At 41.9% G+C, this 59064-nt stretch overlaps 4 protein-coding genes and 1 long non-coding RNA gene across 7 annotated transcripts; 3 read left to right on the plus strand and 2 right to left on the minus strand.

The window, feature by feature from the left end:
- Positions 1-1291: 1291 nt before the first annotated feature.
- FUT4 (fucosyltransferase 4) lies at positions 1292-6440 on the minus strand. Its single transcript, XM_071555562.1, has one exon. The coding sequence runs from the start codon at positions 6438-6440 to the stop codon at positions 5220-5222; it is 1221 nt and encodes a 406-aa protein (XP_071411663.1). The 3' UTR covers positions 1292-5219.
- Positions 6441-7175: 735 nt separating this feature from the next.
- On the plus strand, positions 7176-9900 carry LOC139672083 (uncharacterized). Its single transcript, XR_011697855.1, has 3 exons — positions 7176-7252; positions 7908-8050; positions 9019-9900. It is a non-coding gene; the product is annotated as an uncharacterized lncRNA (long non-coding RNA).
- Positions 9901-22532: 12632 nt separating this feature from the next.
- Positions 22533-26100, minus strand: ANKRD49 (ankyrin repeat domain 49). Its single transcript, XM_071571522.1, has 3 exons — positions 26046-26100; positions 24354-24627; positions 22533-23498 (listed from the first exon to the last, which is right to left on the minus strand). The coding sequence occupies exons 2-3, from the start codon at positions 24612-24614 to the stop codon at positions 23040-23042; spliced, it is 720 nt and encodes a 239-aa protein (XP_071427623.1). The 5' UTR covers positions 24615-24627; positions 26046-26100; the 3' UTR covers positions 22533-23039.
- A 28-nt stretch (positions 26101-26128) lies between these two features.
- Positions 26129-48138, plus strand: MRE11 (MRE11 homolog, double strand break repair nuclease). 3 transcript variants are annotated; one of them, XM_071555585.1, is made up of 19 exons: positions 26129-26296; positions 26759-26891; positions 29494-29654; positions 30245-30332; positions 31230-31371; positions 33344-33458; positions 34502-34687; positions 35155-35326; positions 36059-36139; positions 36665-36791; positions 38617-38717; positions 39831-40004; positions 41093-41155; positions 42133-42349; positions 43096-43179; positions 44185-44240; positions 44703-44770; positions 45157-45235; positions 46917-48138. In XM_071555585.1, exons 1-19 carry the CDS (start codon positions 26277-26279, stop codon positions 46959-46961), a joined length of 2112 nt encoding a protein of 703 aa, XP_071411686.1. In that variant the 5' UTR covers positions 26129-26276; the 3' UTR covers positions 46962-48138. The 3 variants fall into 3 exon arrangements, with proteins under 3 accessions (XP_071411686.1, XP_071411697.1, XP_071411707.1); XM_071555596.1 differs by lacking the exon at positions 39831-40004; XM_071555606.1 differs by lacking the exon at positions 26129-26296 and having other exon boundaries at positions 26805-26891; positions 29513-29654.
- Positions 48139-50657: 2519 nt separating this feature from the next.
- Positions 50658-55447, plus strand: GPR83 (G protein-coupled receptor 83). Its single transcript, XM_071571533.1, has 4 exons — positions 50658-51223; positions 51913-52038; positions 53025-53158; positions 54017-55447. Exons 1-4 carry the CDS (start codon positions 50837-50839, stop codon positions 54639-54641), a joined length of 1272 nt encoding a protein of 423 aa, XP_071427634.1. The 5' UTR covers positions 50658-50836; the 3' UTR covers positions 54642-55447.
- Positions 55448-59064: the final 3617 nt, after the last annotated feature.

Here is a 59064-nt window from a genome sequence, read left to right on the forward strand (position 1 = left end):
ATGCACCAAAATATATTCACAATCCGATAATCTATGCTTTCTATTTACAATCATCTTTCTGCCTTCTGCTCAAAAACAAGATAGCCAATTTCCCATCATAGGCACTCATGTGACCAGGATGTCAGAGCCATGGCATGCCACAATTTGGGCATTGCTACTGCTCTGTGTCTTCCTGGACTGAGCTTCTCATAATCCAAAATACTTACAATGTCTTCTACATCAGTGGCAAATTCAAGCATGCAAATGCAGAATTTTCTTCCATAATGCATACAGCCAACTCATGGGCTGATTGACTTCAGAAGATGGTTTAATAAAGAGAGAAAAATTCAAGTTACAAGTTTAGGACCATCTTTTCTTAGTTATTAAAAGAATATTTTTAAAATATTGAGCATTACCTAAATAAAGTCCGGTTTTAACTCTGTTGCAAAAACCAATTCAATTCTAAGGACCTAAAGTCACTGAAGGATTTCAGAAAAGTGTACTCCTTAAGAAAAAAATTTTCAATTCGAATGGACTCCAGAATGCTTCCTGAACAGACTGAGCACCTTACTGGTGGCAGTGCAAAATTCCTCCAAATCATAAAGTACTCCTAAAAAACTTATCTCAAATTCTCTGGGGTGAGACTCAGGAACAGCTGCCACTGTGAAATTTAAGCTTAAGTAATTTAGCTCAAGATCATAAAGCAAAATATCTGCAGAATGTAAAGAAGGCAAAGACACTCTCACCTCAGGTATTGTTTTTTAAATGGTCATACAGAAGAAAATACAGAATTATACAAATTGTTAAGCTGAACTGGTTGCATAAACTGAGCTGGTTACAAGCAACACCTAAGTTATTCAATTAATCACTTTTTTTTTTTCACTGATTAGAAACAGGCTCTTATACTTGGATCCTGATTTATTTTTAGTTAAATACCACTTAAATCCACATTAAGTCATTGTGTTCTTGTCAATAGATTTTAGAATGTCAGCTCTATGCTCCTTACAAATGGCCATTACACTCTTAAAACAAACACCATTTTATATGACTGTTGGATAGAGAGCCATGTGGGTGAGTTTAATCAGGCATAACTCACTTAAGAGTCACCAAAAAAGCTTGAACAAACTGTACCCAATGTTTGGCAAGAAAATATTTACACCTGTTTCCCCCACCCAGTGTTCAGTCACACCTAGAAAAAGAGCAACAAAAAATGTTTCCCCTCTCAGACAAGAGTAAGCAAGCAGTTGGTTTAAGCTCTACTTAGAAAAGCTCAGTGTGATGGTGATGCAACATCGATCGCTTAAGGGACAAAAGTGAGGATTGTAGCACTGACCCTATCCTGGCCAGGCAGGAAGTTTCAGAAATGTTGAAATTTCTCAATACTGTGCACCAAGCAACACAGAAGATGCATGAAGCGAGAGGTAAACCATCACCTGTACCACAAGCAGTGTTAACAAAAGCTTAGGGTCCTTGGTCTTTCATTGCTCAGTTGAAGACAACGATGAAAAACCATGAAAAAACCTGCAGCTAAAAAGGCAACTGTAGCATTACATGCTGAATACAAAAATATAGTCTCATTTTGAAATTTGAGGGGAGGAAAAAAGAATCTAATCACATTCAAATTCTCTGTGGGTCAAGAGACAGTTTATTTTTTTACTTTCTTTAAAATGTTTAAAATCTTAAAAATTTTTCCAACAGACATCCAACTTCAATAAATGCTCATTTTCATATGGAAAATAACTCAGCATAGCCTCTCCTATGAAAATATTTTTCTCCTGGCACAACCAGGTTTCATGACTAACCTCAAATGGTCTGACTACTTGCAGAACAATCGGTCACTTTCATTGATTAAACAAATATGAAAAGACATCTATTCTCTCTAAAAAAGCAGTTTTCTACAGCTTTCGAAACACGTAAGACAAAAAACAGGCTAATTTTGCACTACTTCCTTTCTTTAATTTTATTGAATGTAAATCTATATAATTAGTACAAAGTTACTTCATTCTATGAAGATGAACACAACTTATAGTAAAAAATTTCCTGAGATACAATATGCAGCTTGAAGAATCACACAATTCTTATTCCATTTACATAATAATAAAAAATAACGTTATTTCTTTTCCTTATAAAACCCAGAAGATAACAATCTTCCTTTCTCTCCCTTCACTCCAATATTTTAAGGCATGGAATAAAACACTTTTTCAAAATGTCCTCAAAAAGACTTTTCTACTTAAAACAGAAAATAACTTTGCTTATCTTTTACAGATGGATTGTATACATCATCTGCAGTGTTCTGGGGAGTCTAGTGCCTGATCTATGGTCCAGTTTGCTCAGGCAAACGTTCTATTTATCATTGAACTGGAGCTCCACAGAGTGAACTACAAAAGCCAGTTCTAAGCCGGCAACAGTAGAACAGTGGAGTGGGTGAGCCAAAAGCCAGAGATTTATAGAGATGTTGTAACACTGACTTCAGCAGCTGTAGGCCTGGGCTGAGTTTCCTCCCAAATGTAAAAGGGAGAGTGTGCAACACTCATAAGAATGATGACACTAGAAAAGGCTTCTCTTCTTCCAAAACAAATTCTCTGCAATAATTACAAAAACCCCTGCAGTTTCCACTATAAAATTCTTGGAAAGTCTCAATGCATACCTCATAAATACTGCGCAATTGTAATCGCCTTATTCAAACATGATGCTTTAATTGTTACATAGCTCTTTTCTGAATTTTATAAAACTCAAATATTTCAACTGCTTTTCTTAGAGAGGCTGAGAAAAACAATTAACATTTGTGATCTCTGGAAATTTCCATGCTTCTGTAGCCTGATCTTTTCCTTGCAGCATTACTAATGATTACACAGAACTGTGTACCTGGAAACTTTCAGAAAACACTAAAAAATGCACTATTTTCAGCACACTGATAAAAAGTAGTGCAATCTTAAATATTAGTTCACCACCTTTGAGTTCGAGGTTTTGTATACATTTATATAAACAGTGATTAAAAACAGAATAGGAAAAAAGGAAATAATAAATTCAAAGAAAGAAAGATTCTACTATCCCAACACTTAGCTATTACTGTTAACATTACACCACCTTTTAAAAATTACCAAACCAATGTCATGGGACATTGGTCATAGTCATAGTAAACACTGGCAGAGAAACAGATGAGCATGCCATGAAGAAAAGGCTTTTACTTTAAAAAATCACTTCATACCTGTTGAAGTGAAAGCACAGCTTTAGGTACCATCCCTACTACACTCTACGTTGTGTAGACTGTCTTCTTTCCTCTCCCAATAGACATGCTACAGCAACTCTGGCATTAACAACAGAAAGCTCCATTAAGTACATTCGGCTATCCTTCCTTGCACAAAAGAAAAAGGAAATAAATGCAGAAGCCTGCAAGATCTGATCTGGAAAATCTACACAAATTATTAATGAACGTCATTATTAGTAGTAGTAGTTCTTTTTCCAGTAATCCTTGATTCCATGCATCCCTAATCATGGGGAACATTTAAAATAAATTACAAGAGGCTCAAAAACCTTAAAAGCACTCACCCAACATCCCATACTGCTTAAGTCAAATCTAATCTCTTCCTAACCTAAATATGACTCACAAATGCCAGTAAACTTGCCCGTTCTGATGCCCATCTCTTGTTTGCAATTGACTTTCTTCTTTCTCCATCTGTTTTGTGCCTATGATTTTGCTACAAATGAAGTCTCTGAGGAACTGGATGGATTATCCAGCTCATTAAAAAGGAGCTGAATTAATACCTTAATCATTTGAGCACGACCCTTGTAGGTCACCCTTTCTGTGCCACTGAACCTTACAGTTGCAAAGGATACATGAGGGCTCAACTTCCCAAGGATGTGTAATTGTAACTGAAGTTTCCCTGAGCAAAATTACATGTAACCAAAAAGTAACCAGAGAACAACTACTAGGATGACTGCAGCAAAATGTCAGTCTAAAAGGGAATATCTAATGTAAATGTTCCAGACAGGCACTGAAAGAAGTTCTATCTTAAGACCTTACTTATTGATTAAAAAACTGAGCAAGAAAACAACCCACAAATCCAAAGAGAAAAAATACTGCAAATCCTTCCCTTTTGATATTCTTTCCTCAGACAATCTGTATTTTACCAAAAGTCTAGATCTTTACAGTAATTTTAATTTTGAAAGGGAAATATTTGGGAAGTTTTGCAGGTTCTTTGGTAATTATTATTTTACAGACAGCCAAGCAGCATTCTAAGTAGTCCATCGCCCAGAAGAATTTTAAAAATGCGTGCCATAAACCTAAACAGTTCCTACGCAACAGCACAGCCTATTGATTCTAGAGAAATAAGTTAGACTTTCTGTATACATATTTAAAATAGTAATAAAACCCTGCCATTCTGAGACTTTCCCTACATTTTGTGTATGGCAATAATTTTGCAGAGAAAAACATGTAGATTCCTGTAAACATTTTCTAATTCTTGAATAAAGGGAGGGTGGAAATACTGTAACTTTTTTTCCTACAATCTGTCTTTCCCTGTAGAGTTCTACTCTACTTTCTTACAGGATAAACATGCCTATGGTTTCAGTAGGCAGCGGAAGAAATGCTTTACATCATCTGAGCTGTTTGTCCGCTCAGCTTCAGTCCCTTACATACACTTTTTCCTAAAATGGAACAATTATTTTGTTCAAAGCATTATTCGCTGGCTGCTGCAGTTTCAAACACTGTTAAAAGGTGCTGCTGCATCATTACATTCTTGCATTCAAAACTTGCGGCTCAGAATGTGTGTGCAAATAGCTTTCACACACATAAAAATCAGTTTAAAACATTCACTTTTGTCTTAGGAGTACAGAAGGCCAGCATTGATCATGTATCCCCTGCAAGCAGAGGAAGTTTCACAGTCCAGGAAGTTGTCATAGCCGACAAAATTGGTTTCAGCTGTACAGCTGAAGAACTTGGCATCAGATATTTCTGTTGAGCTGTGCAGAACATTAAAAGTTTCAGGTCTGTATGACTTTCGGAAATTTAACTTCATTCTTTAAGAATCATCTGGCACGACGTTTCTTTGTACTTGCATAATTTTCCCGTTAATAAAAATCTTCCTTTGGTAGGCTTTTCACAACTCGTTTCACTGTATCTGTATGCCTCTCTCACCGATGACAGCCGCCTGTGCACTGCCTTGGCTAATGATCTCTGTGAGAGCCATCCTTCCCGATACCTTGACACTGGCCCAGGCTGTTCAGGCAAGCCAGGAACATCAGCTTTCAAACCAGGTGGCCAGATTCTGTACAGTCTTGATTTGACTCCCAGCTGCTCTAACGGCCTCGCAGACCTTGCAGAAATGCTCGTCCCAGAACGAGGTGACGTGGACTTCGTACTTCTTCCTCCAGGCAAAGTACCGCCTGTAGCTAGGTTTGTTTTTATCAAGGAATTTCAGGTAGGTGGCCAGCAGCCGGGGGCTGGAGAAGTCATCAACGTGGATGAAGGAGTCGTGGGGGATGAAGTGCTCGTAGTTGGCCCTGCGGGGTCCGAGGACGACGGGCACGGCGCTGGCGCAGAAGGCGTTTCTCCAGAGCTTCTCGGTGATGTAGTCGGTGTGCTGGGAGTTCTCGAAGGCCAGGTAGAACTTGTAGGCTGAGACGGTCTCCACCACGCCGCCCTCGGCCAGCTCCATCCCCCGCGCCCCGTACACGTCGATGGGCAGGTGCTCCTTCAGCTGGCGGTAGTAGCGCACCCGGGCGTGCTCCTCGTTCCAGTTGCTGATCACCCAGGCCACCAGCCGCGTCTTGCGGGGCAGCACGAAGGGCCGAGGCGCTGGCGGGGCGTAGAGGTACCCGTAGGGCACGAACACGTCGGAATCGCGGCGGTAGGACATGGTCCAGTTGAAGAGCCCGGCGAGTCCCTGCAGGCCGGGCGAGTGCGACGGCGACTCGAAGTTCATCCAGACCCAGCGCTGGCGCGGGGGCCGCGGCGGGGGCCCGCGGGGCAGCCCCCCGGGGCCGTGCCGCGCCAGGTCGCGGTGGTGGAAGAGCACCGCCTGCGCCTCGCCGAGCCGGCTGCGGTCGGCGCTAAGCCGGCAGCCGCTGATGTTGTAGCGCCGCCGGCAGTCGGCCAAGCGCCGCGGGCGGCCGAAGGGCTCCCACCACAGCAGCACGGTGACTGCCTCGCCGCCCGCCCGGGCCGGCTCCGGCAGCGCGGCGTACAGGGCGAACGCGGCGGCGACGCCCAGCAGCCCGGCCGCCAGCGCCCAGCGCCGCCACCGCCGCCGCCACCGCCGCCAGCGGCAGCCGGGGCAGCGCCGCGGGGCCGCCTCCATCCCCGCCGCCCGCTGCCCCCGCTCTGCCCCTCGCAGAGCGGCAGCGGCGCCGGGGCCGGGCAGCGCATCGCGGGGCTGGGGCTGCTGCCGCCGCCGCCGCTCGGCCCCCACGCCCGGCCCCGGCTGCGGGGAGGTGCCGGTACCACCGCCCCTCCCGGCCATGCCGGCCCGTCCTCCCCCCGCCACCCCCGGCCCTGGTGCCGCCTCGCCCCGCCCGCCCCCGACAGCCGCCGCTCCGCCCGCGGGGAGAGCGCAGCTCGGGCTCCCGGCGGGTCCGCGGACTCACCGCCTCCCCCGTGCGGCCGCTCCGCCACCGCAGCCCCGGCAGCGCAGCGCAGTGACAGCAGCCCCTGCGCCCTGGGCTGCTCGGTTGCTCGGCACCTGCTCGGGGCTGCAGAGGGGATTTGTTTCACCGCAGTCGGGAAGGGTTCCCCTGGGCAGAGCCCGTAGCCTGGCACGCACAGGAATGGCCGTGAGGATGCTCACCAGAGGGCTCAGGGCACCCGCGCCCTGGGACCTGTAGTGCGCTGACCATGGCTGGGTGCCGGGGGATTATCGCAGCCACTGTGTCACTGCACTCATCATCTGGGCAAGGGGGAGAAAATATAACTAAAGGGTCGTGGGTCGAGATACGGTCAGGGAGAGAACATTCGGCAATTACTGTCACGGGCAAAGGTACTTAGGGAAATTAATTCATTGCCTATCAAATCAGAGTGGTATAATGAGAGATTAAACCAAAACTGAAAAACATCTTCCCCTCTCTCACTCCCCCTTGCTGGGCTCAACTCGACTCGAGATTTCTGTGCCTCCTCCCCAGTAGCGGCACAGGGAGATGGGGAATGGGGCTTCAGTCAGTTCATCACGTTTTCTCTGCTGCTCCTTCCTCCTCAGGTGCAGGACTCCTCACACTCTTCCCCTGAACAAGTGTGGATCCCCACAGCTCATACTCAACTTGATACTCATGTAGCTCCCAGGTAATTTCCAGCATGATTGTTTATCAGCCAGCCAGTTCCCTGCCTGTACCAGTGATGCGAGTTTTCTATTCCTCATGCCGAACTTGCTCTTTCTGCTTGCCAAACTTCTCGAGGTTTCTCTTGGCTCAGTCCAAGTCTATTAAAGCCTCTCTGAATGGAAGTTGCATGAGTCAAGATATCAAACTTGCTTTCCAACCTAGTAATTTCTGCAAAATAGTGAGATAGCCAATATTACCAGAAAGTCTTAGTGCCATAAACATAGCACCTGTCTTGGCAAATAACAGTGATTTTAGTCACAAAATGGGAATATGGGAAAGTTACTTTTCCACAGTAGAAACCTTCAAATACAGAAATACAGCACTAAGGGAGGGTAAAATCCTAAGGCCTTGAGCTGTACCTAGATTCAATATAGAGCACATGAATACAATGAACATTACCTAAAAGGAATACAATCCCTAGTCGGCCTTAATTAAAAATTGAAAGTGGTCTGAAAACTCTTCCTTAGTAATTTTGTATGTTCAGACATTTTTGCAGATTATGTGAGAAATCCAGGACTCATGAAAGTGAGGAGAGCTCAATTGACTTCTGTGGAATTCTGGTTCACTCAATAAATTTGATCATATCAGCTGCAATGACAGTTCTTACTTTCCTTCAGGAACTTTCAGCACTGATATATGATTTGGAGGAGTCTTTGTCTAGTCATGTTTTCATTTCCATTGCTTGAAGACTTGCTGCTAAGCCATTTCAAACCCAAAGCCTAACCGGTTCATTAATGATGCAAGGCCTGATCCTGCTATGGTAAGTCAACAAAAATGTTGGCATTAATTTAACATTTATGAAATGTTTCAGGACAAGTTAATATGGAAATGATTATAAATCAAGTAGTGACAAATTTGAAAGGCAAAAAATATGCTTTCCTTGTGAGTATACACAGTGAGAGTTGCCTAGACACCTTTGATTTTTTGCAGTCTCACAGTGAAACATCAGTGTGATGTTCAGCTGCACTGCAATGGCATCCACATTAAGACTATTGTCATACAGAAACAAATCTGCTGAATTATTTAGCATAAAATCAAAACAAGGCTTTCTATATTCCTCAACACAATGTCAGTTAAAGCTCTTTAATGCATATGAAAGAAAGCTATTACTGAAATCCAAACTTAGTTTTGATTGTATATACAGCAATACTATCCATTATTATAATAATTTATATTTATTTTATTTAGACAAATAAGAATTACATCAATTCAAGATGAGAGGACAGTAGCCTAAAATGTTTCTATGAGTAATACAGTCATCTTAAGTTAATTTTCATGTTACACCTGCCTCTGTGGAAACTAAATACATGTTTACATTATATTTACATGTTGGATGTAGTCAACTAGTTCAAAAATCTTTATAGAATCTATATGTAGAGCATGATGCAACACATATTTAAGGCATATTTTAAAATTTTTACAAATTACAGATCCAACTGTTTTATTGCTTCTGTCTTTAAACCCCTCACAATATGGGAAATAGCAGAAATATATTTTAATTAGCTATTCATCATAGTCACTACTGAAAGTGATGGTAGATATGCCTTCATCTACAAGTCTAGAAGCCTCCTAGAAATTTTGGTGAAGTAACCTTAAAAGCCAGATATGATGAGTTGCTGTTGACTGACCTCACTGTCAGGACTAAGGTTAAAATAGGTGTCCTCAGATCTGTGTATAGGTGAGGAGCTTCTTTTGCCTTTTTAATATCTCATTTCATTTCTCTTCTAGAGAATAACTACCAGCTGGGCAGTAACACACATCAGCTCTACTTTGCCTCATTTCTGCCACAATACACAATCGCATCAGCTACTCTGTGCTGGTAGGGTTTTGTCAAGCAGTCTTGTTCACTCTGACTCGTGAAGAATTCCATGGACATCACTGAGAAGTACAACACAATGAAGGCTGAGTAGCATTGCCAGATGCTGGAAGACCTCCCACAGGGAACACATCTGGTTTTGTCTGCTTCAAAGATAAACTAGCACAGGACATAGCCCCGTGGACTGAGGACCACACAGATTTCTTGTTGCTTTATACACAACTTGGAGAACTGTGCTTTAACTGCTCTGTGGAAACCACAGTAAGTTCTCATGTTGCTGATAGTCCGGAATTCAAAATAAAATGCTGTCTGTTAGTAATGAAGCTGTTGCAAAATAAAAAAAAAATTGCTTGTTTGAAGGTTAAACATTTGCCATTTCTAGCAGCAGTAAATGTTTTCACCTACAGTTTCCTAACTGGCTTCCTCTTTGACTCACTCTGTTTTGTCAAACTTCAGAAATATTTAGGCCTAGAAAAGTCTTTGAATTTATTTGTCAACTGTCTTACAAGTGCAGTTTAAAAGGTACTGCAACACATGATTGTGTTTTCAGCAACAGCAATCAATCCAGACATTCTGTCAACCAGGGAAACATTGTGGAGTTTTTCATCCCAAGAAAATGTTGTCAGCTTCAAAGAGTAGCTCTCTGGTACCAAAATGAGACTTAAGAATTACTTTGAAGTCTCTTCTTCATAAATAGTCCCCATGGTTTCAATGCAAGTTTTTGCAAGTAAGAACCTAATTCCTGTGTGAAAAAGAGTGATAAAAGTTCTGTTCTGCATAAATTGCATACTGCATTTCAGCATAAAGTTTAAATGCCTGTAATTTGATTACTTAGTGTTTCATGTTCAGGATTATGATCTTTTTGCTTATAAGTTTAAAATTCTGAAATATAACCAGAGATAAAAGAATCAGTTGAAAGTTGATGCCTGTCTTGTTTGAATGAACAGCTTCTGGGCAGACAAACTCACATTACTGCACATGCAGCAAATGTAATGTTAAAATATTCTGACTACTGTTCTGCTTGCGGCTGTGAGTACAGTTGGATTAATACTATGTGAAGCTGACATTTCCACGTCAAGGCACAGGCATGAACAAATGTACTGTGCACACTGTGAATGGAGGACGTTGTCCAGCACACTCTTCAACCTACCATTGAAGCACACAGCTTTATTCTTCACCAGTGTAGACCAGAGCCAAAATCAGAGCAGAAAATTTCCCTACCAAACCCACATGATCTTCAGACACTTGGACACACACGTGGATACCAGAAAGCCAGAATTTGGCTCTGTAGATATTTGTTAGCAGTTATCATTAATTTCAATCTTTGGGCACTTGACTGCATCTTCCACAGCCACAGTGGCAGCGACAGGGATGTACCACCAGCACTGATACTCTCATTTTACCCAGTGAGCATCCCCTGGGCCAGAGGGCAAGGATTTGTTGTAAAGCTTCTCTTCAAACATCTTTGAACCTTAAGCATGAGGTTATGTTTCAGTCCAGGAGAGAAAACTAGCCCTAATTTGAAGTAAATCTCCTAAACCACATACAATCTAATTATGGATGTCTCAATACCAACAGCTTTAATAACTTATCCTCCTCCTACTGTGCTTCATTACTGAAGTGTAGATGTAATCATACTTTTATATAAATTGCTTTGTTTTATTCAACTAAAAGATGAGACACATAAAAAGGTCACAAACATGAATACATCAGACTAGGTATGAATTATCCAGACCTCATAATTGAAGTAATATACTTAGTAGAAATCTTCTAATGGGCATTTCTCTGTTGTACAAGGTTGAACAAAAAGGTATAAGGAGAAAAAGAGCAAATGAGATTCAGCAAAACTGAGCTAGTGCAGGAATCCAGGATAGAAGCAGAAAGTCTTTTCATTTGGAAAACTTTAAAATAGGAAACATATGAAAAAGAATGACAAAGCAAGGAGGTGGAAGTGGGATAAAAACAAAACAAGGAACAGAAGCAAGGTGCAACAAGTTTAATCAAAGCCTCTATCTGAAACCCCCAGTGTTTTCAAACATTTTTGTTTAATTCTTGGTCAAATTTGCATCTAAAAAGTGAGAATAATGTTTTCAAAAGTAGCTACACCTCTAGTGCCTCAGATACAATTTTCAGTGCCAATAACTTTTTTCATTTAGAAGTCAAATGGAAGTGCAGAAGAGTTGGGCTTGGAGCCAGCTGAGGGGTTGTTTTGGTTTGGGGTATTTTTTCTCCCTTCTCACTGATACAAAAATAAAAACAAACTTTCAGTGTCAGAGTACAGCTGCAGACAATCAAAGAACAAACATCCAGTTTCATTCAAAGATAATTGTAAAAAAAGCAAAGGGGAACAACTTCTACCTTCGCAAAGTTGTCACTGAGACTTCCTTTTTAACAATACTCAGTGCAGTTTAGATACTTCCTGAGAAACTGAGAGCCCAAGAAACAAATACCATCTCCACCTCTTAGGCAAGGTTTTGATATCAGGAGGTGGACTACAAGGGTGGCTTCTGTCAGAAGCTTCTAGACATTTCTCCCATGTCTAACACAGTCAGTGCCAGCAGGCTCTGGGAAGGACCCACCGCTGGCCAAGGCTGAGGTCTTCACCATTGGTTGTAGCACCTCTGGGATAAGAAATTTAAGGAATAAAACGTAATGCACCGAAGCAAATGCAGCAAGAGAAGAGAGGAGTGAGAATATGTGAGAGCAGTAGCCCTGCAGACCCCAAGGTCAGTGCAGAAGGAAGGACAGGAGGTGCTCCAGGCAACAGAGCAGAGGTTCTCCTGCAGCCCGTGGGGCAGATCATGATGAGGCAACTGTGCCTCTGCAGCCCATGGAGGTCCATGGGGAAGCAGAGATCCACCTGCAGCCCCTCGAGGACCCCATGCTGAAGCAGGTAGATGACTAAAGGAGGCTGTGATAGTGTGGCTCTAGTGGGCACAAGTTATCCAGCCAAGGTCAACCCACCACACACACCTTAGGAATGTGAATTATCAACCTGAGGTATAGTTGGGAATAAGTAGCTCCTTAATTTTAACTTATCTATCCATCTTAGGTTTTTTTTTTCATTGTAATTTAAAATTCACTGGAATTTTTTAAAATTCAAGTCAGGAAGACTTGTTTATACCACAAATGTGCTGGAGAGTTATCTGGAAAGAATTCTGGGAATGGAGACTGTAGGATAAGTGCTAAGTATTATTAATTTGGGAATGTACTGCAATTATTCTAGAAATATGGCAAAGACCAATCATTAAGATGGACTGTTAAACATAAAAGACAGGAAATATCATGTCTGCCAACCTAGTCCACAAGGTCCATCACTTGTTTGTGGTTTGTCTCCTCCCTCTCCTGTCACTTCTACTCACAGTTCTCCTCCCCAGGTTGACCAGGCAATGATCTTTGCTCCGTATATGTCATGCTGTCACAGCCCTTAGGAACCAATCATGGATCCTTCTAGGTATGGTACAAATACAGCTTTTGCTCCACTTGCTGAGGTGAATCTCATCTCTTCCTATCAGTTCTTAGTCCTCAAAGAGAAGACATCCCATAGTCCTAAAAACCACCTCGCCATTTCAACACTAGCTGTGCAAACAATTGCTGAGCTGCAGGATCCATCTATTCCTCCAGCCCTATATCCCCACCATTAGGATTGAGGAGAAATCACCTGGACACCTATGTCTTTGCCTCACCCTATAGCAACATAGTCATGCCCAACACACTTCATGTCTCCACTGGAAGCATCACTGGTGACCCTATGGAGGAGCAGGGAGTAAAAGTCTGAGGCCCAGACAAGGTTCAGCATGCTCTCCACATCATTTCAGATCTATCCCACAATACACCTCCCCAGACAGCATGTTCTGGTAACAAATGGGAGCTTTCGTCTCGCACAGCAGGAAGTCTCCAACTATGATCACTCTTCACTTCCTCTTACGTGACTCAGGCTCTGCCAACTCAGATGCTTTGCTGGAGAGAGCTTTAAGCCTCTCACCTGCTACCAAAGCACTGAAGCTATTACAGATCTGCAAAGGCCACTCTTGTCTCTGATGCACCCTCCAATCATCCATGACTATAGGGGTCACCAAGTATAGGGGTCACCAAGTATTGGGGTGCGCCCCTTAGTCCCAATCAGAGGAGCTGTGGATGACAGTCAGAAGAGCTCCAGCACAGCAGACATCAGAAGGCTTGATCAGAAGGCTTACAACTTAGAGAGTTTATTTAAGATAGTTAACAGACAGTTCCTCACAGCTCATAGTAGTAGTAGAAGTAGCCCCTAGTAGTTCCTATTAGATCATCCAACCCTCATGCAGTAACATCCACACCTTTTATGTTCTCTCTCACATCCAACATGCCTCTACATTATTGGTTAATCAATTCACCTTACATACATCACAGCCTCTCATTGGCTATGAGAACTGTAACCTGCATTACTTAAGGGATACACTCACTGTTACCGCCCACACATGACCATTCAAAGTATTTTTTCATAGAATCAGAGAATCACAGAATCAGTTGGGTTGGAAGAGACCTCTGAGATCATATAGTCCAACCCTTGGTCCAACTCCAGTCCATTTACCAGATCATGGCACTCAGTGCCACGTCCAATCTCAGTTTAAAAAACGCCAGGGATGGTGAATCCACCCCCTCTCTGGGCAGGTCATTCCAATGCCTGATTACTCTCTCTGGAAAGAATTTTTTTCTGATCTCCACCTTCAATTTCCCCTGGCAGAGCTTGAGCCCGTGCCCCTTTGTCCTATTGCTGAGTGCCTGGGAGAAGAGACCAACCCCCACCTGGCTAGAACTTCCCTTCAGGTAGTTCTAGACAGTGATGAGGTCACCTCTGACCCTCCTCTTCTCCAGGCTAAACAATCTCAGCTCCCTCAGCCTCTCCCCGTAGGACTTGTGCTCCAGTCCCTTCACCAGCCTTGTTGCTCTCCTTCTGGTTTTACACAATACCTAGAAGGATCCACGTTTGTTTCGTAAGTGGCATGATAATACAAAACAAACTAATGATCATCTGGTGTTACCTCATTGTATTAATGGCTTAAGAGTGAGAGTAAGCGACAAGTTATTTCAGTTTCCATGCTGCCTCTGGTTCTCTGATACTGTGATAACGCTTATATAGAGAAAGGCTTATTTATGTTAAACTGTAATTAAATCAGGCTAGATACCAAATCACACACTCTTTCCTTCTAAAATGCTCAGTTTAATGGATGAATTCAGTCTAAACATTTTAAAGCATCTCTTTAATTACATTACAATCCTCTGCTGTAACTTAGAATCCCTTTGCAACAGAGAAGACTATGAAAATATTGAATTTCACAGTTGAATTTTTGCCAGCAAGGACATTCTGTAACCTTTGGATTGTGGCATCTTCATCACTGGCTGAAATACAGATCAGATTTGGCTAATTAAAACATCAGATTAAAAAGGATCATGAGGATAGGAATGAAACAACAAATAGGAAATAGCTCCATATTCAGGTAGAATTTTATTCAAAATCCTAGAAGTACAGATCCACATTTCCAGAGATAGCGAGTCATTCTGATGTTTCATTTGACACATCAAAGCAGACTCGGTTCTTCAAAGCACTTAAGTTCAACAATCTGTAAAAAAAACAAGATCTGCTCTCAGGATGGATGAGACACTACATAGTGAGCCCCCCAAAACACCAGTCACTTTTAGGGAAAGACAGTAAAAGTGAGAAGAAAAATGCATTAACTTTGGTAAATTCAGCTATGTGGATATATGTTTTGTTCTTTTTTTCTCTTCTATTTATATCTCCTACATCTTTTCCCATAATTTCTTACAGTTTCTGTGTTGCTCACTGTGTTCTCCTATCTTCAGTTCCCTTCAGGAATTCCTGACCTTCTGTTCTGTATCTCCTCTTCCGTTCCCCTTGTCAGTGCTTCTTCCTTTTCCTTTTGCTCATTCCTCTCCTTCTGGCACTAAACACAGTGGGCTCATCTCTAGAAACACCTGTTTCTTCTTGTCAATTTCCATACCTGTACCTACTCCATCTCCCAGCTAGCATATCACTCCCTCACTTCTTTCCCAGGTGCTTACACTGAAGAGGGGGTGTAAATGGCAATGGTTTGGTGAATACAGGAGCTGAAGCCAGATTGCTCCCAATTTTTTGTCCTGTCATGTATCTTTTCAGTCACTTCTCTCATGATACCTGTTCCACTGCAGAACAAGAGTATAGCTAGTGAGGACAGCACCACTTGCAATCCCTGAGAATGAAGGTAGATCTAAATTCCCAAAGGAAAACCAACAGATCCCATAATTTCAGCATCTACATCAATTTGAATAAACTGCTTTGTTTTAAAGCTGTTCTTTCTTCATGGATCATGGAGAAAATGGAGGAGATCATGATCTTTGAAAACTCTGCTTGCCTGAGGCACATGAGTTTTAAAATTATGCCAACATATCAAAACTGAGTCATTCTTTAGTTGTATTTTAGGCCTGCTCTATAACCAAAATGTTCCTACAAGTAGTAACTCTAAAGTAAAGGCAGTGTGTCAGAAGGCTGTATTGGTTTAACAGTTCTTATACCAGTAATAACTTAATTCATGCTGCTGTTGTGACTAAGATGCCACTATCTTCAGATCCCACAAGCTCAAGATTGGAAGAAAGAGGTGCTAGTCATGCACCTACTTGTATTTTTAAACCACTAGCCTGTGAGAACTTGGGAAGAAGATTCATTTAAAGGCAAAATATGCTGCAAGGCTATAGCGCTAAAAATATTCCTCTTACCAAGCTAACAAACTCAATTTCCTTGGGGTTAGAGTTTTTCATAGAATCATAGAATCATAGAATTGATTGGGTTGGAAAAGACCTCCGAGATCATCGAGTCCAACCCTTGGTCCAACTCTAGTCCATTTACCAGATCATGGCACTCAGCGCCACGTCCAATCTGCATTTAAAAATCTCCAGGGATGGTGAATCCACCACCTCTCTGGGCAGCCCATTCCAATGCCTGATTACTCATTCTGTAAAGAATTTTTTTTTCTCTTCTAATAAATAAATAAAGCTAATACATTTCACTGAAGGAGAGAAGGTGGGCACATGTAGAGGACTAAAATCTACTGGCTTATAAGGAACAGGTCTGCTCCACAAAAGCCACGCTCCACAGACTGTAAAGAAAGAAATGCACTCCCCAGAGCATTAGCTGACCATTGCAGGCAAATTCTGAAATGCCTGAAAGGTTACCTAGTTCAAGCTCTTTTCAGGAGGTGTGTTGGAGGGGGGCTTTTCCAAAGAATTGCATTTGTTAAGGTTGGATGTTAAGAACAGCAAGTAAAGTTCATTATGAACATGAAACCAACACTTACCACCCACCAGTAGGAAACAAGTGATCATTCCACATATTTACAAGAGGTTTCAGAATATGAAATAAGGTGACTCAACACAGCAGTCCTAAACAGCTTTGTTATGCAAAGATTTCAAGTCTGTTGGCTACTTACTAAAGGAAGAGGTGGCTTAGCTCTGCAGAAAGGTGCCCTGCAACTTAAAAATGAGGTGATATAGTGAAAGTTTCTTGTTACTGACTCTTACTTTTTATTCTTGCATGTCTTGAGTAGAATCGAGGCTGTAAAAGGAAATTGCTTCTGTTCTGTGACACTGGCTTCATGCTTCTAATGTAGAAATGGTTTTTCACATCCCAAACTCCTTCCACAGACACTGTTAATAATTTGGCAAAATAATCACATTATAACTGATTACTTCAACTTGTTCTAGAGTTAATGTAATAATACACCATAATATTATTCCATAGTTGATGAAAACAGATTGACATTTTCAGAGAGCAATTCAGATTTCTAAAGGCATACAACGCTCTCTACTGCCTGTAGAACAGCTTAGGACTACTACGGCTCCCATCTGAAGCAGGATATAGCTTGTCTATAACACATAAGAAGCAGCAGTGATACCACTTATTCATCCAGCTTCATTTTTTGGTCACACTGGAATATCAAATGACTTCATAAAAAGACAGAAGAACAAGTGCCCCTGCCCCCACTTCCTCCCCCTGAAAAAAAAAATAAAAAGGCTAATTTATTTTGTGGAAAGGTTACAATTTACTAACCATCTAATTTATATCAAACAATACACTTTCATAATCTAAATTGTGTAAATCAGCAACCATCCAATCTGACAACTGTTGTTTATCAGAGCTCAGGCCACTTAAGGAGCATGTATAATTCTTCAGATGAAACAGATGATAAAGGAACTCAGTACTCACTAAATAATCTGTACACCAACATCTGTTTGACTGTATTTATTATTCATAGCATTGTTATCCTATGCCTATAACATTATGCTATAATGTCATTTATATAACAAGCATATAATACCATTTCTGCACTGAGCTTGTTCTAAATCCATATTAAACATTCCTGTAATGAATATTTTTGTAGAGTTTCTATGTTATCTTTAGTGTTTTAAGCCTTTGTAACAATCATTTATTTGGGAGACTCCCCGGAAATCATGAAAACATACAAGGTAGCATCCATTTGTACAATCAGACTGAAATATTGAAGACAATTTTAATTCACTGGCAGATGGATGCAGAAAAATAGTTGTGTTCAGATCTATGTAACACTAGGAACATGAGTAGATTGAGCAGACCAGTGTTAACATCTGCATTCAGATACATGTTCCCTTTTCAGTCAATGGGAAAAGAACAGGGGCTTTTAGAGCATGACACATGAAATGGCAGGTGTGTAGGACAAGCCCAAAGAACTGTGTTTCCACAGTGCCTTTTTCTCTCCTTTTACTATAACCAGAACCTACATAAGTCAGTCATTTGCAGGTATGTGCTGTAATTGCCTAATGAGCCTAATCAGAGTATTACTGTTGCAGACTCAAATGGTTTTCAGATCTAATGGGGTATTGATGATATCACCTAATTTATGTATATTTTTGTGAATCCAACTGTTTTAAATTCACTTTGAGTGAGTTTATAGTTGGGTCTCAATCCTACACAAGAGAAACTATTCTAATAATTACAGCACCTCTTTCAAAGAAAAAGACAACAAAACCTCTTTCTACCACTTGGCATTTGTTTCAGCTTTGTTAAACTGATAAATCATACGGAATTATCTGTGTTCTCTGTTATGCCATAATTTCTGACAAAAAAGAACAAAAAAGTAATAAAGACTATATGCAACTCTTCTGTTTCCAAATGTTCCCCAGAAGATTCCATAAATGTTCTTGATTGTTGGTTTGTTTGGTTTTTTTAATAATAATTTTGCCACAGTTTCTTAAAACAACCCTTTGTACTGACAAATACTTGTCATTTGCCAATAAAGAGGATTACCTGCAGCTGGATGTTTAATATTACATTCTTCTTTCTGAAAATGAAGGTGCTCCTCGAGTATTTCTTTAACCCTCCTAGGTGGTTCAACATATACACGCATCTTCCCTGTCAGCAAAACACATTACAAGAAAACCAGTTATAAATCCCTTAAATGCTGATGTGCAATGCAATGTCAAATTATGCTGCTCTGCTTCTGTCTTTAATACTCTCTGAGACCAATAATTTACAAATATACGACAGTGTTCAGTCAGACCCTGCTCCCCAGTAGCGAGTAATTCCTTGGGATGCGAGGATGGAACAGGACAGGGCCCTGGTGGCACATCCAGATGGGGCGTGCTGGTAACCTGTGCCACCCGGGGAGACACGGCCACTGTGACCCCGACGAGACAGCCCAAGGTAGGGCCGAGCATGGACGAGTATCCAAGGAGATGTCCCCGCTGAGGGAGGTCTCCAAGGATGTGAAGAGGGATGTAGGCACCCCATGGCGGCAGGGGAGTCTCTGCTTGCCCCCGGCGGCAATGCCGGGTTAGGAGATGGGCCGCCGAGGGGCCCGCGGGGCATCAGTGAGATGCGAGGGGGGCCGGGTCGGCTGCCCGGGGTGCACGGCGGGGCGAGGACGGGGTGGGGCAGGGATGGCCGGGGATGGGGGACCGCCGTGCTTACGGGGCTGCTCGCCGCGGGCACTGCTGCCCGGATCCTCGGCCGCCGCTGCCAGCTCCCGGCCCGCCGCCCGCATGGCTGCGCTCGGGCGTCGAGTCGGGCTGTTGCCACGGGAGATTGCCGGGGTGTTGCCAGGGTAGCCTGCCGGGCTGTCCCCACAGGAGCCTGCCGGGCCGTCCCCACGGGAGATTGCCGGGCTGTCCCCACAGGACACTGCTGGGCTGCCCCACCGGGGGCCGAGCTCCCGAGGGATGGAGGCCAGTACCGCAGGCAGTCTATGCCCGGGCCCAGAGGGGCGGGCCCCACATTTCATAGAATAGAATCATAGAATCATAGAGTCGATTGGGTTGGAAAAGACCTCCGAGATCATCAAGTCCAACCCTTGGTCCAACTCCAGTCCCTTTACTAGATCATGGCACTCAGTGCCATGTCCAATCTCAGTTTAAAAATCTTCAGGGATGGTGAATCCACCACCTCTCTGAGCAGGCCATTCCAATGCCTGATTACTCTCTCTGGAAAGAATTTTTTTCTGATCTCCAACTTAAATTTCCCCTGGCAGAGCTTAAGCCCGTGCCCCCTTGTCCTATTGCTGAGTGCCTGGGAGAAGAGACCAACCCCCACCTGGCTAGAACTTCCCTTCAGGTAGTTCCAGACAGTGATGAGGTCACCTCTGAGCCTCCTCTTCTCCAGACTAAACAACCCCAGCTCCCTCAGCCTCTCCCCATAGGACTTGTGCTCCAGTCTCTTCACCAGCCTTGTTGCTCTTCTCTGGACCCACTCCAGAACTCAATATCTTTCCTGAACTGTGGGGCCCAGCCACAGCCGTGTGTTCTACCTCTTCCACAGGCCTGGGATAAGCGTGGGGGTGGCCTCTGGGGCAGGTCGCGGCTGTTTGCCATGACCAGGGGACAGCAGGCCATGCCCACCTCATGCCCGTGTGGGTGACAGCTCTGGGTGCCATTAACAGCTGCTCCCTTTTTGTCTCTCAGCGTGACCCCACTTGGGACCGGGGCACGCACATCACAAATTGTGTACCCATGGGGTGTCACCACCAGCCTGTCTTAGAGAAGGATGCCTTGTCATCCTTACCTGAAGCAATGGCAGACTGACAGCAATAACCACTGAGAGTAATCAGGCATTGGAATGGCCTGCCCAGAGCGGGGGTGGATTCACCATCCCTGGAGGTTTTCAGACTGAGACTGGACGTGGCACTGAGTGCCATGATCTGGTAAATGGACTGGAGTTGAACCAAGGGTTGGACTATATGATCTCGGAGGTCTTTTCTCACCCAGTAGATTCTATAATTCCCTGCAGAGACCAGTTTAACTGATGTAGATCTATTGATACTCAAAAGTATTAACTTGGCCATAAAATGAAGCATCCTGAGATGCTGTTTGTAGGTCTGAAGAATGCTTGACTCGCCTTCTTTTGTCACAGTTAAAGTTCTGAGTAAGAAGAGCAGCTGGCAATCACAGTAGGCAGTGGACGATGCTGCCAGCAGGCTCACAGGAAAGCTGTCCTGCTCACCTGGCTGAAGGCTTTGCTCCACAGTAGCTTCCTTCAAACCAAAGCTTTGCATACAGTAGTGAGAATTTATAAGATACAAATCAAGTCTGGGTACACAAATGCATGATGTAATCCACATCTGTATTACTCCTTGATCAGGGTGGTCCCGTGGTGTAAGAGAGAGCATTCTGGACTCTGAATCCCAAGGTCATGAGTTCAAGTCTCAGTGGGGACTGTCCCCTGGCAGTTCAATGCCTCGCTGCCATCCCATCCCGTCAGATCTCGGATGCTCAGCAGGGTCAGCCCTGGTTAGTACCGGCTGCTGTGACAAGTCCCAAGGACTTCCCTGTCACTGTCCAAGCTCACTTGGCTGTGGCAGATGGACCTCAGGACTTAAACGGTGGGGCCAGTTCTGCGCACGCTGTGCCTCACCTAAAAAATCCCCTGTGCAGGCTGGAAGGGCACACCCACATGGGGAGAGCCCTGCCCAAATCGTTGTTCACGAAGTTTGGCCATACATATGTACTCCTTGATGCATTTCAAGGTATATTCCTCTTCCATAGATGTCATGAAACTAAACTTTCAAAAATAATAAGCATTAAAATCATCTTATACCATTCATAGTTCAGAGGCTGTTCTTCATTTTCTAACAGAAGTGCTGAACATTACACAATGCTTCTAAAAAGGTGGGTGATGGAGATGCCCTCCACTGTTGCTTGATCAGAGCACCAAGTATGGGCCAACATACCCCAACTCTGCTGCTGCTGCTGCTGCAGTTGTGCTCCAGCTGTTGTGTTAGGTTGGGCTGGCAAAATGCCAACTGCCCAACAGAGAGAGAGAGAATCCACCCCCCCACCAAGGGAAGAGGAGAGAGGGAAAAAAAAATGAGGGAAAAACCCCCAAACCTGAAATAGCAAGCTTCTTATATTATACAAACGAGAGACAATTAAAAACAGGATATAATACATATGTATCAAATGTGAGAAAAAACAAACCACCAGCACCAACTACTGAATTGCCCACCCAACAACTCAGACCTCTACCGCCCCAGCTCACAAACCATACTTCAACAAACTGCCCCCAAAGGATACCCGGCAAGAGAGGAGAAAGCCAACAACAAAAAAAGGGTACTTCCCAAACCAAACAGCTGTGAAATGGTGAATGAGGCCAAACTCCCCCCAGCAAAGGTGACAGCAGGTCCGCTCAGCACCCGGACATCAAGGAACTAAGACAGGCACTGCCCACACCTCCTCTTACACTCGATTTTGATGTCAAAATTATATATCTCTTTGGTTGCTTAAGTCAGGTGATGTTTGTCCCCTTTAATCTACGTAGTCTCTCTGGGCCTGCAGAAACTGAGGCCTAGCTGAAGCCTAGCTGAAACTAAAGCCCAAACTACCACAGCTGTATTAGTGGTGTCTGGAAGGAGCGTGGGATCACGCCGTAAGGAACCTGCATGGGACAATAAAGTGCTTTGTTACAGCTCTCATACTGAGTGACTACTTCAGGTCTTACATTCAATTTTCAGTTCAGCTGGTTTAACAGAGAGAAGCAAGTTTCTCCACTTCTAAATTACAGATGGCAAAGTTGAAGCTGAATATCATGCAGCATGCCATTACCATGGGAAAATCTTTAATGTACTAACTCAAAAGTGGAAAAGAAACATTAAATTACCTGTAAGTAAATCAGATACAACAGTATGCTGGCTGTTTAACCTCACACAGCTGAGGCTTTGTTCCAACTGCTGTATCCCTAACCTTAAATCTTTACACAACTTTATTTGCAAGGAAAAAGTAAACGGGATCTTGATAGAAAGTAATTTCCTTGAGAAGTAAGATAAAAAAACCAAACCAAAACTCCTTTCTCATTCTGTGAATAACACTTTTGATTTATGAACAGGCAATTGCATTGATAAATGAGCTTTGAGTTAAAAATATGACAAAGTACTTGAGGTTAAATATTTTATTTTATAAGTCTTATATCAAGACCATTAACCATTTTGTGTCTCACCCAAATAAGTTACATTCATTCTGAGCTTTCTTGCAGTTTTAAAAAATTACAATTTCTCAAAAAATAATTTTCAAGTGAGCTGTAATGAACTCTGCATAATCAAGCCAGAATTCTTTCACATCAAGTAAATATTCCAGTTTTCTTTCCTGCTTTGACACTACAGACCAATTACAAAGGCCTCTCCAAATTTGTACTGATTACATGGAACCTCACAGAAATTACTGAGACTTTCCGAATACCTTGAGTAACAGCAGTAATACTTCAAAATACAAGCAAGACCGCTGAGCTGAGTTGCAATAAGTGACATTTTGGCTGGGGAGAATCCTAAAGTACCTTACATTAAAACCTCATTGCAAATAGACAGACCGCCACTGATGAACATGCAGAACACAAACAAGAAAGAGGTGGTGGCAAACCGCACATTCATAAGCTTGACCGCAGCTTTTAAGGGGACACAGCATTTATGCAGTCTTCTACTATTTCAAAAAGGTAGTGATATATATCAGTCCTCCTAGCAATGTCAAGGGCAGTTTCATCCAAGTTGTTTTTCAGGTCTGGTTTCACGTAGCGATTCATCAGCAAGAGTTCCAGGGTTTCTCTGCTGTTTTTGTTCCCTGCAGCGATATGCAGAGGGGTCAGCAAACCATTAGTCTGCGCGTTGATGTCTGCGCCCTGCTGCAGCAGGAACGCTGCCACTCTTGTGTTGTTCCACTTGCAGGCGCTGTGCAGCGGCGTCCAGCCGTCCACAGTCTGTGCATGAACGTCAGCCCCCTGTGCCACCAACTCGTGTGCCACATCCAAGTGCCCACTGTAGGCGGCTCGATGGAGAGGAGTGTACTGGTCTTCATCACGAGCATTCACTGGGGCCAGCTTTTCAGTCAGGAGCCTCCTCACTGTACTCAGCTGTTGAAAAAAAATAGGTAATTTTATGATTCTATGAAACAAGATGTATAGCTTTTACTGCCCTGAAGTTTAGTGGAAAAGCAATTTCTGTCAGTGTCTTGTTGCACCGAAGTGCAACAAGAGATTTTAGTATGAAACTGTCCCTAATTCACACAGACACAGTTCTGAGTAGCCTTTCACGAGGCTAGCAGTTATTGTTACTAAGGTGGGGGATTTTGTGGGTTTGTTTGTTTTCTGTGACTTGTTTTGTTTTTAAAGTTGTAATGCCCTAAGAGTACATTTACCTTACACCTTCTCCCCATTCACTGTGAAGACATAAGTCCTTTCACAGAACTGTAGATGGGAGCTTTCATGTGTAAGAAAGGCAACTACTGAAAATAAATGCATGCAAGGGTATAATAAACTACATAACAGGAGACTTACTTCTCTCCCTCACGTCCAAAAATAAGATTTGGGTTTTCTTCCATAAAATTATACAGAAACAGTTACCTGTTAACTGCATATGAAGCTTCTGAAACAACAGAATTTGAGATACATCCTCTCCAACCCAGTTAAGAGTCTTATTTGTCATGAAGACAGAGCTTGATGTACTTTCATTTTATGGGAGTCAAAGAAAAGTGCAGTTACTTGAACTTTGAACTGACATCAAAACTTTCTTTCTGAAAGCTACTGGATCCAGTGATGTTTTAGTGTATGTGGGTGACAAAGGGTGATGTTTTACATACACTAGCTTGCAAAACCAGATCAAAATGGCTCAGTGAAACACAGGAAAGTATCGGTAAATTTTTGTTTGTGGATAAGTTGTTAAGATATGTGCTCAAAATAATGTTCTTATACATGACACATGTGCCTTACCCGATTGTTTTCAGCTGCCCAGAGCAGTAATTTTTCTGGATTTTTTTCCATTTTCTTTTCTTGCATTTCGTACCATTCCTCACTTCTTTCTTGCTCATCATCATCATCATCATCAGACTGTCCTGACCAACAGCTCTGAGTTCCCACAGGAATCAAGTGCCTGTGCGTCTCCAGCAGTTCAAGTTGGTTAAAATTCTCTGTGAAGTCTTCAAAGAGCTCACTGTCATCGTCATCCTCATCGACTTGCTTGTCTTTATTCATTTTCAGTGAGCATCTGTGAGCAGCAGATGTACAACAATATTTATAATTGCTATTGTTATCTGGGCCCTAATTGTTAATGAAAACATCCGATGAATTATGCAGATATCAACAAACATGAAAACTAAAGAGCAAACTTAAAGTTCGTCCACTAATCCGGGCTTTGCCAGCCCTGCCAGAACTCACAGATAATATCCACGCTGGAAAAGCACTGTGTTATCCCGGTCCCGAACCAGCAGCACTTTGGGCCGGGCAGTGAGAGGCAATGCGGGGCTTTGCAGCACACACTCGAAACGCTGCCCGGTTTAATACCAAAGGCTCTGGAGAGCAGCCCGGTCAGAGTCTCTGCTCCGTTCCGCCCGGCTCCGAGCGCGGCCCGGCCCAGCCCTGCCCGCAGCACTGCGGGGCGGACCCGCCGGCCGGGCCCTCACACAGGAGGGATGAGGGATGAGGTTGAATAAGGCCAAGTGCCGGGTCCTGCACTTTGGCCACAACAACCCCCTGCAGCGCTACAGGCTGGGCACAGAGTGGCTGGAGAGCAGCCAGGCAGAAAGGGACCTGGGGGTTTGGATTGACAGGAGGCTGAACATGAGCCAACAGTGTGCCCAGGTGGCCAAGGAGGCCAATGGGATCCTGTCCTGTATCAAAAATAGCGTGACCAGCAGGACCAGGGAAGTGATCCTTCCCCTGTACTCTGCGTTGGTGAGGCCACACCTTGAGTACTGTGTTCAGTTCTGGGCCCCTCAGTTCAGGAAAGATATTGAGGTGCTGGAGCGAGTCCAGAGAAGGGCAACGAGGCTGGTGAAGGGACTGGAGCACAAGTCCTATGGGGAGAGGCTGAGGGAGCTGGGGCTGTTTAGCCTGGAGAAGAGGAGGCTCAGGGGAGACCTTATCACTCTATACAACTACCTGAAAGGATGTTGTAGCCAGGTGGGATTGGTTTCTCCTCTCAGGCAACCAACAGTAGGACAAGAGGGCACGGGCTTAAGCTCTGCCAGGGGAGGTTTGGGTTGGATATCAGGAAGAAGTTCTTTACAGAGAGAGTGGTCAGGCATTGGAATGGCCTGCCCAGGGAGGTAGTGGATTTTCCGACCCTGGAGGTTTTAAAGGTGAGAGTGGACGTGGCACTTAATGCCGTAATCTAGTAATCAAAGTGGCGTTGAATTAAGGGTTGGACTTAATGATCTCGGAGGTCTCTTCCAACCCAACTGATTCTATGATTCTATGACTCTCCTCGGCTCGCTGCCGGCTGAGCTGGGTCCGGCACTGCCGCGTCCCGCCCGCCCCCGGCTGTGCCCGCTGCTGCCGGCGGCCACATCCAGCCCAGCCCGGCCCAGCCCCGCAGGACTCCCCTCCGCACCGAGCGCCCCCCGGCCCAGCCCAGCCCAGCCCAGCCCGGCCGGGCCCCGCCTGCCCCGGCCCCGCCTGCCCTACCTGCGGCCCCAGAACGGCCGGGCGGGGCTTCAGCGGCGCTTCCGGGCCGTGAGGGCGACGGACGTGACGTCCTCGTGGGGAGGGATCCGGCACGGCGGGAGGGATCGGGCTCTGGGCCGGGTGGGGCACTGCGCCCCCCGGTATACCAGCGCCTGGGCTCGGCCCTGAGGCCTCACGGACCGCCTATGAAGAGCGAAGCTGACGCCCTGGCCTGAGGAGCCTGGCACGAAGATGAGCACCGCCAGCTCACAGTAAGCTCCCGCATCAGACAGCAAGTGTTTTGTATGTTTGGGAAGAGTAGAGGAGAGCTCGGATCATCGTTTGTGTTTTCCCTCAGACCCTTATGATCATCATGCTTGCAGCCGTATACACGTGGATATACCAGTGCAAAGAGAGAAATAGCAAGTTTGCTCAACAAGCACTTTTTAAAGAGTTCTTTAGTTTTTCATTATATACTGCAGAGGGGTGATTGCAGCCCTTTACTAGAGTAAAATGACTGGGATAAAACCTATCAACTGGTTGGCTTGGTGATATGCTATTTGCAATAAAAATAGTGGCACGCTTTGAGAACATTACAGGAATGACATTTGATAGAGTTTTGTGGCAAATATCCTGTGTATTTCATTACTTTGGACAGATAAGTTTACCTTAATAAAGACTTCAAATTCCCTATGTGTGTTGCTCTCTGACATAAGTTTTCCTGTCTTATGCAGTGATGACGAAGATACCTTTAAAATACTTATTGCTACTGATATTCATCTTGGCTATTTGGAGAAGGATCCAGTGCGTGGAAATGATACATTTGTAACTTTTAAGGAAATTCTGGAACATGCTCAAAAAAATGAAGTAAGTGCTGCTTTTTGGAAAGGAAAGGAGTGAGGCTGGTGAAAATACATTCCAATCTGCGAAAAACTGTAAAGCTTAGTCCTGGTACAATCTGTAGTAATATCAAATCAAATGACTAAGCTATTTATTGCAACCAGTTTCATTTCTCTTTTACTAAAAGGAATGACTATTCTTTTAAGAGAGCATTCAGTCTGTGTATTGCAACCAGTTCGTTTCTCTTTTAGTAAAAGGAATGCCTGTTCTTTTGAGAGAGCATTTGTGTTAAATTACGACCCTGGTTGCATTAACAGTGTTTTCGAATTGCCTGTGCCAGTTTCACTGATATTTACAGAGGGTTTGTGAGTGCAAGGAGGGAAAATAGTAGGGAACAGTAAAAGTAATGATACACAGTCTTCAGACAAATAAGGAAGTAGACAAAATGTTGGAAGATTTTGAAGTGGCTGAGTTGGCAACGTGACTAGCTCTGGTGCTGGCACAATCTGCAGCAGGATCCTCTAGTGTGGCACATGAGGGTTTCCTGAACTGGGGCAGCCTCAGGAGGAGCTGAGAGCTGGCAGGAGCCTGCAGCTTGCACACCAGCAGCTGATGGTACCCGGGCAGGGTCAGGAGCAATGACAGCCAAGTACATCCACACCTGTAAGAGAAGCCCATGGGGAGCAGCAGCAAAAAGGAGCACCTTCAGTATGGCAGGCAGACATGTTGTGACACAATATTCCATGCAGGAAGGGTGCTGAAGCTCTGCCAGCTCCACCAGGGCGCCATGGTATCCATCCAGCAGAAAGCCGTGGTCTCTCTGGGTTCTGCATCCACCAAAGCTGACACAGCTGCCCAGACAGAGCTTCAGTGGGAACACACTGCCACTCTGGTGTCGGCTGCAGGGTGGGTCCTGCTCTTCCACCAGTACTGGCTGACAGCAGGAGCACAGCTGTGGGAGGTGCACCTGGGTAGAGGAACTCCAGTTAGGGACAGAGCACTGGGAGAAGGTGAGGAGGTGGAGGAGTATTAGGAAGTGTTTGTGTGTGTGAGAGAGAGACTGCTGGAAGCACACCCTGCCTTCCCTGGCAGGCAGACAGAATGCATGATACCGAGGATTTCCTGTCCTCTCTCCTGCTGGATGAACCCATTGAATTAAGGGACAGAAGGCAAAGGAGAAGCTCCTGCCCAGTGCACCAGGCTCATCTCTTGCATGACTGCCCCACCTTCCAGGTACCCTGGCATAACAGGTGTGAGGCTCTGCAGGTGGAACTGAACAGTAACAAGGATGGTGGTCCATCTAGCACAGAGGTGTTGCTGAGGATAAGTTGGCTTGTGCCCAGCATCAGAACCACTTCTGTAAAGAAAAAAGATGGGTTGTTGCCATAGGAGACTCCCTTCTGATGGGAACAGAAGGCCCAATAAACAGACCAGGTCCACTTCATAGGGAAGCTTGTTGCATGCCTGGGACCCAGACTGGTTGACCGAGGCTGAACATGAGCCAGAAGTGTGTACAGGTGGCCAAGAAGGCCAGTGGCATCCTGGCCTGTATCAGCAACAGTGTGGCCAGCACTTTGACACCTCGAATCCTGTGTTCAGTTTTGGGCCCCACACTGCAAGAAAGACACTGAGGTGCTGGAGCATGTCCAGAAATGGGCAGTGAAGTTGGGGAAGGGTCTGGAGCACAAGTCTTATGAGGAGTGGCTGAGGGAGCTGGAAGTGTTTAGCCTGGAGAAAAGGAGGCTCAAGCGAGGTCCATATCGCTCACAACCACCTGAAAGGAGGCTGTAGCCAGAGGGGGGATGGTCTCTTCTCCCAAGGAACAAACAATAGGACAAGAGCAAATGGCCTTGAGTTGCCAGAAGAGATTTAGATTGAATATTAGGAAAGATTTCTTTACAGAGAGAGTTGTCAAGTACTAGAATAGGCTGCTCAGGGAAGTAGTGGAGTCACCATTCCTGGAGGTATTTGAAAAGATGAGTAGATGTGGCGCTTAGGGACTATGGTTTAGTGGTGAACTTGGCAGTGCTGGGTTAATGTTGGAACTCAATGACCTTTAGGTTCTCCAACCTAAAGAATCTATGATTCGGTTTTCAAGGAATTAATGTTTATTGGTCAAATTATTTGTAATTTTGATGAGTCTTTTTCATGATGCTTTTTCAAAAGCTAAATATATACAATGTATATGGAAACCATAACTAGCACCTTCTCAAAATAATATGGTTATAGCTATTGATTTCTTCCCACTAGGTACATCAGCAATGAAAAAAAGTATCTCTCTTCTTACCTGTCATAAAAATGTTCAGGAGCCAATTTGATGACCCTTATTAAAATACTTCACTGAGCCTTTTTTTTTACTACCACTTTTTTTTCTTCTATGGCTCTTGATAAATGGGTCCTTTTGGATTGGGTTTTGTTTTAATTAGTAATTTAATTACTTGTTTTTCTCATGAGGTTGTTAAATCTTGTGTCTGCTACTACTGACTACTTTTATCTAGAAGTATACTTCCTCAGACATAAGGAAATAGTGGAACTCCCTAGAAGAAATACTCTAAACAATTTGCTTAGAAGTCTTTCAAGGTAATACAAACTGTTGTATTAAAATAATAAAGCTTTTTGTTACATACAGGTGGACTTTATTTTATTAGGTGGGGACCTTTTTCATGACAACAAACCTTCCAGAAAGACAATACACTCGTGTTTGGAGTTGCTAAGAAAATACTGCATGGGTGACCGTCCTGTTCAGTTTGAAATTTTGAGTGATCAGGCAGTTAATTTTCATTACAGCAAGTAAGTATGTTCCTGTAAATTATCCCATAAGGCTTGGTTTGTGTACTGGGTGAATGTGTTGAGTTTTTTAAATTATATCCTCCGTGATTGGAACCTTGAAGCTTTAGGCCTGACTGTGTGGGACAGTTTACAGAATAACTTCACTTATCTCACTCTAAGAGAGTGTGTACAGTATTTTGAGAAACTTTTGAATGTGCTGTGACACTTGATACATTTATGTAATCTATAGTTTCTATCTTGCAAGTACAAGTAAACCAGTTGACATGAATTGCTGTGGTAAAATCAAGTTCTTTGTGTGTAAGCAAAGGTTGCACAGCTTAGTCTGCTGCTACGGTATATGGTACACTTCTTTTCATAGGCTTGTTCTAAAATAATAGGTCCTTCTTGTTACCCTGTTCCAAATGGAAAGTGCCATTCCAGTCTATGAGTAAGAATCTTCTCATGCTTTGCAGATAAAGCTTATTTATAGCCCCTTTGTACTCATTTGTGCTGCTGATGACCTTTTTTCATGGTGTTAATTTGAAGAGAATATTGAGAATCATCCAAAAATTTGCAAATATAGTTTACCTTCCTTTCCTCTTCTTGTTCAGGTTTCCATGGGTGAATTATCAGGATGAAAATCTCAACATTTCTATTCCAGTTTTTAGTATTCATGGCAATCATGATGATCCCACAGGGGTAACTATTATCATAATTGTACTGTTGCATTACAAAGATACAGAAATAGAGACTTGTATACAAATACAGTTCTTGGAGTCACCTAGTTTTAGTCAGTAGCTCCGCTGTTTGTGGAAATATTTTGTATATCTTTAGGATTTTTTGTAAGTGCAAACAAGTTAAGGGTGTGACATTAAAAAGCAAATGGAAAGAACTTAAGAGATCCATATGAACGGTGTTTAATTTCTTAATTTATGTAGGTTTCTGTCATTGAGAACAGAATTGCTTTCCATGCCAAAAAGTGACAGTCTTTCAGAAAGTTTCTAAAACATTCTATATATAGGGAATGAAAGGAGTAAAATCTTGATATTTTGACTTGTGCATGTGCAATTGATATGCACCTTACATTTTCAGGGAAGATAATCTAATAATGGTGAAATGCTAGCTTAAAAATAAGCTACTAAAAGTAAGCAGGAAATGGACATTTAGAAAGCATTAAAGCAGATGTGTTGAATTAATAATTCTGCATTTTATATCAAATAGCAGTGTTCCATAGAGATGAGTCTGTTAGCAAAAGAAGTTTAACTTTCGACTTATTATGAAGTAGTTAGGTTAAGCAGATAATTTTTGTAGTATTTTAGAGCCTGTTTGGTTTGGGGTTTTTTATGTTTTTGTTTTTCTGAGTGATTTACTGTTTAATTTCACAGTTAAAATAAAGTAGGGCATGTAAGGAAAAGGGATTTGCTTCTGTACCCCTGAGTACTAAAAAAACCAGCCAATATATGTGGTGAGATGTTTCAACTGCAGAAGTTACTTAAGGAAAGATATTCTCTCTCCCTTTTGAGACTTTCACTTAGTCGTTAAAGACTAAATGTTCTGCTCAAAATTTTCATATTTGTTTCTTAATATTTTTTGCAGGCAGATGCATTGTGTGCATTGGATATTTTAAGCTGTGCAGGATTGCTGAATCACTTCGGACGTTCAGCTTCTGTGGAGAAAATAGATATTAGTCCCATTTTACTGCGGAAAGGTAGAACAAAAATTGCCCTGTATGGCTTGGGTGAGTATTAGTCTGCCAGAGTCTGACTGGACTGTTCATGCATTACTGAAGCTCAGTAGGTCAAAATAAAGTTAGAGCAAACTTGTAAGGTTGCAACAAACATGAAGATCTACGTAATGCTAAATCAAAGCATGTCAATTCTGTGACAGTGTCAATTTTCTTCTCCTGCTGCATTGTCACTGGCTGACAGCAGGTTTTTTGCTTTTTAATTAATTTAGAATAAATCTCTTGACTTGACTTTTGTATTTTTATTGGTCTTAAATGAATACTGCTTAGGTTAGTCATAAATAGCACCTGTGTATCGAGACAGAGAAATCACACCCTTAAATTCTCTTGGTTGTGTACTAAGCTTACTTCATCCTGTTTAGGTAAAACTTAAACCCTGTACGCTCGTATGCCATTTTGGTTATATTCATAAACTGAACAGAAACCTAATGTCTTACATGCCTGTCTGAAGTAGTTCTTAAGTAGCATCTGTCACAGGTAACCTCAGTTTCTTTAAAGAAACTTATTAAGAGTTTCATACTTTAAAGGTGTTCTGTGGTAGGTTTTCAGCTTCAGCTTTGTACCTTTTTATTGGCTCCACCAGATTCCCCTCTACCTTCACTTCTAACTTAGAACAATATTTTTGACTGTTTTCTGTCTAGAGAAGGTATCTATTAATATCTTAATTTTCCCCCATATTTTATGTCTAGTCATGAGTATTTAAGCACATATTTCCAAGCAACTTTTATAGCTCTAAGTAAAGTCCTAGTTGGCCATGATTTCATGTGTTCAATGAAATACTTTAAAAACTTGCTAGATGCTGTAAGGGTTAGTAGTGAAGGTTCTAATACCACAATATAAAAGTGTTCAATACCTAAAATGGTTACTGGGAAATGCAATAACTTTATAAAGTACAGATGTTGCCACATGAAAATGTTCATGAGATATTTCTTTGATATTGTGCCAAGGTTATATGTACCTTCATGACTTTTTCTCATTCAAAGAGCATTTGTCCTTAAATAAATATGTAAACTCTGTATGGGATTTTATTGAAACACTTCATGAACCCTAGCTATGGATGGTTTGGGGGGTTTTACCTGTGGAAAATATCAAGGAAGTAATCTGTGACAAACAGTTCAGGAGTTTAGCAGACTCTTCTTGGCTGTGTGGGAAACCACAGACTTTGCAGAATTCATAGTTCTTGTTTTGTAGAATTCTGAATTATGTTTAGGAACTCCATCTCTACTCAATATCTGGTTTTAAACTCCATATTACAGCAAAATATACTCTTAGTCTGTCAACAAGAAACAAAAAACCTCTTCTGTTATTTTAATTCTACCCATAGTCAGTTGTTTGGCACAGAAAATTAGCAAAAGATCTTAAACCAGATGTACTTCGTGAAACTACTTTTAGCAGTGGTTTTAAGGCAGATGTCAAGTTAAAATGTCTTATTTTCAGAAGTCTGTCTGGTAAAATAACCATTTTATATTTTGATCTGTTCATAATTATGCCTCAGACTTCCCAGGTCATGAAAATCATAGAATCAAAGAATCACAGAATGGTTTAGATTGGAAGGGACCTTAAAGATCATTTGGGTCCAACTGCCTGCCGTTGGCAGGGACACTTGCTTGATGAGCTTGATCAAAGTCCCATCCAACCTGGGCTTAAACACTTCCAGGTATGGGGCACCCACAACTTCTCTGGACAGCCTGTTCCAGTGTCTCACCACCCTTACAGTAAAGAACTTCTTCCTAAAATGTAATCTAAATCTACCCTCTTACAGTATAAAGCCAATCCCCTTGTTGTATCATTGCTTTCCCTTGTGAAAAGTCCCTCTCCAGCTTTCCTGTGAGCCCCCTTTAGGTACTGGCAGGCTGCTCTATATTTTGTTCTTTGTGCTGTTTGAGTTACTCACAAACACACTGTGAAAGACCGAGTTGGTTTATCTCACAGAAATGATTTAATTTTTCTGGTTTGTCCACTCCAGGAGCTATTCCAGATGAGAGGTTGTATCGTATGTTTGTCAATAAACAAGTAACCATGCTGAGACCAAAGGAAGACGAAGATGGTTGGTTTAACTTGTTTGTAATTCATCAAAACAGGTAACAGCATTGAATGAATTACAGTGACTTCTAAATTTACTGTGTTACTTCATTTAACTGTCTCCCAAGGACAGGTGAGAAAGCCAGGTGCATTAGCTGGTGTTTCTTGTAAGTAGCTGGTTTCTTAAGATTTTCCCCAAATAAAATGTCGGTTTACAGCTCTTTTTGAAGAAGAATCATAGAGAAAAAGGGTTGAAATAAATGTTTTAGTAATGTTGGAAAATCTTCTCCCATACATTTAGTTAGGGGCAGTGGAGGGTTTGTAGTGTAATATGTATATAATTAAGTCTCATCTGCTTGTTAGAGCTGGAAGAACATTAAACTTCATATTGTATTTTCTATACTTGTTTGAATTATAATTCAACAAGTACCCTCTCTGCCCTTGCACTGCTATGCTTTACAGGTGTGTAACGTGTTCTGTCTGCCTACACATTTCTCCCAGTAATGGTAGTAGGAGCAGGCAGAGGTCTTTTCCAAATCCTTTCTCCTAATTTTTCGTGAAGAACCCTCATGTTCAAGTAGCAGTGAGGCAGACATAAACAAATACAGCTCAGATAACCCTGTCCTGATCTCTGTCCAGTAGGCTGAAGGAATTCAATTTCTCCTTCATCTCTTCTGTCTTCTGGAAAGGAATTGGGGATGGCATGTGTCCCATGTCTGTTTAATTCAGTGGATTTTACCCCACCATTTAAAAAAAACCTCAAACAAACCAAAAAACCAACTAAGAACAAAGGCCATGAGGTGCTATAAAAGCATTTATATAGAAAAATACTAGTCTTGCAAGTCATGTAAGAAGACAAGGGAGATCCAAATAAAAAGAGTGGAGCAGAAAACAGTGAGCTATGTCAAACAGCGAGTTGTATAAGTTGCCTTTTTGTTTAACCAAACACTAAACAATTTTGTAAGGGTTAAATGTGAAGAGGACCTGACATGTATGTCAGATATTACTGCTGGAGTTTCTGTATTGCTTTAAATCACACTGGTGTTTTTTAGCTCCTTCACTCCACCTTTCCCACCCATTATTTTTCTCTTCTCTTGAACAGGAGCAAACATGGAGCTACCAACTACATTCCGGAGCAGTTTTTAGATGACTTTATTAATCTTGTTGTGTGGGGTCATGAACATGAGTGCAAAATAGCTCCATTCCAAAATGAACAGCAGCGCTTCTATGTTTCGCAGCCAGGAAGTTCAGTGGTGACATCTCTGTCCCCTGGAGAAGCCGTGAAGAAGTACGTGAGCTTTTCTTGATGTTCCTTGTTTATCCCTTGTCTTACATCTCTTAGCGTTGCATTGAGAACAGAAAAATACTTGTATTAAGTAAGAAAGGACTTGCATTATGGTGTGGATCAGCTTCAGAGTGTGACATAATAAAGTAGGTAGAATCAATGCCTAGTAGAACTTCTGCTTTTCTCACTATTTAATCGAACATTTGAACCCAATGGAAATTATGTTAGAGGAGTTACACCCTGATAAATTGGAATACAAGGAAATGAGTACATTTGCTTGTGTGTGAAACAAGCACAATCTGTATACAATAAAACTGAAGTTTGACAGGTCAAACTCTGAAATACAGATCCAAGAATTTCCTATAGCTTTTAAAATTTTGTCCCTGAAAAGTGAACATGAATTTAAACCAAGTCTTTGTATCATAGTTCTGTTAAGTTTATCATTTAGTAAGTTACCTTTCTCCTTCTAGACACATTGGTTTGCTGCATGTTAAAGGGAAAAAAATGAAAATGCAGAAGATTGCTCTAGAGACAGTGCGAACTTTCCAAATAGAGGATATTGTTCTAGCTGATCATCCAGATCTTTTTAATCCTGACAATCCTAATGTTACTCAGGCAATACAAGCATTCTGCATGGAAAAGGTAACATGTAATGCTAATAGTTTGTAGATAACAGTATATGGACAGGAAATGGGGTCCGTGACTGGTTTCGAGACTGGAAGATGAGAAATCCTATGTCTTACCCTATATTATTTGAGATGGACTTAACTTCCTATGGAAACACTGCTAAAGTCCATGTTGTTCACACTGCAGTCTTGGCTTCCAGATTCTTTGACTGGGATAACCTATTAAAGTAGGCTGGAACTGCTTCATGGGTGTCCCTATAGTCTTTGTCAAAAACTTCTGCCCAGGAGCGGGGCAGTGTTGGATGTGTGCTTGGGAACGTGCGTAAATACGTCAACCTAAACCCTGAGAGCTCAGCTGTGCAATGTCAAGTGGAAGAAGTAACTAAGCAGGTTTATTAATTGCTCTTAATTCTTAGGTTTGTGTAAGTCTCTTCCTGCTTTTCCCTAGAACTAGAATTTAGCAAAGCATAATGGCTATAAAGTAAAGTAGTAGGAGCTATCAGTGGTGTAGATACTGCTGGACCACACTATCTGCAAGGGTGAGCCTTTGATTGGGATGTTTTTCTCAGTCACTCTTATGGCTTTTGGCTGGCTACTGATGCATACAAGTTCAGGAATGAGAGCAGATCAGATAATTATTTATTTTTATAGCTTTCCTTGCCACTGGATGTATGTTAATTTAAACTTGAAACACTTGGGCATGTGTAGGAGGACAAAATGGAACTGAATTTCTGATTCTGCTTCACAGGTTGAAATGATGCTGGACAATGCAGAAAGAGAACGCTTGGGAAATCCGCGCCAGCCAGAGAGGCCTCTCATAAGATTACGTGTGAGAAACTGTTCAGTTTGGATTGCTTTGTTTTGAAAGATCACTGTGAAAAGTTTCAAAGCAGAGTCATGCTTTTTGTGTAAACATATAATGTATAAAATTTCTTGGTGTGTACAGACAAATACAAATCACCTGCACACCATAATTCTGTTTGCCTGTGGTGTAACTAGTACTCTACAAGAAAGGATGAGTTTGGCAAATGTACTTCACTGCTGGTCTGAGGAAGGGCAACAAAACTGGCTACTTATTGAGAAGTCTTTCTTAAATCACATTCTCTTGAATGTGTTCCTAACCCAATTTATGGAAACATCCCTGAAGACTAGTAAATTAAACAAGTTAGGATAAGTTATGAATCTGAGCTCTTATCAACTATTACGTTAATATTGTTATTAGCTGTTACTAGCCATTTAGGTTGACTTATTTTTACTTTTATTTTTCATTTGATGCATAACAAGCTCAGCTTGATTTGTGTGGCTTCTCCATTTCTGTTTGTCTCATATTTAAATTTTTCCTTTCCTCTCTTAGGTTGATTATGCAGGTGGCTTTGAACCATTCAGTGTCCATCGTTTCAGCCAGAAGTACATTCATCGGGTGGCTAATCCAAAAGACATCATACACTTTTTCAGGCGTCGTGAACAAAAAGAGAAAAACGGTAATTACGAAGAAAGGAATCATTGGCTTACCTTGGTTTTCATTTTTCTTAATTTGTGGTCTAGCACTTGCAAAAGTTTGGTATCTACCATCTAATGTGTTACAGGAGGAGTAAAAATGCACTCTCTCATTTAAATGTATATATAGCACAAATCTGTTTGTTCTGTTTCTGGGTTTGTCCAAAATTTTGATATTGAGCACAGCATCTGCTGACATTAATTCATAAACAGTTCCTTTTTTCTTTGGCCTCAAACCTTGTTGAGTTGCCTATTGTAGTACATACAGCCCTATACCAGACTGAGTTACTCTGATTCTGTGATAATTACCATGAAAGGTATTAATCAACTCAAACCTGAGACTTATTGGAATGAGATGGTTGGTTTGGGGCACTCTGCAGGAATACAGATGTGTATAGTGCTTTTCCTTTCTCTTTTAATTTTATTTCTTTAGTATTTCATTTGTTTATACCTAAAGTAGTAATGGAGGGAATGGGCTTGAGAGATGTCTGTATATTTTAAAAAAAGGTACAAATTTTGTTTGCCCTAATTAATCATGTGTATGAGGTGCTCTTGTCTTGTCTGTTCCAGGTAGGTCTCTATTCAAGCATTTATGCAAAACAAGTAATAGCTGTTACTATTGCAGCATTTCTCACTGTGCCTAGAATTTTTTATAAATGGTTAGTAGATGTTGCCCAAATACTGGATTTCTAATAGTCACAAATGAAGATGCAGCTTGCACAAGAACACAACGTGCTTAGGCACTGTTAATGGTTCACATTAGTGCATTATAAGTACTCCAAGTGTTTTACAAACACTGTTGGTTCTATAACGTTCAAAACTTTGTTTACTGAAGAAAAACTACTTTTAGTGAGTTTTTTTTTAAATTATACTGTATCCATCTTGGCTTGTTTTGGGTTTTTCTCATAGTTGTGTAAACTCATTAACATTTTTGGAATACACAGTAGCTACCACACCTGCCACCATGTTTCATCAGTACATTTTACTTTTCCTGCTTAATGTGCATCTCAGCTTCAGGAAGGGAATGTAAAAAGAATACCATGCTTCTTTGGATTGCCTTATTACATAGCCTCTAATACAATGGAAGTGGTTAATAAAGTACTCAACATTTTCAGTGCATGTGCATATAATGTGTTTCAGTCTACAGGTGATGTTAAGACTTCACTAACTCAGAAGTTGTTCATATTTCTTCATACCTGGTTATATAACCAGGCTAACAAAACAGTGCTTTGTGCTTTCATGTGGCAGACATCTTAAAGCAGTCTGTAGTCACTTTATATTGCTTTGTGTGGTATGTGCTAACCTCAGGCGATTATCCCTTTCATTCTTCTACCATTCCTACCTTGCTGCCTGACAATGGGGGGCAGCCTTACTGAGCTGTTGGCATTTTCTATTGAAACCAGTCAGCGTGCTTTGGAGGAAAGTTTCTTCTCTAGTAAATTAGTAACTTATAAAAAAACGTCATGCTTTTATGGCTCCTTTGATTTTCTTCCATTTGTGATCTTCTAGAGTTCAACTATAATAACCTTCAGGGTATAGTATTCAATATATAATTTCAAACAGGTATTAGTTAAAAGAACTCTTTAAATCTGCTAGAGCTGGAGTTGTCTGTACAATTCTTACATCCATTATGTTTAACTGTGTTTCCAGACAATAGACTGTACAGTTACAACAAAAGCTTTACATATAAAAGGGACCACAATTCTTAAGAGGCCTGCATTAACCTTTTTTCCTATTACTGTCATGGGGATGATAATAATTAAGAGCTGCAAATGTGGATGATGGTGCCACTGGGCTTTTCTATTGTAGACATTGATCTTAACTTTGGAAAATTGGTTAGCAGACCTGCTGAGGGGATAACACTGAGAGTGGAGGACCTTGTAAAGCAGTATTTCCAGACAGCAGAGAAGGTATTTTTCTACCTTTTATGATTTCTCTTTTTAATGTGATATAATTATCTTTTTTTGTTGTTATTGTTGCTTTCTTAATGGAAGTAGTATGCCCTGAACAGACTGACATTGACCAAGAAGGGAATTTATTTCCCATGTAACTGTGAATTAGCACATGAAGTATGTGTCTTGGATTAACAAGTAACCATTGTGTATAGGTTGTATGAATATGTGAACACATGCTGGTTTGAGAACATGATGATAATTCTTCATGTGTCCCTGTAGTGTCTGCTATGTACTAAATGATGTGTCACGTCCTTAGGTATGGGAGGAAAATGTGAGGCAGCAGGCTCCAAGGAGGAAGCTGCCTTAATTTACTATAGGGCCAATGTGAGTCTGTAGCATTTACTATTACCAGCTGTCTTGGAGTAACTTTCTACTTTGCAGTATATTTGTGTCCTCAGATGTACTGCAATTACATGTTGTATTCAAAGCAGAGCAGGGAGAAGAAAGAGAGACCCTCAGTAGTTTGCTTTCTTTCCAACCTGTCATAAATCAGATATATTTCCCTTTCCCAACACCAGGACAGTAACATCTCAGAGTTAAAAAATAATCAAGCATAACTTGCACAAGCTACTTCAGAACATGCTTTACAGAAAGTCTTTGGAGCAAGGATTCTTGAATTAAATATCCCCCAGATTATATCATCTAGCCTAACCTTAGACACACGCCAGGTGTCAGGACAGCATAGATCATGCTCTTTTGACATGCTTATCTTATTTTTTTGTAAACATAACAGCTGTAAAGTGAATTCCTCTGGGCAGCATTACTCCGAAGAAGTTTTTATTTTAGAGATGACTAGCATTGTAGTTTCTTTACTGTTTGTGAAGCTTTTTTCTTTGACAAGTCTGGAAAATACTCTGTTGAGCAAACGTGACTTGATAGTAGCAAGAGAGTTGTAACTATATTAGGACAAGTGCAATGTTTGCTTATTGCTGTGCTTTTCTCTGATTGAAATATTCAATGCACATTACTGGTTTTGCAGCGGACTTAATGTAATTATCTGAAACAGTGGGAATATTACTTGTTCAATGGCAGATGCTTCTTAACAAAATATTTTCCCCATTTCTAAAGAAAGTTCAGCTTTCACTTCTAACTGAAAGAGGAATGGGAGAAGCAGTGCAGGAGTTTGTGGACAAAGAGGAAAAAGATGCCATAGAAGAGTTGGTGAAATTTCAACTAGAAAAAACACAGAAGTTTCTTAAGGAGCATCGTACTGATGCAGAGGAAGAGAAGATAGATGAGGAGGTAATAGTCTGTTAATGTTAATTGCTCAAGAGGGGTCAAGACAGAAAAATCAGTGTTCAAACCTGGGTTTGGAGCGTGTGCAACACTTGCCTCTAGTCATTTTCTGCATTTAGTAAATATGGTGATGAAGTTTCAAATATGTGGTTTTAAAGCTTGTATGGAAAATGGGATTTAGGTTGCACACACATGCATAGAAAAGATCTGTCACTCTAATATATGTAGAACTAGATGTTTACCACTACTGTGAGAAAGGTGGTAGTGTAATCTCTTCTTAGCTTTTTCATATTGGCTTAGGGAAAATTACAAGGACAGGGCAAGCATAAAGGAAACTTGCCCTTCAGGTGCTCTTCTGGCTTCTACCTGCTCGCAGCCAGTGGTATCCCAGAGACAAGCCTGGTTTATGTGTATCAAATAACCCTTAGGTTAAGTTTATTTTCTGTCAATTTGTTGAATTTCCACATGAGCCCATGTATTTAGCTGTAATATTCAAGCATTGTATGACAAGTTGTTTTGCAGCTTATCTGTGCACTGTGTAAAGAATAATTTGATGGGTGAAGAAAGGTTACATCTACCTGTTTTCTTGCTGATTGCTGTAATTCATGAGGGGTTGACAAAGAACATGAACAGTCAGTGCCTGCAGGCTTTCTGTGCCACTTTAGGAGGGTTTTGTTATTTTTGTTGTCTTTAGAACTAAGATTTTCTTTCACCTCATGTCTTTTTCCATACATGTCAAGCTGAGCTTCCTTAGTTGTACGTGTATTACAACATTTGTCTCTTCTCAGTATAGTTGTTTTCTATCGTCCTTCTTCATCTCTACCACTTTATTCCAGTTATTCATATTTCAATGTCCCTTATTGTCAAAATTATGTATACTCTCCTCTGGAAGGTGCTTTTTTCTCCCCAGTGATGTACCTTCAGTTATTAATAGAACATGAGGTTCTTAAACCATAGGACAGCATGAAAGGACTCTAAACAAACTCTTCAGTTATTCTTGAACACTTCTCACATGAGCTTAACTTAAAAATTCAGTGTTTTGATTATTGTATGACATTAACTGCTATTTTAATGGGAGCTCTTTTTTTATTCAGGTGCGAAAATTTAGAGAGAGTAGAAAAAAGAATACTGAAGAAGAGGATAAAGAAGTCCGTGAGGTAATTTCTTTAAATTTTGAACATAGGCTGAAAAATGGAATGGTGACTTCTGTATATAAATTAATTCACTTAGCAGTACGTCAGCAATACTTCAGCATAGTCCTTGCCAAAAAGCGCCTGTCTGCCTTGGAAGCTTAGTGACTTCTTTTTAAATCTTCGTTGGTATAATATGTGCCTAAACTACTGCCCAATTTGGCTTTTGAGATCTTTTTTCTTGTACAAGTTTGTGAACATGAATGTTCATTTGTTCTTGCTTTTAACTGAGCTTAGACCAGGCAGGTGACCTTCAGAGATCTACCACCTTAAAATATTTGTGATCCCCATCACCAGTGGGCAAGTGGATGGACTGTATTGAGTGGTATTACTGGAACAAATTGATAGAGTTGGTAATTTTTAGGAAGTGTGTCCTTACCAGCAACCTTAAATCTCAGAGTCTTAGATCTCTCACAGACTCATATCTAGATTGCCTTTGTTTTTCCAAAGAGAACTGCCAACTACTGACAGTATTGATGCTCCTTTGTCTTTGCGAGCTATGTGGGACTGGAATGAAATTTTGAGAAAGGACACCTGGGGTGAGATTCAGTTTTTCTGATCTGGGATATCTTCACAGAAGCTAGTTGTCTTAAGCAACCACTGTCATCAGTAAAGTTCAAGTCAGTGGAGCCTAGAGGGTGCTTTTTCTGAGATGTGTGTAGGATGCTCTGAACTGTTCACCAAACTCTGATGATAATGTATCAAATTTACTAGCTCCATTCAGTTACCAGAGCTTAGTTAACTACTCTGTATGTACACATCCAATCAAATAGACTCAATATTGTCCCTGCTTTTTCACAGACATTCTTGTCTTCCATAACACTGTGGATTTGGGTCTTCTAAACCTCAGTGGTTTACAACTGTATATTGCAAATAGGATTTAACAGTGGTGCATTTCATAATTTAAGATTGTTTTTCCTGTAATCCTTATTGTTCTGTTTCAGGCAATGACCAGGGCTAGAGCCCACAGATCTGAGGATGCAGTTCTTGTTGCAGCCTCCAGTGATGAAGATTCCATGGATATGGACATGATGGGCACTGGTGATCCAAGTGAAGGCCTTTCTGCAACACTGAGCCGAGGAAGGAGTCGGGCAAGAGGTAGAGCAAGAGGTGCAAGAGGACAAAATTCAACAGCAAGAGGTTCATCTCGAAGAGGAAGAGGTAAAAAAAACTTCACACCTTGTACTGCAGTTACTGACTTTTTTTCTTTGAAAGGTGACTCTCTTCTGATGCTTCCATCAAGTGGAAATTTGCTGCTTAAGGACTCCTACAGGAAAAAAATTCTTCTCAAATACTTGCAATATCCTATTACATACAGTTGACTGCCTTACAAGGCTTAAGTTGTGACTTTTCCACATTGTGATTAAAAGAAAAATATCTTACTTCCCAGCTGTGGAAACATAGTAGACTCTTAAAAGATGCATTATTGGGAATGTCTATACAATGAAGTGCATAGATAAACGTTTGTTACTGCTAACAGTAATGCATTTGATCAGAATAGAGGGGAGCTACAGCTTGTTTCTGTTCCAATGTAATTTACAAGGGACTTCAATGTTTCTAATGACTGAGAAAATGGGGAGTGTTTCCTAAGCAAAATAGATGTAGTTACATTACATATATATGTATGTGTATATATATATGTGTGTGTGTGTGTACATTTGGGTGTGTATATATATATATATATACATATACATACATATATATACACACATATACATATATATACACCCATATACACATATATATTTTTACATATATATAAATAAAATAGAACATAGAAAAGATAGGGTCTTACAGCAATATATTCTTTGAGTTATCAGTAATATGCTCAAAGGTCTCAGAGCAGGATAGACTAAAGGGGGAAAAAAGTGACTACTGAACAGATTTGATGTTTCTTATCTCTACAGGAAGCACTAGCCAAGAGTCAACTTCTAGCAGCAGAACCTACAAGCCTGTATCTGTGCCTGCCAAGAATATGTCTATCATCGATGGTAGGCCATTACTTTAATATGCTCTTGCAAATTGTCAGGGAGGTGTTTATTTAATGAAGTGCCTTAATTACTTTCATTTCTATTAGTCCAATTCAGCTGTGAGAGATTCTTTTAGCTCTAATGAAATAGAATTGAACAGGGATGAGAGAAAGAAAAAAGAAAGGGAAAAAATGATTAGTGATATTCTTCTGTCAGGGGGTAAAAATGAAATGTGTCAGGAACTTAGGGCTAGAACGGGAAATAGGGAACATACTACTGTATCCAGTTCCTTAAGAAATAAACATAGAAAGAACGTGACTTAATAGCATTATTTTATGCAGAATATTCCTCAGAGGATAAAAAGGTTTTAAACTTTGCTGATGTGTACAAGTTAGTGGGCTTTAATGCAAACCCCTTTAGTCTTACACTGTAGTAGGTTTTAGAAATTCCGGTTTTTACTAAGGAAATAAAACTTACCTGCAATATAAGCCACCTGCATATGTGAGAGTAGGTCTTCTTTGCTATGGAGGACAGGCTATGAGGAAACACCATAGGTAATATGGTTATTAAACAAAAAAGTATTGCTCACAAATCTATACATGAATCTCAGACAAAATAGCCAAAGTATAGCGAGTTTTACATTAATCAGGAAATTACCCCAATTTTAAATTGGTCAGCAAATGACCTAAAATCCTGCAGAGGAATAAATTTTAGCAGATGTGTTAATGTCTAAACTGTTAGACATACAGGAATATCAATTATAGTAATATTTTTCTCTTCTTAACCAAAGTTACTGATGATTTTTCAGCCAGACTCGGAAGCACCTGCAGCTGCACAGAGTTATTTCCTGGGGTTGTCCGACTCCAGCAAAGACTTAATTTATGTTTTGATGTTGCTGGTTTGTTTTACAGGGTATTTTGCAGAGGAAATGCACGCTAAGCAGGTCTTAAATAAAAAGAACAATATAATGTTTTTTGCACTTAATTGTGTGAGCATTTTAAAAATATTACATATGTTTTATTCTAGCCTTTAAGTCTCAGAAACCAAATGCCTCCTTGAGGTCATCTCAGTCTTACTCTGAGGTAAGCAGCTTCTTGTATGAGTGAAGTTGTGCTGTCTCTTCCCATTGATTTGAAAAATAAATACATGTTCAGAACATTAGTCTAAACCAGCAAATGTTCCCAAGGTATCAGTTCCAGCAGTAAGTTGCTGCATGTTAATTCACAGACCTTTTGTATCATCTGTATAGTGTTTGTCTGAGAAAAACCTTGTTGTATTTGTGACCATAGCCTAAGATATATAGTGTATAGACTCAAATATTTTGGGGATTCTGCGGGATTGAAGATCTGAAGAGCAAACTTGTGCTGTATTTGCAAATTTGTCCAGTTCTGCCCTGGAGCTCTCTCAAATGTAGATTATTGTAACTGAGTAGGTGTATAGTTGGAAAAATGCCAAGGGTCTGTCTGTGCTTTAGTACTGAAGCATTATGCACTCCATCTCTAAGAATACCTTCTGTGGAAAAGTTGTATAAATTTTTTTTTCAGGATATTGTAGATATTGACTCTGACCCAGAAGACACTTCTTTTGTTCCTTCTTCAAAAGTAAATCAAAGGTCAGTATGTGTGCTTCATGAATTCTACCATGAGTGCCTTATTTCTGATTGGCTATCAGCAGAGTCCAGGGATTTGATCCACTACCTGAAAAAACAGATTTTTAAGTCATAACACTACTTGTAGAATCTGCATAAATTTTTGCTTGTTAAAGTGGGTTATCTTTGTATAACGAAAGAATCAGTCTGCTGATTTCAGGTAGGCTAGATCAGAACCTTAGAATTAATAAGTTATTTTGAGAATTTGTATTGTTCTAGTTATTGTTATTTCTATTTATTCTTAGTCTGTGTACTGGTAGTCCACCTCTAAGTTGAAGGGAAAGTACTGGAATGTCTGGTAATTGAGAACATGTCAATTTCATTGTTTTTTTCTCCTTGTATGTTTCAAGGTTGCCAACTACATCTTCACTTAGTAAAAGAGGTTCACAAAGCCAGACATCTAGAGGAGTTGATTTTGAGTCAGATGAGGTATGATGCATAGTAGTATTTTTGTTTTATTTCATGTATGTTTCTATAGCATACTGTTTTATGGCTATTTGGATAAAGCATTTTAGAGGAAAAATTGAATTTACTGTTTTTTTCACTAACAGGTCTAGATGATTGCAACTAACTTTAGTTAGACCATATTCATAATTGTCAAAAATAAGGCTAGAAGAGACCTCAGGAAAACAGTCCTTTTCCCCTTCAATGCTTAAACAGTGAATTATCTTTTCTGATATATGGGCCTAGTATTTCTTGGGAGATAAAGTAATCATAATCTCTTCTAGTGCTTAACTATATCTTTTCATTTCCTTATGTTTTTTTTCTTTTAAAAAGCAAGAGTTTGGGGGTTTTTGCATTTAAGATGGCTATTTTCCAGGGCACTTTATTGTTTTATTCTTGCAAATTATGTAAATGCACTTTAAAAAAAGAATTAAAACACTGTCTTTATGTCTAAGATGTCTGTTCTTGCAGTATATCTTTGAACTGGTGAGGAATATTTTCCTCCATGATTAAACAAGTAGAACTTTACACACAGTTTTGCACTGAACAGAATGCACATTATACTGTCAAGTACTGTGCAGTTTGTTTTCAAAGACTGTCATGCATGGTCAGAGGTTGGCCACTTCAGAGAAAATGTTATGTTCTTGTCCCTTTTCCCTATTGTGCTGTCTCTTCTTGTACCTGAAATACAAAGCTACACGTTTGCCTGAACATGCAAAAAGAAATAGTATTTTTGATTAATGCAAATCTCGGTAAATTATGATGTGTGATTGTCACAACCCGCTCCTGGGAAGGGGACAGGGGTAACCTAGTTTATTTTTAATCATTCCCTTTGGGGTGGATTAAAGTGAAACGACACTATATAATCGGTGTTTATGTTAACAATTCCGTATAGTGTGACATAGAAAATAACCTTAGTGGGGGGGGAAAGGATGCATAGGGGGGAAGAAAGACAGGAGAAGAGTCCAGGACAGCAAAGGAAGAGATGAGAAAAGGTGAGGTTACATAGGCACCGCTCTAGGGATCCAGCGTTGCATCTCAGCAGTCCTGCAGGCAGCGGGGGCAAAGAACAGAACCCACCCATAGTCACCAGTCCATTTTTATACCCTCAGCATGCCTTTTGCACGTCCCTCTGAGGCAGGGGGTTGTTTTCCATGAAGCAGTGTCACCAGCCGGGCTGTGTACCCCCATATTCGCTGGAGGGCAGGGCCATGGCTCTTCTTGCCTCTTCAGGGCTGGAGCACTGGAGGAAGGGATGGGCCCAACTGCCCATCAGGGGTATAATGCAAAAGTCAAAAGCCTGCAAAGTCTCTTAGAATGCATAAATCATTAACCGTTTCAGTCTCTGACAGTGATGTGTATACAGACTTAATTTTATTGAGGTATCTGCTGCTCATAGTGATAACAACTGAAAACGTTTGTTTCTCATTCCAAAGTAGCTGTTCTGATCATATTGACAGCTTGGTTTCTGTTCTCTGCACATTTGTGATCTGGACTTTTAAATCAGCAGATAACCTCTTTCCTATGAAAACCAACAAAACCAGGTCTGTCAGGAAACATTAAATATTATGACCAAGCTTTCTAATTTAGTCTAAAGCTGACTTTCCTTTTTATAACTTGGAATGCGTGCTAGTCTTAGTAATGCTTTTCTGTTTGCCAATTTCAGGATGACCCATTCATGAGCCCTGCAACATCAAGAAGAACTAAGTGATTTCTGGCTCACTATGCAAGAGAGACTGTGGAAGTTGGTGAAGAAGATGGAAAGCAGTTTGCAGAACGTTCTCTATATGCTATTTTTCTGTAAAGGATGGCTTGCCTTCAATTTTCACTTCTATGAAATGGTTTGGGGTTTTTTTTCCAGCAGCACCAAATTTGGTATAATTTGTGTGTGAAGTTGCTTGATTCATTAGACTAGAGAGTCTAATATTCTGAAGTCCTGCTTGAAACTGCAGGTTCTTTCTAAAACATGAAACCTTGTTTTCTTTCTGGGATGATAATAAAAGTAACAGTTATGTCTTTTATAGAAAACTCCATCTCTGGTTTGAATTTTGCAGAGAAGTAAATTTGTAGTTGTTTGGAAGTATGAATATGGACACAGTCTATCAGCACAATGGAACTTACTTGCAGTTTGCTACAGATACAGTTGAAAACTCTGAAGAGTCATAGTTGGACACAAAAATACAGGTTTCAGTATTGAAGCTGGAAAATGTCCTTATGCTTTCAACTTTGCTAGGAGAACTAAACCCAGTATTGCACTGTTATTAAACGTCATAGTGTGTGGCAATGAGTTCTGCTCTGTAACTCAAGAAGTACCAAAGGGGACTTTATATTTTAATGTTACACACACATCCTACGTGAAGATTTTAGCGAAGTATAGAAGAGTAATAGGAATCTTATCAAAGATTCTTTCTCCCTTTTCAGATTTTTTTTTCAGTCAGCTGTCAAATTCACAGTGGCTTTGTGTTAAACTGTTGCCTTGTATGGAACATAAACATCTGTAAACAGATGTTTCTCCTAGTCATTAATGTGATTTGTTATATGAGAAGGTGAAATGCTCAGAAAATCAACATTATTTCTCAGAGATCACCCTAGATAGTTTCTGACATCTCACCCATGTAACTTTCAATCCACCTGTCCAAGGAAAGCTCAAAAATTTCAGCAAAGCTCAAAAATTCATTAAAGCCATGGTAGTGAAAGGAAGGTAGTTCCCAGGGACAGGAGACAGGGGGAAAAGCACTCTGCTGTGTATTTAAAAAGCAAAAAAGGCATTATTCCTCTTTTTGAATGCTTCCAAATTTTTTAGTGTGTCTAGGTGACGTTTTTGTATTCTTATAACCATTTTTCCCACCAGGCCTATTTTCTAATTTATTATAATTTTGTTAACAGTACTGTTGCACAGATGTTTTTGATGACTTTTTTTATTACCTGAGTTCATGATCCATGGCTTTATTTCCAACATTACTTTTAACTTTAGAAATTGCATCATTTCACAGATACCTTTTACAAAAACCAGATACAACATACCAAACCCAGACGTTCCTGTGCAGCTTCTTCCTTTGCTGTCAGTGGGTGCTGGGGATTGTGGAACAAGGGTGAAGTTGGCAGGAGCAGATGTTTGTGTGTGTGTGTGTTGCTCGGCTTCGCAAACAAAGATTTGGGAAGGGCTGTCCCCAGGTGGGTGTGCCCTTTCAGCCTGCGCAGTGGATTTTAGGTGAGGCTCAGCGTGCACAGAACTGGCCCCACCGTTTAAGTCCTGAGGTCCATCTGCCACGGCCAAGCGAGCTTGGACAGTGACAGTGAAGTCCTCAGGACTAGAACCTACAGCACCCGGCATTTCCCAGGAGGTCTCCCATCCGAGTACTAATCCGGGGCTGACCCTGCTTAACTTCCGAGATCTGACGGGATCAGATGTCAGGGAGGCATGGCAGGAGCAGATACCAAACTGCCAAACCTACTTACAGCTCTAGTAGCAACCACCCACAGGTGAGCTGTTTAGACAGTTCATACTGGGGTATGTTTAAATACAAACTAAATCAGAAAGATGTAGTGAAATAGAGAAGGGCACACCAGCAACATAGGAGAAACCTGACCCAGGGAGCTTCCACTAGGCTTTTCCCATAATTGCTGGGTATTTGCAATTGGCTTGCCCTGTGTGCAGTGGCACCACCTCCTTTGAATCTCAGGCTGCTGAGTCCAGCTCCGAGGAGGGAGGGCTTGAGCTGAGTGGGAGGAGATTCCCATCCTCCTGCCAGCAGCCTAGCTGACGAGGTTAAAAGACCTCCTACTCTCCTGGATGCACCTGGTCTCCAAAGGCAGCGGCAGCCCTGGTTACAAATGCAAGGGTACCCTGCTAGAAATGAACAATTAGGTCAACAAAAGTAAATAGACTAAACATTTTTGCTGAAATATGGGAGCAGGATCTGATAGATGTGAAAACATTAAAAGCTGGCAGAGTGTCAGAAGACAGAATGCCCTTGTGCACTGGCCAGCAGTAATGAAAAATAGGGGGACTTAGCTGTTCCTGGAGCAGCCCAGCAAGAAGGGGGACATATGCCATCAAGCCCTCTGTTCTCATCCCAAATCCATATTAGAATGCTGTCCTGTCCCGGTTTCTTCCATTTTCTTGGGATTTTATGTGAGACTGTGGTTTCCTGTCAGCGCCTCTGAGTAGGATACACATCTCTCTGAATGGTCAGAGATCACTACCACCTTAGCAGCTCCAGCTGGTTCACTGGAAAGCTTCTTCTGAACAGGCAGGCAACTGAAAGACCTCAAATTGGACAGTTTTGTGGAAGAAATAGGCACTGGCAGCAGTTTGCAGAGGAGCACTGTGGGCTGGCTGTTCCACCTGTCCTGCTGTGTTCTACTCTTGAGGAGCGATGAAGAGAAAGCAGCCCGAGCTGTTCTCTGGGGGAGTCACAAACATCTTCTGTAGTGTTATTTTCACTAGTGAGTGACCAGCTTATAATGCAAGCTTTTCCAATAATGGTCTTTTGAGTAATGATTAAATAAAGCCTTTATGTACAAAACCTGCTGTGGGCAAATAGTTGAGACAACCCAAGCAGAGCTGTCCCCAGCAGGGGAGCAGCACCGCACATGTGCCCTTGGGAAGGGGCACATCTCTATGTGCTGTGTAGGATTTGTGATTCTTGGTCTCCTGGTACTGGTCTTTATTTCCTGCTATGTTTTGGGAGGAAGGCAGAGCGAACATATGTGCTGTCATCTCATCAGTGCTTGTGTCCAATGTACAGGTGCCTGTTACTTTGGATATTGAACTCTCTGGGCTAGGACATCCATTCCTGTCCTCTGTCCTGTATAATCACATCTTTAACTCCTCTGTTTCTACAAACCCTAGAGAGTAGTTTCCCATCACACTTTTATTCCCTCAGCCAAGAGGAAATAACTGCCAAGGCAAAACTTCAGTATTTGTCTCTGAGGAAAAAAACAAGGTCTTTGGGAAAATACTGTAAGTAAAATGAGCCAGTTTGTTATTCACCCTTCATCTCCTACCCCCCATTCTATGCTTTTCTATTCTATGTAAGTGTCAAGATGTGAAATAGACTGAAAACTTCCTGCCAGACCTTTAAAACAGCTCAAACTTGACCTGTCCTGGAAGAGAGCAGAGCTGGTACACACAGCTGGTGTATAAACAGCACCGAATTTGCATGAGCTGGGCTGCTGCTAAAGAAACATTCTGACAGCTGAACATACTGATTTTGCCTTTCCCACAGATGTACTTCCCTTGGAGTAGCGCCCGGGGGAGTGCAACTGCATGGAAAAACAGCACGTCAGAGCAGAAATAATGTCATGCAGCCCAATGACTGCAGAAGATCGCGGCTCGGAGCTCGCCTGAGGATATAAAGCTGGCAGAAGGAGCAAAAGTAGCAGCGAGCTGAGCAGGAGAGAAGCAGGTTGCGGGAGACAGGAGCATCCACAGGCTCCAGCTGCTCGTGTGCGGGGTTTGCAGCCCCCGAGCTGCGCCCGGGCGGAGCGAGAGGAAAGGGGCTGTCCCAGCTCACGGCGTGAGCTTTGCTCCCTCGCAAATGAGCTGTTTCCGAATCGGAGGAGCAGAGCGGCGTTTCAGACATGTTGTCCTGTTTTATCTGGCTCGCCCTCCCCGACTTGGTTAACGCCTTTGTGACCCCAGGAAAGTTGCCCCTCAATGGGAGCCTGGAGAAGACATTAGTAACCCCGAACATCTCGGGATTCTTTTCCTGGGATAATGACAGCCTGGCCGACTGGCAGAGCTTTGTGGACAGGAGCCGGCATGGAGCGGAGTCACAGAGCATCACGGTGAAAGTGCTGCTCATCGTGGCTTACTCGTTCATCATCGTCTTCTCCCTCTTCGGCAACGTCCTGGTCTGTCACGTTGTCATCAAGACGAAGCGTATGCACTCTGCCACCAGCTTGTTCATTGTGAACCTGGCTGTAGCCGATATCATGATCACCCTCCTCAACACGCCTTTTACTTTGGTAAGACTGGGACAGAGACGCCATAAAGGCACTTCGGTAGCCTTTTCTTCTTTATGCTGAAGTGAGACAGTTGAGTGGATGTTCTGCAAATACCTGTCCACTCCAACTTACAGTCACTGGACTTGCCTTTGGAAAACTCTACATGTTTTTGTTTTTTTCTCTAATTCCTGTTACATAGTTGAAGATCTGAAATTATCCATTTGTTAAAAGTGGCCCTGAGAGCATTTGAACAATAACCTTGCAGCGCTTAGTACTTTGTAGTAGCTTGTCATTTTTGTTTTCTTTTCTTCTCCAAGGTGATACTATGAACTTCTTGAACCAAAGATAAATGCTCACCATCATTTTACAAGCTATGTTGAAAATTTGTAGTTTGCATTGAAGTGAGATAAGATGTACAGGTCAGCCCTACCCTGTAAGGAGGGCTTAAGAGGGCTTAAAATGTATTGACTCATTAGTTAGGCTGCAGAAGGACACACTGAACAAAACAGAACAAACATCTTTGGTACCATGCTGCTGTATTGTCCTGGAGGATATTGCCAGACCACCAAGCAGCATTAACTCACTTATTCAGGGTTCAGAAGCCAGAAAATTATACAATTATACGAATAACCTGCTATCTTAAAAGTATCTTTTACATAGCACAAGAGCAATTGTGGGGGTGCACAAAACTAATGGTCTTCTGGTTTCAGGCTCGTTTTGTGAATAGTACCTGGATATTTGGGAAGGGGATGTGCCATGTAAGTAGATTTGCACAGTACTGCTCCCTCCACGTCTCTGCCTTGACCCTCACAGCCATTGCTGTGGACAGGCACCAGGTGAGAGCTCTCTGATACAGAGATGAAAATATTGGGAGGGCATAAGTAAACCGAGAAAGAATGATCCCATATCCTTTCCTTCTCAGCTCCCAGAGTAACGTGAGATGCATGAGGATCTGACAGGGTAGGGGGGCAGTTCTTGTTATCAGATGGAAAGAATAGTTCCAAGCCTGCAGCAAGGTGGGAGGTATCCATTGCCTTTCATTGCTTGCAGCTGTGTAAAGGGAGCTTTGACATGGTAGATAATTCAGTAGCTATCAAACAAGGAGAAAGTCCAAGATCCTGATAGGAATTCACATGGACAGCTCTCCTCTGGGGTGGTTTGTCCAGCACCATGATTGTAGGGACATCCCAGTTAGCTTTCTCACCTGCTGGGATATCTCACTACTTGTTGTTCTGAATACTGCAGAGCTGACTGTAGCACCCTGATGTTTGTCACAAACAGAGCTGTGGCTTGCTGCTGATAATGGGCTCAAAACTAGGGACAGTTGGGCATTATCAGTTTGGAGCCACTCAACAACCACACAAAACAGTTGCCAGTTGGCATTTTCTGCTAGAAAGGTTGTTTCAGACGCATTCACAGGGAGGTCTGGTTAAATTACAAGTCTGTGGTTCTGTGGGTCACTGATACTAAAGAGTCTGAGATTTGTTTTTCTCCTTTTCTTTCTTTCTTTTTTTTTTTTTTTTGCTATAAAATAAATTGAACCTGGAAACCAACATATGTCAAGACCTCCTGGTACTCAGTTTTTCCCATCTAGATGCAAATACTGAAATTTGAGGGTCAGACTGGGATCTTACTTGACCCAGATACATGGAGAAAAATTCAGGTTTTCATACAGTCAGTGGGAGTGGAGTTGAGAGTGTACTGCTTACATGCTACGCTTCAATATTAAGTAACAGATTTAAGGCTGGAAGATTTTATGAAAAAAATGATGTAATTCTTTCCTGAAGTGTCATAAATCTGAATTTTGGTTTATTTTGCACAGGTTATAATGCACCCTCTGAAACCTCGCATATCTACTGGAAAAGGTGTTATTTACATCTCTGTAATCTGGATCATGGCAACTTGTTTTTCCCTACCACATGCTATCTACCAAAAGCTCTTTACCTTTGAATACAGGTAAGGATGTTCTTTGTGTCTTTCCGCGGTCAAACTCTCAGCAGTCATGCCTTGGGATCTTCTACGGAAAGCCTTGAGCGTATGTCAAGGTCGGTCAAATATGAATCTAGTCTAAAATTTTCATTAGATTCCTTTTGCAATGTCTGATACCCTGTCCTTTCTGTTTTTAGTTATTTTATCTTTATTCTGTCACATTAATCACATGAAATAGGCTAAGAAGTTAAAGGATCTGCCCTGAACCTGTTACCTCTCTATGATGCCATTTTGCACTATATATCAAACTGATCTCTTTAGGCAGACCAGAAATAGAAAAAAAAACCAAAAAAACAAGCAAAAAAAAAAAACAAACAAAAAAACCAAAACAAAAACACCCACAAAAAACCTCAAACAATTTAGTCCACTCTTTAGCTCTGTGAAAGCAGAAAAATCTGCCTCAGCTGCTTGTTCTATAAAATGCTGTCAAGAACCTTAATATTTGGCAAGTGCTTCCATGAGGAAAAGGTCCTTAACATGTGCAGATTGTGTTCCTTTTTGACAAAGGACAGAAAATAAAAATCTGCTTATGTGCAGCTGGAAATTTTGTAATTGATGAAATTCATAAAATTATCATAAGGTCATGAATGCCCGTGAGAAATTACCACCACATTGCTCATTGACTGCTCCATAGCTCAGATCCACAAACAGCAGTGCTCTGCTTAGCTGTGACAGATTATCACAGATAAACAGATAAACAGAGAGTTTGCTGTCAGGCTTTCTGGCAGGAGCCCTCTCCCACCTGCGTCCTTGTTTCTGGTGTGCTCGTCCCACCACGCCCAGCCAGACACGCTCTCAGCCCCTGTCCCATATCTCCACTTGCAGTGAGGAGGTTACCCGGTGCCTGTGTCTGCCAGATTTTCCTGAGCCTGCTGACCTCTTCTGGAAGTACCTGGACTTAACAACCTTCATTTTGCTCTATGTCCTGCCCCTTTTGATCATCTCTGCTGCCTACATGACAGTGGCAAAGAAACTCTGGCTGCGCAATGTCATCGGGGATGTCACCACTGAACAGTACTTCGTCCTTCGCAAAAAGAATAAGAAAACCATAAAGATGCTGATGCTTGTTGTCATCCTCTTTGCAGTTTGCTGGTTCCCCTTGAATTGCTACGTTGTCCTCCTCTCCAGCCAGATCATCCACACCAACAATGCCCTGTACTTTGTCTTCCACTGGTTTGCAATGAGCAGCACCTGCTACAACCCCTTCATCTACTGCTGGCTCAATGACAGCTTCCGCTCAGAACTGAAGGCTTTGCTCAACATGTGCAGAAAAACCCCCAGGCCCACGGAACAGAGGCTTGTCTCCACAGTCCCGTCCTACCGACCATCTTGGCCAGAAAATGGCAGCTTCAAGAGATTGCAGGCCTCCCATATCCTTCCATCATCCTCCAACATCCAGTCAGGAAAGACAGACATCTCTGCAGTTGAGCCGATAGTAGCTGTGAGCTAAACAGTGGCCCTGGGAAATCGGTAAGGACTGAACATAGATTTTGCAAGAGCTAAAATGGTGGGAAGGTGTGGAGCCCTGTCCTGCTTAGGGACTGTGCAACCACATGCGATGAAACCAAGAAGGAGGTTCAGGTTCTGCAGGAGGCAGGATGAAAGAGCTGGATGTTCGATACAGGCTGAGGACAGTGGTGTCATCATAAAGTGGAGAAAGCAAACTCTTCCCTAAAAGGAACTCTCTTTGTCTTTGCCAAAGTGACTTTGGACTGGCTTGCAGTATCAGATTCTCTGCATGTATGTTGCTGTTATCTGCATGGCTAAGCCTTTTTACCACTAGAGTTCTGTGTATGTTTTGCTGGTACTTAAACACTAAAGCAACAATCTAATCACATTGGGCCCCCCATTTTCTGAGTCTCTTCATAGCAACATGGAAATGGTCGAGGTGTAGATCTTTAGGTTGCTGGCTTAGATCAGTTGCAACTGGGTAGGAAAGCATCCTTTCTGAACTGGGGTCTGAAAAGTCAAGATCCGTTCAGGATGAGTGAACAGACGTATTTCACAAGGGGTTTTTTGGGGTTTTTTTTGTGAAAATGCCCATAGAGAAGTGGAGGATATGATGGACATTGATAAATAGAGGGGTGTCTTACCTCACAGGCCCTTTCTCTAAGGTAGATTTGAAGAAAAATGGATGTTTATTCCTTGCATAAGTAGATGGCTTTTCTTCAAATAGACAACTAAACCTACAACAGCTATTTTGGAGGATGTTGGACATACTATCCACATTTTGAGAAGGGATAATTAAATGCTACTGTGAGTTCAGATTAGGACCTTTTCATCAGAGCATCTCTGCATTATTGTCAAGGGGCAGCTAAAGGATCCCACAGTTTGACTTTTTAGTTTGCCTTTGAATGTTGCTCTCTTATCCTGCAAGAGACCAGTATACTTGTCAGTTCAGACGTTTGGGTCATTTCATCCAAACTAAGATGTTAGCTCTCTGGAATCAGTTCATCAATGAACAGCTTTGAGAGAAGGGATGATATCTTTGATAGCAAGTAATGAAAGTGAAACATTTCTCTGTGAGTTATCCTCTGGTGATTGCACAATTTTTATGCATTTAAAAATAACTGAGATTTGTCCTTTCTGGAGTGGCTAATAAAATTCACAACTGCAACTGTCTGAAGCAATTTGCAGAACTTAATGTTCTCTGCAGAAGAAAATATGAGTTTGAATAACAAAAAAAAAATGGTGTTCCAAAAATGGTATCTTATATTGCACAGAAAAGCAATTACTCCCTGTGCTGTGGAAATGAGCTTGAACATCACACCAGGGTGCCCCATTCAACTTACAGCAGTCCACAATGAAGTGGTAAAAATCTACTTTTATAAATGGGGGGGGAGGAAAGAAACTGTTTTTTCCCAAATGTCCTGTAATAAACTTACATTTCTGAAATAATTTTAAGCCTTGTGGAGGATTTTCACACCTGAGTATTTAAAGAAACTGAAATACCTACCACTCCTGCCAGCTAACCTGTTCTTTCACTGTGAATCCAGTGCTATTTTACTGCCCTTTATCAAGGCCCCTGAAGTCAGAGTCAGTACCACTGATTTGCAGAATCAAACCTTTCCTCCTGCCTTCTTTGAACCCTTACACCAAGTCCCATTCCCTCAACATTTGCAACACATCAGCCCTGAATGAGTCAGGCAGTTGGATCATTGTAAGTCAGTCCCTTCCAACTGAACTATCTATTCTATTCTATTCTATTCTATTCTATTCTATTCTATTCTATTCTATTCGATATCCCAAGTGTACAGAGCCTGTGAACAATGCTTCCCATTCCAATGACAGCAGATCCCAGCTCTTTACTAGCAAATAAATCTTTGGGAATGCTGAGTAACTCAGTAAGAAGTACTTACTGAAGTCGAAGGTGAAGGAAACATCTTAAGATTTATCACTTTTGAATGCAGTTATCATTCTTCAAACTGCTATACATGTAGAACCTTGCTGTAACTTCAGCAGACAAAATCCTCAAATGCCCACTAAAACAGTCCAGGTAGGACTGAGTGAGGCTTCTGCAGTTGCAGCTCTGGATACTGCACACCTGCACCCAGCGACAAACCTGCTCTGTTCAATCCTGAATCTGGGCACAGGGGGGGAGCATGAAGTGTTGAAGGTATTTAATTAATTAAAAAGAAAAGGAGGGATGGACCAGGTAAATAGAAAAGAAGAGGTAGATTGGACAGTGAGCCTTAACAGCCTGTCTGGGAATGAACTGGTGGCTGGTGGCCAGCAGAGGTACTAGTTTTGGAGAGGATGGGGCAGAAGTGTGCAAGAGGGGGACTTGGTTAAAGCACTAGAAATAGCGTCCTTGAGAACTGTGCATCATACATTGTGCTGCAACATGCTTAATGTGGTACAGGGCACTTTCTAATAGTTAACTATTTTTTCTTTTCTTTGTATCTGATTTGAGATTCCGCAGAAATATTTTGCATTCACCAGTGCTGCTGAAATCAGTGGGGGGTTGTGCTCTGTGCACACCAAGTGCAGTGTGATGCAAACTATTCCAAAAATATCACGTCCTGGGCAATTTACCTTGGGCATCCAGGCTTCATGGGTACTTTTTCATTCTACCCCAGCTCTCTTGCAGACCAGAGGGTTCTTTTAAAATGCTAGTACAGCCAGTGGTGTGAAAACTACATTCAGATGCCATCTTGGTGAGTGTAAAGTGAGGATCTGAGTGATGATAAAATGAGGTACGTGTACAGGATGTAGATTATCCTTTTTAATTTTCCATTTTGCATTTCTTTGCCTTCTGCAGCTGGACTATTTGCTACCTTTTGAATTTTGGAGGTGTGCAGTGCTCTGAAATGGATTCTTTAATAGCTATCCCAAGAAAAACATCTGTATAAACAAGCCTATGGGGCACACTGGTGTGAGAAGGGACTATTTGCTCTGGAGCATGGTAGGGATCATGGTGTTTGGGAGGCTTTTCTGTTCCCTTTGGGAATATAATGAATCAGAGTGAAACATGAGGCATTATGGAAATGGGAGTTATTTTATCTTAGCTGACTTCCTAAGCAAGTCCACTCTCCCCACTCCCACACTCATACCCACATCCTCAGAAACATGGACTGTCCTCCTGCCGAGGTGAGGAAGAGCAATGGTACAGACGATGTGCGGTGACCTTGTGGCCATCCTTCTGCCATCACACTACAACTTTGGCCCCGGGGTCATGTGTGACCCAGAGTTCACCAGTCTGACTGCTCTCAGGCATGTCTGGTTATCAGTGTAGGTCATTCTTTTAAACCTGGCTTGGTTGTTCCCACTGGAGCTTTCACATCTGTGCTTCTGGAGCAGACTGGAAACATGGCAGAGCGATGTCTATTGCATAACAAAGAGTTGCTGCAAGGCACAGAACTGTTCATTGCAGATCCACATAACCTGAGAACAGGAGTTTTATGGGAAAATGAATTGCATTTAGAGAATGCATAATCTGGTATATTGTAGTGAACTGACCATGACTGGATGCCAGGCAAAGCTGCTCTATCACTCCCCTCCACAAGTGGACAAAGGAGGGAAAATATAACAAAGGTTCACAGATTGACATAAGGACAGGGAGAGATCATTCACTGAATACGTCATGGGAAAAACAGACCCAACTTGGCGATACCATATTTATTACTAACAAACTAAGAGCAGGATAATGAGAAGTAACATAAATCTTAAAAACACTTTGCCCCCAGCTCTCCCAGATCCTTCCCTCAGTGGCTCAGGGAGATGGGAAATAGGAGTTGCAGTCAGTTCATCACATGTTGTTTCTGCTGCTGCTCAGCGAAAGGAGTCCTTTCCCCACTCCAGCATGAGTCCCTTCCACAGGAGATAGTCCTCAATGAACTTCTCCAATATGAGTCCATCCCGCCAGCAACAGTTCTCCATGAACTGCTGCAACGTGGGTCACTCTTCCACAGGGTGCAGTCCTTCAGGCACAGCCTGCTCCAACGTGGGTCCCCGGTAGGGTCATAAATGTTGCCAGGAAACCTGCTTCAGTGTAGGTTTCTCTTTCCACAGGCCCACAGGTCCCTGCAGGAAGCCTGCTTCAGCACAGGTTTCCCAAGGTTTCATAACACTTTTGGGCATCCACTTGCTCCAGCATGGGTCTCCTCCACAGGCTACAGGTGGATCTCTGCATCTCCATTGACCAGCGTGGGCTGCAGGGGCATGGCAGCCTCACCATGGGTTGCACCATGCTCTGTTCTGGAGCGCCTGCTCCTCCTGCTGCACTGACCTAGGTGTCTGCAGGGCTGTTTCTCTCACATATTCTCACTGCTCTTCTCTGGCCACAATCACATCTGTGCAATAATTTTTTTTCCTTCTTATTCTTACATATATTATCTCCGAGGCATTGCCACCATTTCTGATTGGCCAGCCTT

This window comes from Pithys albifrons, chromosome 1 (assembly GCF_047495875.1).
Source record: "Pithys albifrons albifrons isolate INPA30051 chromosome 1, PitAlb_v1, whole genome shotgun sequence".
NCBI classification, from domain to species: Eukaryota; Metazoa; Chordata; class Aves; order Passeriformes; family Thamnophilidae; genus Pithys; species Pithys albifrons.

Coding starts and splice junctions, on each gene's coding strand:
- MRE11 (XM_071555585.1), top strand. CDS start 26,277: ATGAGCACCGCCAGCTCACA. Junction 41,156..42,132: donor AGGATAAAGAAGTCCGTGAG/GTAATTTCTTTA, acceptor GTTCTGTTTCAG/GCAATGACCAGGGCTAGAGC. Junction 44,771..45,156: donor TCTTCAAAAGTAAATCAAAG/GTCAGTATGTGT, acceptor GTATGTTTCAAG/GTTGCCAACTACATCTTCAC.
- GPR83 (XM_071571533.1), top strand. CDS start 50,837: ATGTTGTCCTGTTTTATCTGGCTCGCCCTCCCCGACTTGGTTAACGCC. Junction 51,224..51,912: donor TCAACACGCCTTTTACTTTG/GTAAGACTGGGA, acceptor TTCTGGTTTCAG/GCTCGTTTTGTGAATAGTAC. Junction 53,159..54,016: donor CTCTTTACCTTTGAATACAG/GTAAGGATGTTC, acceptor CTCCACTTGCAG/TGAGGAGGTTACCCGGTGCC.
- FUT4 (XM_071555562.1), bottom strand. CDS start 6,440: ATGGCCGGGAGGGGCGGTGGTACCGGCACCTCCCCGCAGCCGGGGCCG.
- ANKRD49 (XM_071571522.1), bottom strand. CDS start 24,614: ATGAATAAAGACAAGCAAGTCGATGAGGATGACGATGACAGTGAGCTC. Junction 23,499..24,353: donor GGGCAGCTGAAAACAATCGG/GTAAGGCACATG, acceptor TTTTTTCAACAG/CTGAGTACAGTGAGGAGGCT.